General features: G+C 37.3%; 6 protein-coding genes across 8 annotated transcripts in view; 4 read left to right on the top strand and 2 right to left on the bottom strand.

The window, feature by feature from the left end:
• The first annotated feature begins 11,226 nt into the window (after window positions 1-11,226).
• sync (syncoilin, intermediate filament protein) lies at window positions 11,227-16,301 on the top strand. The gene is made up of 5 exons (XM_043218136.1): window positions 11,227-11,421; window positions 12,353-13,103; window positions 13,837-14,256; window positions 14,326-14,450; window positions 15,585-16,301. Exons 2-5 carry the CDS (start codon window positions 12,366-12,368, stop codon window positions 15,640-15,642), a joined length of 1,341 nt encoding a protein of 446 aa, XP_043074071.1. The 5' UTR covers window positions 11,227-11,421; window positions 12,353-12,365; the 3' UTR covers window positions 15,643-16,301.
• An 828-nt stretch (window positions 16,302-17,129) lies between these two features.
• On the bottom strand, window positions 17,130-21,587 carry rbbp4 (retinoblastoma binding protein 4). Its single transcript, XM_043218137.1, has 12 exons — window positions 21,415-21,587; window positions 20,622-20,769; window positions 19,891-20,036; window positions 19,609-19,782; window positions 19,190-19,305; window positions 18,879-19,039; window positions 18,614-18,740; window positions 18,434-18,511; window positions 18,253-18,329; window positions 18,099-18,156; window positions 17,888-17,998; window positions 17,130-17,799 (listed from the first exon to the last, which is right to left on the bottom strand). The coding sequence occupies exons 1-12, from the start codon at window positions 21,428-21,430 to the stop codon at window positions 17,737-17,739; spliced, it is 1,275 nt and encodes a 424-aa protein (XP_043074072.1). The 5' UTR covers window positions 21,431-21,587; the 3' UTR covers window positions 17,130-17,736.
• Window positions 21,588-22,739: 1,152 nt separating this feature from the next.
• bzw2 (basic leucine zipper and W2 domains 2) lies at window positions 22,740-36,193 on the bottom strand. Of its 2 annotated transcripts, none has more exons than XM_043218510.1 (12): window positions 36,095-36,193; window positions 33,318-33,388; window positions 31,278-31,454; window positions 27,464-27,567; window positions 26,468-26,533; window positions 26,237-26,372; window positions 26,037-26,146; window positions 24,298-24,468; window positions 24,056-24,202; window positions 23,424-23,562; window positions 23,222-23,344; window positions 22,740-23,135 (listed from the first exon to the last, which is right to left on the bottom strand). In XM_043218510.1, exons 2-12 carry the CDS (start codon window positions 33,379-33,381, stop codon window positions 23,107-23,109), a joined length of 1,266 nt encoding a protein of 421 aa, XP_043074445.1. In that variant the 5' UTR covers window positions 33,382-33,388; window positions 36,095-36,193; the 3' UTR covers window positions 22,740-23,106. The 2 variants fall into 2 exon arrangements, with proteins under 2 accessions (XP_043074445.1, XP_043074446.1); XM_043218511.1 differs by lacking the exon at window positions 36,095-36,193 and adding an exon at window positions 33,573-33,704.
• A 275-nt stretch (window positions 36,194-36,468) lies between these two features.
• Window positions 36,469-48,610, top strand: LOC122323432 (ankyrin repeat and MYND domain-containing protein 2-like). 2 transcript variants are annotated; one of them, XM_043217251.1, is made up of 11 exons: window positions 36,469-36,595; window positions 37,521-37,585; window positions 38,294-38,432; window positions 39,303-39,401; window positions 39,596-39,756; window positions 41,098-41,312; window positions 41,395-41,530; window positions 42,171-42,299; window positions 42,501-42,612; window positions 42,814-42,999; window positions 48,410-48,610. In XM_043217251.1, exons 1-10 carry the CDS (start codon window positions 36,505-36,507, stop codon window positions 42,960-42,962), a joined length of 1,296 nt encoding a protein of 431 aa, XP_043073186.1. In that variant the 5' UTR covers window positions 36,469-36,504; the 3' UTR covers window positions 42,963-42,999; window positions 48,410-48,610. The 2 variants fall into 2 exon arrangements, with proteins under 2 accessions (XP_043073186.1, XP_043073185.1); XM_043217250.1 differs by lacking the exon at window positions 48,410-48,610 and having other exon boundaries at window positions 42,814-45,600.
• sostdc1b (sclerostin domain containing 1b) lies at window positions 46,066-48,081 on the top strand. The gene is made up of 2 exons (XM_043217252.1): window positions 46,066-46,610; window positions 46,968-48,081. The coding sequence occupies exons 1-2, from the start codon at window positions 46,415-46,417 to the stop codon at window positions 47,378-47,380; spliced, it is 609 nt and encodes a 202-aa protein (XP_043073187.1). The 5' UTR covers window positions 46,066-46,414; the 3' UTR covers window positions 47,381-48,081.
• Window positions 48,611-63,350: 14,740 nt separating the features above from the next.
• meox2b (mesenchyme homeobox 2b) overlaps window positions 63,351-71,462 on the top strand; it is a 19,996-nt gene continuing 11,884 nt past the window's right edge. The window contains exons 1-3 of the mRNA XM_043217206.1: window positions 63,351-63,460; window positions 63,706-63,772; window positions 70,834-70,906. The gene's annotated coding sequence lies outside the window, so the exon portion shown is untranslated. The remainder of the gene's footprint in view (window positions 63,461-63,705; window positions 63,773-70,833; window positions 70,907-71,462) is intronic.

Here is a 71,462-nt window from a genome sequence, read left to right on the forward strand (position 1 = left end):
AGCTTTACTTCTTGTTTAAAGTTTTTCGGCTTGAAGTACTAAAGCTGCATAAAAATGTGTACAAACTATATAGACAAATTTAAAGAAAAATAAATATAAATAAAAATGACAAGATAATTACAAATAAAAAATTAAAATGGTAATTTAAAAAAGTCACCTAATAAAAACTATAATAGTACATCTCTGATACTAAACTAACACTGGGTTGCTCTGGTAGGACACCTGTGTGAACTTGAAAGGAACTGGCATCATAAATCCACTAAAATGACCATCATCTTGAGACCAGCTGGTTAAAAGTAAGGTCAGCTGTGAAAACCGTCTGCCACCAATTGTTTGCAGATGCTACTTTATATTCTGTATCTTATAGGCTATTTTCATATATTTTTGTAGATGGTATAGTGACAGCCTTACATGTTAAAGAGTGGCTGAAGTGTACTTTTGGGGCCACTGTCTGCCTTTAATGAGGTCTGGTAACCAGTGGAGAGGGTTAAAAGAGGGTCTTGCAGGGACTTGTCTCCTTAATGTATTGAGTAGCTCTTTAACCTCTGACGGTGATTCACCCTCTAGGGGATTTTCTCTTGAACTTTGAGAGCTTGGTTGCTGTGAATTCGCTATTTTGGTTTTTTAGCAGCACAGAGAAGCCACAGAAAGCAGGCTAAGAATAGCAGAGCTAATAGTGATGTCATGTCCTGTGGGAATCGGTGGCAAGGGATATGTTACCCGGCTCATCTGGTTTCATTTTAAATCCTGCCTGACGGTGAGCTAACTCAAAGATGTGAACGCTGCCACTCCGACAACATCTTCTGAGATGATGTTTTCTGTCGGTTGCTATTGGTTTCATGTGCATTGTACAGGCTACTTTGTACATTTGCACATACAACACATAGTATGGACTACAGCAGCCTATTTAATAACCTGTTATCTCAATGTTTGAGGATATACATATATTAGTCTGAAACAAATAAAACTGTTTATTCTGTTCAGATTTGTTTTTGCAAATGAAGAGATTGCTTCTTTTGCATATATGTTTATATTTAAATGGCCAGTTAGCATCCACTAAAGCATTTCGCAGAGAGCTTTCAAGGTCCCTCTGAAAACCTCGACCTCCCCAGCTTCACCTGTATAGATCTGCTACAGGTTTATACATATACTTGTGTAGCAACAGTGTTTCTTAAAGGTACACTGTGTACATTTTAGCGGCATCTAGGGATGAATAATATCTTTCACTTGTCATGATAGAAATGTACTCTGCCAGCCACCTGATCCATTCATGTAGTATGTTGCTGTGAAACTCTTGATTTGTCCTGTGGGATTTTTCAGAGATGTGTCAAAGCTGTCTGTCAATGTTTACTCTAGAGTCTCACAAACAAATCTGATTTCTGAGTTCCTTTTATCTGAATCCTGAAGAGAGACATCAAACTATGAGTACTTCTAAAAAAATACAGTATTATGTCAGCCTCTGCAAAGAAATAAAGCATTGTTGTGTGACGCAACCCTTCAGGAACTATGTTTAATATGCCGTTGATGTATTTTTCACCACGCCATGGCCATTTACAGGAAAATTTAGTGACTGTAAACAAAGATAAGGGAGACGTGTGTGTCAGGATATGTACCCAGGACGACTCAATATGCTCTGTAAACACAAGCCTGCTTATTTTCAGAGCTTGTTTGACTTTCTTTCTGCTTTGAAAAGCACAGATGGAGAACCTCAGGCTCTGGCCTTCTTCCTCACACCGGGCTGGACCAGCTCTGATCCAGTAAATCAGCACTATCTAGGGATCACAATCTGGATCTGTTTTCTAGGGTCACGGAGTGAAGATACATGCACACAATTTTCTTCAGCCAATCACAGATTACAGTCAGACGTGATCATTAACCATTGAAGACCCACAGAGTTCATGTGTTGCTTCAAACAAGGTTAAAATACGTTGTGGATGTTCTGTCAGCAACCTCTGTATTGTATAGAGAGAGAGAGAAGACTTGTGGGGGACTGGGTGGGGTTACTGTGAGTCAGACTTACTCGGTCCCTATGAACACATTGAAATGTTTAAATGTTGCTATAGCAACTATGAAGAAAACAGTCATTCTCTGCCTTCACAAAGCCTCAGTGTTTTGTTGTGAAAGTATGGAGCTCGATCTGCGGGTATATTTTGAGTACTACTATACACAATCATTTACCACTAGAAGAAACTCAACCTTGGCAGATCCTTTGATCGTTGGATTGCATTGGGAAAACAAAACATTTCCTCATTTCCAGCTAGATAAATCAAGCCTTTCTCAAGGTTGCAAGAGAATTGCTTGCAAAAAACATTTATTTTTTGAACGAAAGTGATTCACAAAGCACAAGCAATTTATCAGTTTAGTAGCATTGTTGTGTGCAATGGGTTAGCTTCGTTAGTTCAGTTCAGTTGTTAGCTTTTTGGTGCAGCTAAAATTCCAAAGAAGACGCTATCAAAGACAGTTTCAAATCATAGACCAATCTGGACCAAAATGTAAAACTGTTACGAATCGCGAATAAGACTGTGTTGAGAGAGCATTTTTGTTTGACTGAGAATCAAACACTACCCTTGGGTTCCTGTTCTGGCTGCAGTAAGTTGCTGAACCATCTGTGATGAATATCCTAACAGGTATAGCACAGTTGGTCTATGCGGTCTGCCAGCCAACCAGCATTTGTAGTTGTTTTTACATCAAAGTTCTCCTCCTTCTGTGTCTTCTCAGGCTGTCAAGTTGTTTTACATTGAAACGTCTCATAGCATAATATATTTCAAAGCTGTAAAACGTTGAAACTTTGCAGAGAAGTACTAAAACTTAATGGGGAATAATCCCCAGTAAAATACCACTGTGCTAAAAATGAAAACATTACTGATAAATATATGTAAATAAAAATAATCATAAAAAGTTAAAGTTTTTTCTATCAGCTATTTAAGGTGTGTGCACATCAAAAGCGAAGCAAATATTTGTATCTAATAATTGTATTACGTATACAGTATTTTTTGGGGGGTGAGCTATCCCTTTAGATATAAACCAGCCAACAGTCAAAATAAGTTCTTATAGACATAAAACATCTATTTGGCACCCAGGTTTTATTGTAATTTTCTCTGTAAATCCTTGTAGCGAATAAGCAGTAACAACTCAATAACAAACCCCCTTTACACAGGTGCTTTCCGTAAATCTCCCACCACTCTTATGGAGGGGAGCCGAGGCAACAGCCAGGAAATCCCGCCTGTCCACTGGGTTAAGCCCTCCTCTCACAGCATTGTATTATCTCTCCCTCTCTTTGTCCTCTGCAGACTGGATTTCCTTCTGTACCACTGAACTTCACAGCCAGTGGCACAATCACAAATACACACAATCACACAAACCAATCACACACAAAATACAAATACAAGATTCACACACGAGCTGCAAAACAACACTGCAAATGAAAAGTGTTATTTACTCACCTTTATACTGTTCCAAACTTTCTTCTGTAGAACACAAGGATTAATTATAAAATGTATTATGAATTGTTTAATTATTGGGTAAACTAGCCCTTGAAGATATAAAGTTCAGTAAAGATACAGACAGTAAAATAGTCAACACTAACACATTGTGATCTTCGGTTGCAGTCTAGCCAAACCCCAACAGACACCAGGCGGGTGCTCTAGTACCACAGCTTTAGCACTAATGAGACCCACATAGTTTCAGTACACACTCATTACTCTGTCACAAGAATCATGGAGAAAGTACATCTTGGCAAGCGTCCCCATTTTTTAATCTCCTTCATCAAGCCAGAGCTCCAGAATGAAACGCATGGAGAGTTTCAATTAGACATTCTGGCCTGTGATGAACACTTTGATTTAGAGGCTTCCGTGCCTTCATGCCTCTGTCTGTAATAAGGCATTGACGTGCCAAGCTCCCAGAGCATCACACATTTAACACTTTAATATTAGCACCCAGTTAATTCACCAGTCTTTCAGTGGCTGGTCAAATCAGGTTCACAGACTGTTTCCCAAATAGTCCAGCTTGAATAATCCATCCTTATTAAATCATGTCTAGTGTGTCATTCTTGCAGATGTGGAATTATTTTGCCAAGTATTAATAGGCTGATGTAAAAACTATGGATATGTAAGCATGTACTATGTGTACATTTGATAATTACCGTATTATATAATGCAAGCTTTCAAGGGTAAAACATTTGTAGTTAGCTTGGAAGCTAACAAGTAACTGATTAGCCTGTTATTTTAGCACTCTGCTAGCATATGTTGTGCTCTTTTTCCTTGCTTGTCCACCTGGGATTTCTACATTGCTTAACATTTCTGAGTCTTGGCTTTGTTTTCCTATTGTTGTCATACTTGCTGAAAGTAATAAATGAAAAATTGTTTGACCAATGGAGGGCAGCCAATGCGCATAGTAAACCAATTGGGCATGTAAAAAAACCTGGACATTTTAGGCAATTTAGAAATTCCACCCAGGACATATCTATATGCTAGCCAATAAGCCTGCTAGCTTACATTTATGCATATAGCAAAATCTTTTATTAAATAAAAATATGCTTTTAAACAGACAAAATATTTCTTCTAGTTGTCCAAGGTGTTGTCCAAGGCTTTCAACGTGCCCTCCTGAACTGAATTAAGGAATTAACATTAAATATTCCAACTTTTGTGATACATTAAAAAAAAAAGTCCCTATAACTTTTACTTTTGTCATAATGTGTGTAATTTCACTGCCAGCTACTGCAAAATAAAAAAAAAATTGGGCCAGAATTGTAATAGGATAATAATCTGCAAACCATATTGGGAACAAATTCCATGTTCACAAGATTTCGAGCTATCCGACCACTTCCAGGTTGGAGGAGCACATCTGGCTGGATGCTCCGAGTCTGAGGCTATATATGCCTACAGAGCCAAACCAATGACTCACAGAAATGTGGCTTTGACAAGAAACCACTTCTTGAAGGCAGGACACAAAAGAGCTCCATAACCCCACCCTATTCATAACATCTGCCACAGACAGACAATCAGACAGATGTGGCTGAAATCACTGTTTACTAAAGACAAAAGCTGGAACTGCACAGATACATTTAGGCTTGATACTATGACAGAGATATTATTGACCGTAAGCATTTGTTTGTTTGTCTTTTTCTTCCTTGCCCGTCATTCTTTGCTGAGTTTACGGTCTTTGAGAGAGGTCAGACAAAGTAATTCATTACCCTTTCGTCCTGTTCACTCTGTTCACACACAGGCACAGGTCCAGGCATGATGTTTGGTCTCTCTCTTTTTTCCTACTCTATTTAAGAGACACGCTGAGAGGCCAAATGTCCTGAAATTCCTGGACTTTGCTCCATTTGCACAACAAAAAACGAACAAGAAAAGATAGCGATCATTGTTTTTCTGTCAGTTTTTCTTCTCAGACAGTCTGGAAAAATGTACAGAGATTTTGGAGAGTTCAATTATGGCCTACACTAAAGAATCCTGAACGCACAATAGGTTCTTTTAAACACTGGAGGTCTATGAGAACTCAGCTTGGAGCTGTCAGTTTGCAGATGCACAAAACCTGGGGATAAAGTGGACAGAATATTCCCAGGCATTTGGTTTTCAGTGCTCCTTTGGGCATTATGTGGTTGAGCATCCCAGTAAACACATGGATGCTTTTGTTTGTCACTCTTTCCATTCTGTTATTCATTTATGCTTTACTGGATCCATATTTAAATGCTGGTTCCCTGAAATAATCCCTTGATTTGGTTTACTTTGTGAAAATTACACAATCTCCACTTATGTCAAATTCTTTTTATCTTGTAGGTCTTTCAATGAGATGAATGCCACAGAAATTGAAAAAGAGTACATTTATATGACAATAATTTACACAACCAAGTTTTCCTTATCCAATTTAAAAAAATAAAAGTTTTGCGTAGACAATCCCTGTTCACACAGCTTCATAAACACAACTAAATTCTGTATTATTAAATGCTGCATGCTAGGCCAGTTGGTTACTTTATAAAGAAACACTACTGCCTATAGACTGAACATGTTATACGCATGCACATAACATCACCATTTTCACAAATTTGAGACGATAACAGTATTGTTTTCGTAAACACTTTGAAGGCTCCCAAAACAGAGTTGTGGTTTAAATGAATGGCAAAAAGTTTTACATTTTTAGTTCAAGTAGTCATATAACACTCTTTTTCTATGAATTAGTGGTTATTTGTTAACTGTCTGTGAAGTATTTTTCTAAATCATTTTACAGTGGTCATGAGTATATGGATAAAAAAGAACAACAAATTTTCATTACAGTTACCCAATCCTTCAGTGTTCCACATCGTATCCATTTTGAGGTCAGGAGTCTGAAAGGACAGTTTGCTTTGCAGTAGTTCACAGTCAGCTGCATTTGCTAATCCCGTGTTCATGCTATTACCTTAACAGCAGGTTACAACACAAAATGAAAGACCATTTTTGTAGTCTAAACCCTCTTGTTAGCTAGTGGACATCCTACAGTAAGTACATATACTTGTCAGAGAATAAGGCAACAGTCACACTGTTAATGTCTGAACCTTTAAAGGAGCAGTATTTGAACATCAGCTGTATTTGTAGCTACATAATGAACTGAAAAACGTAGGGCTGCTGCCTAATAGTCGAGTAATTGTTAGTTGACCAGAAGAGGCTTAGTCGACCAAAATTTAATTAGTTGCTTAGTCAGACAGATTATTAACAGCTATGGTACTATTGGCCAGGACATCCGAAAGCTAGCCTATCATTCATCACCCTCAAATAAAGATTTGCAAAGATGGATGTAGTAGCAACTTGACGTAGCCATTCAATCTAATACTAACCTAGAAAAATGTGTGCTATTCAGAGTCATCTACATGACACGTGGAGGTGCCAGCGCGGTCACTTGCTCTTAAAATACACCCTAATTTTGAGCCATACGGATAAGAGTAATGCATCTTTCACTTAAAGAAAGTGTCTGTAAAGACATGTACAATAACAACAAAACATTGGGATTTTGTAAAACAATGAAAGCAAACAGGATAAGCTTTCTGCCGTCTCTGTCTTTGTAAAATTATGTCATTAAAAATATATCTATAGAGAGTAAAAGTTTCTACTTTCAAATTAAATTCAAATTAAAAACAAATTAGCCTATTCTGAGATTAATCTTAAACGTGCATACAGGTGCATCACTGCTGTATAGAAGATGAGTCAATGTCGCATCTCTTAAATGGAAAACAAAGAAAGCGCTAATTTATCAAATTATTAAAATGTTAATGCAGTCTCCTTATTTTTTCCTAACACATTCATAATTTATTACTTCTACTTAGTATATAGGCAATGGAATTATATATGCAATTAAAGGTTGATTAGGTTTACACAATGATTTAAAGGTTTATTATTAGACTAGTAGTTATTAATGTTTAAAATGTATAACTACTAGTCAACCAGAAAAAGCTTAAATAAAGGGCAGCCCTAGGAAAAATGTTTGCCATTGACCTGAGGCTACTGTTTTGCTGCATGGAACTGGCTTTTATGAACCACAATTGCATTTAAGACATTTTCTATTTTTCTAGGTTTTCGTCAACCTATAACATAACATAAACATGAGTCTAGCCAGGTACTGGGTTTTAATATTTTCCCAGTCAGTCTGTTTTTGATTGCCATCCAAGATCAGAGGTGTTTGACTTTGCTGTGCATCTGTATTTCTCACAAATACACTACAGTGTGTCAGTTCCCTCTCTCTACACACTGATAAGGAGTATAATTCACATTTACTCATAAAAACATGTTATATACTCCCGTTGGAGAATTTCAAAGTCAGAAACACACCATTATCAACACAACATCTTTCATATCAAGAATGTGGAATGTTAAGTGTCTGCTGTTAAACCGCCATCAACTCTAATCTCTCATTTCATTTTAGTTTAAATCTTCAATCTCCTCTTATACTCCTTTTTCATGATTCAGGTGTCAGGGGGCTGATCTGACTGACCCGTCCTCTAGAATTTCCTCACTATCACGACAGAAAAAACATCAGCTGTCATGGGCCATTTTATTACTGCGATGAAAACAGCTGCACTGAAATCCCAGCAGATAGTTTTTGATCATAGCTGACCGTGGGGAGAGTTGACCTCATACACATTCACTAAAATAAATTGAGGAGACCAGTTGAAAGCAGAGACGGAGAACATAAATCTCTCCAGATCACGTTGATCTACTCATCTCCAGCATTCTTTGACTTCCAAAAACTCGATGTCCATTTATGGTTAACTTACCAGCTAAGCTTTTTACCCTGTGCCATGTGTTTCCATTACTAGTAACTAAAGTATTTCAGTTTAAATATGTCTGCATTTAATGCACTATAGTCTTTCACTTAAAAAATCATCATCGTACAACCCAGCGCTCTCGCAGGTGTATGTTTTGAGTGTTTTGCGTGGGTTTTTTTTAGATCAATCGGCATACGTGAAACGTAAAAGGAAGAGTATGGAGTGCCATTTACTTGGATTTGCTTCAGTTGGATCCCACACAAAACAATATCATGAAAAAGTTATCTGATGTTTGAGAATGCTGTCGTGGCAGTTGAGGCTGCTATTTTCAGACAGGGAAGGTTGTTTATCGCTGCCATCTTACCTTCAGCATTGTTTTGATACATGCGCTTGTGAAAAGCATGTTTTTATCACGCAGTGTCAGTCATTCTTAAAATGTTCTTTAAAGTAGGCAGATATTTTCTTAAAGACTGTCTTTTTCTTACAACACACTTAGAGTTCCCATTAACAACACAATCTGACAAAAAAATCTGACAGCCAGCAATAAATAAAAGATCACATGCTCCTCTGGCACCACAGGCAGACCTTTCCAAGAGTTATAGCTCTCCAAAGGCTTTTATGATAATACAACTTATTACAAATTAAAATGCTGCGAGTCAAAATAAGCCAGGGATGTTAATTTAAGTTTATATTGCAGTGTTCACCAGGTAAGCACAAACATCTCAAATATGAAAAACATTTTGTTGTAATGGGTGTTGCTCAGTGAAGATGATGTCGAACATAACACTAGCGGTCCCAAGCATATATAGCAAATCAAAAAGCAAAACGTTGTCATAATTTTTTGGATCTATTTTGTAAACTCCCAAGTGTTTATGCAGAGGAGGTATGAAACAAAACTTCTAAAAGTCCGACTATATAACTATAATGTGAAGCGAAGATTCCAGGTCTCTAATCATGTGTTAAAACCGGAGAAACTGACCACGTGTACATTTGTTTGGTGTCAGACTTTTGAACCTCACTGTATGTACTTAGTGACACATGTTGACGCAGCAAAGCCCTGTAGTGCAATAGTGACCTTTTAGTCAAACACTGCATGTGAGGCGGCATACCAAAATATTTAACTTTCCAGAGGACCCCTAGACCGGTGGCTTACAGCCATCCTTTGCGGTTACATAAAAATAGAAAAAAATGAAATTATTAATGGAGAACTGGTAAGTAGTCCCTCATGTGCATTGTGCAAACTATACTATACTATACTATACTATACTATGGTTTAGAAAAAAGTCTATCTAATAGCAGAATCCTTTTAGTGTCTCTTATGGTATCTATGGTTACATCAGTGGTAACAGTGTTTAATGCATGCACGTCTTTACTGAGCAAACCTGTAAATCAAGGCCACACAGAGAAAAGACTGGTATAATTTTTACACTATTTGAAAATACTAGCTTCATTATTAAGATTCACTATTGCATTGTTACAGTGATACACTGTATTATTATTAAGAAAAAGCATATTACAAAATGCTGTAAAAAAATTTACCAATAAACGAAACAAAGTTATCTAACCAGAATGAAGCTGTTGACCACTATTTTACATGGTCATTACCAAGTTTGGTCAGCTCGGGCATCACTCAACGCCGCTTTATTACGCAGCTCAAGAGCCTCTGCATTCCTCAGAAAGGTCTTACTGTTATAACCCTGTCTTTCTGTGAGAGAGAGCCTTGAACTGCCTGGCATCAAAATAATTAGAAGTAGTAAAAACCTTCTATGTAATGTTTAGAAATGCTATTTTTAGGTTACAATCAGGCAACTAATTCTGTTAAGACAACATTCATAAAGAAAATTGAAATACACCTATGCATCTGGTATTTTAGGAAGAGAGGTTGTATAGCACCTCCATGTGGTTATAAGTGGAAGACAGCTGTGAAAATGTAGGAGTTCAATTTCAGGAAAGCCCCTAGACCTGTGGACCCTACAATGTCTGCACCCCATTTATCTGAATGGACCAGTCACTACAGAAATCTTTTTCAGCACTCCAAGATTTCTAATTTTTATGTCTTGAGGGGGACTCTGATTTTTTATGTCAATACTGATAATTCGTATCCCTTCTGAAGTATTTTCTAATACTTGAGTGATACTAATAGTGAACTACTACTTTCAACCGAGCACTTACTTACTCATTTATGTGAGTTTCTTTTTAGTTAATAGTAGTTACTAAACGTTTTACAGTGCATCAGTGATTAGTATGACGGGATGTAGATTGAAACCTTCAGTAAATTAAATTGGAATAAACATGACGATTCTTTCTAAAGAAGGATTTAAAAATACCATACTGATTTTGTCACACATTTAGAGATACTTACCATGTCGGTATTATTTTTATTACAAATTGTATTTTGGCATCTTATCTTGGTTTAAATATTTTGTTAAGCTTTATCAGAGCACCAAATTATTAATTTGTTTAAACTAGCTGCCTACCAACTTTACTGAGCTGCGAAACATCTATTTCGATCTGTAACGTCTATTAAAAGCAGCTGAGAAAATGAGCAGGCATGGTTGGAATTTGGCGCTGGTGGCTCTTCTAAACAAACACTCACTTCTTATATCTCACTGTCTATAATGACTCTCTTGGAGCTTTCAGTTCCCACTTGATTTCAATCCTGTCCGTGCTTTACGACAGCCTGGCTTTCAGGTCATTCCTTAATGTAGGTCAGTGTCGTTTAGGAAACCACGAAAGTGATGAGAACTTTTCACGAGCGTCTCCCCATGGCCCCTATTGGCGACTGCAGTGTGTCACTCTTGCGTGGCCATCCCTCTTGGATTCTTTTGCTGTGTCATGTCCATGTGCGGACCCCACACTTCCCACCCATTGGATACTGATTCTAGCTATTTGCATAAAATTTGCTCATTGCTATCCCATTGGTTCCAGTGAGGAGGTCACCTCCCAGAGGACCTCATGATTTGATTAGCTCTATGCTGCACAAGCTCCTATTTCTTCCTCCTTCTGTTTATTAATAAATGTAAACAGATAAAACGTTGCCTGAGAGACCAGCGGCATATGTTTAAACTCGGTCAGTGAGAGGCCAGACTAGCTGCTGTCCTATTTTCATGTTCAGTTGGGTACCAGCTCTTCACTTTGGGTTCACTTCATGGTTATTGTCCCGGAAAATTGTTATCTGAGTTGAGGTGAGTTGATGCATTTATATATAATAGTTTTTCCTCAAAGGCTTTTCATTTTAGAATATTTACATTGGCAAAGTATCCTAGCTGTAGCTACATCTTTAGACTTGTCATATCACTACCTACTCAGTCACTGTTTTCGTGATTTTTCTTTCACACTTTGTTTCTATTATTGGCGATGGCTTCAAAAGCCTGGAAAGTTGGAGGAAATTGATTAATTGAAGACAAATGTACATCCATTTTCACTTGATTAGAGTTATTAGTTACTTCAAAACAACATGCGAAACTGCTGATATGTCATGCTTGAGTAAACATGTCAAAAGAATTTGCAGTTGTTCAAGACGGGGATTTTGGGATCACTGGCACTGGTGGAATGTTCTCTGTCTGTTCTTGCTGCCAGTTTCAGCAGCTGCTCTGTGTCCCATCGAGACTGGCACAAGAAATGCCAGCCCTGTCTATCTGGAAGACAGCGGACTGGTATTTCTAGATACTTCAATCATAGAGCTTGGTCAAAATTGATATGCAAAAAAGTTTTGGTTCCAGTTTTTGGAGATTGACAATATTCTGATAAAGATCCAGAAGATGCAATATGTTATATTTACTTAATGTTTGCCACATCCAAAGCATGCATGTTCTGCACCAGTTAGTACATTTACAACTGACCAAAGGTCTGCTCGCAGATGCTAATCTGTGTGTTCGTGAACAGTCAGCTGTTTGACAAGTTTATGCAGCTGTCCTTCAATGACGCATTCGCTTCAGATTTCTTCTCACCATCCTTTGATCACACAGCACACTGTACATACTTAAATTATAAAATGAACTTGATGGCTAACTACAAGATGTGTTAATATAGTAATCAATGCATTTGGTGCCTTGTGAAAGTAATACAAGTTACAAATCTGATTTAACTGGCATTCACATAATATTCACCTCATAGGTTAACATATAAAATGGAGGATCAAGAAATGAACTTTGAGCAAGCTTATGGATCTCTATCAGAGACAGACAAAACATTCGAGCCCTTATTTATTGAGGAGGAAAATGAAGACTACTTTGAAGACTGCTTGGAAGAGATTGAGGCTGCTCTAACTCTTCCTGGAGAGTCCATGCCTTATTCAATAAAATGCAGAGAAGCTTTGCAAGCTGAGTTTAATGGACTTATGCAACAGATGTTGGCACAGTTAGATGCTTTTGATGCAGCCCATCCAACTACTACACCACTGGAGTTATTATCAGAAACGGTGAACAAAACGGACAAGAATGGATTTAGGAAAACAATCGAGCGCATTCCTGAGAAAGAGCAAAATGTGTTGCAGGTAGAAGATAATGCTGTTGGCATCCCTGTTGAGGCAAAACCTGAGTTCTCTGCTAGCTTGGAAACAGAAAAACTCAGAGAAGCATTTGAGAGTTGTATTGAGGAGGTGGGCCAGCTGGAGCGCAGGAGGGATGAGTTGGTTCAGGAGCTTCTGGAGCTGGAGGAGCCAATGGCCCAAGAGCTACAGACTGTGAGGGAGGCTTTGGGGGAAGAACGAGGCCTCCTGTCCAAAGTCAGACTGGAAAGACAAAGCCTGCAGGACGAAACTCAAAAGACCAAGAGACGCCTGTTCATAGCGGCCCGAGATTGTGCACAGAGACAAGTACAGCTTGAATTACAACAGAAAGAAGTGGAGCAACTCAACCAAGCTCAGGTAGTGTTAAGTGAACTTAAGCAAGATTCTTATATTGATTAAGAGGATTTACAAATGTACATGAGAAATGTAAAGCAAAAGGATAACAGGAACTTTATAAAGTGAGGTATTTTTTCTGTTTTCCTGGTCAGGCCTGTAGTTAACAGATTTGCTCTGTTAACAACCTCAGTGGCCCCAAAACAACAATGTAAAGACTAAATTTGTTAACCAGATTATTTTAAGATAATGAGTTCCAACCACAGAAAATTATATGCTTCAAGTCAGTAGTAGTGACCCAGTACTGACCCATGAAACAGCTACAAATGCAACCTCACTGTAGTTTTTATTTTGCGTTTACAGCTTTAATAGCTAATATACAAATTTACAGTGCGTGATTTTCCTTTAAGGTTCCAGTAATATTAAAATGAAAGGGAAACATCTCTCTGAAGTTTCTTTGGTTTAGTTTTAGACTTGTTTTAGACCTTATTATTACAGGGAAACAAGCAAGTACTCCCTTTTATTATTATGGTTGTAATGTTTTGTTTTAGTTTGTTGTTGCATACAGTTGACCTAGAGATATAATTTGACAGTTTCCTGTCCGCAAGAATATTGTCAAAACAAAAAACAACCCATGATATAAAAACGTTTGGAGACCTCTGGTTTAGGTTACTCAGTCCCTGTTGTTCATGTGACATCAGCTGTGATAAATGGGTGTTAAATTCATTCTAACTGTACTCAAAACCCTCTGGCTCAGGAAGAGCTGAAGGCCCTTGCTGCTAAGCTGACTGAGGAGATTGCCAAGATCCATTCAGATCACCAAAGCCACCTGCAAGAACTACAAAAGCAACTGAACACCACTCAGGAATCCAGCAAGAAGAAAAATCGCTCTTATGTAACTCAAGGACGGCGGGCCTCGTGTGACCTCCAGCAGTACCTGCAAGGTGGGATCAAAGCTCTGGAGGAGTTCTACGAGCCCCGGCTAGTGTCCCTGCTGAAGAGACGTGAGGTCACCATGGATGCCCTCAGTAAGGCTAAAGAGCAGTGTCAGAAGCTGAGGGTCCAGTTAGGACCACTGAGAGAAGAAGAGCAAATGCTGAAACTCCATAGAACTTGTCTGGAGGAGAGGATCCAACTAATGGAGAGACAGAGGAGGGAAAACGTGGAACAATATCGAGTGAGTAATGTTGACTGATTTTGGATAATTGTCATTTTAGTTATTGATGGTTTAATGTTCTTCATTCAGGACACAGTTGATGCCTTAGAGGAGAACATCAGAGAACTGAAAACCGAGCTCAAGATCCAGATAAAGAAGACAGAAGAATTGGATATGCTGAAGAATAACATGGCCAAAGAGTTGTTCTTCTACAGGCAAGTCCAAACACTTTTTCAAAGAGCATTTTTCATACTATAACACCAATCGAAAACTCTTCTGTATTAATGGATCCTCATCGTAACCAGCTACAGCACTAAACTAGATAGCACCACCCACGGTGATTTGTCATGGGTCCAAATCTTACTCTATTAAATATTAAAAGGGGGTAAGATTCCCCCAAGGCATAATGACCCCAATTTTTATTCATTATTTAATGTAACTCATAAGGATATAATTGAGAAATTCCATGAATTAGTCATGCATCTTCACATTCATTAAAATCTATAAGCTAATTAATTCAAATCAAGTTATGACATATCTTTAATTAGAATAAAGGCAAATAAATATGGAAATATCCATAGGCTACACGTAATTAGAAGGTGTCCTTGGTAAAGTGTAATTATACATTTAAGTACTGAGTAATATTTACTTACTATATGGTTAGAGTTGGGATTGAGGTTTGGTTTAAGGGTTACTTGCATGTATATGCATAATTTATTTAATTTAATAAGTTATTATTAAATTATTATAAAGTTTACTTTATTTAACATGTACGTGTAACAAGAACAACTTAAATAAAATAAATAAATAAAATAAAGTATTACTAATGCATCATTCTGTACACACTGCACTTATATAAACATGTTGCAGTCCACCTGGTCTCATGGCATAAATGTACCTGGGCACACTTTTAGCGAGACAAAATATGTACCAATAAGAACATTTCACTTCCAAAAGAACACTAGAGACTCTGACACCTTGTATTCCTTTTCAAGCTAATTTACATAGTTTCAATGAATAAAAGCACAAACCTTTGAAATAGGTTTTGAAAGTTGAGTTTGTATACGTTACGTTTATTTATAATATCTTTGTAAATTACTTTTTAAAAATGCAAACAAAAGTATTTTCTATTTTTAGTAAATCGCTGTCATGTAAATGCACCCTATAAAAGCACTGCTCTCAAGATAAACATCTTCCTCCATCTTACCCTACGTTCTGATTGGCTGCGATAGTACTAGATTTCAGTTTGGACAGACAATTTACTTTTACTAACTGCTGAAAACTGCATTGCACTACATCTGGTTGAGACAGATGGCACATCTATATTTTATAACTTTATTGTTTTACAGAGAGCATGTAGAGGGCACCTGCAAGCAAGAGAACAGTACGGTGGTGGAAAAAACCTAATGAACTAAAGTTTGTTACTAATTTTCTTATGTAAAATGTATTTCACATATTGTTTTCATAGTTTAATGGAAACTGCCTCTCTTCTCTTATTAATAGTATAATAGTCCATCACCAAAACAGTAACCCCAGTTTACTGAAGACGCACGTGTTTCTTGCAAAAGTCTAAATTTTTGAAAAAAAACAAACACTAACAGCATAGCCCAATTGTGTCAGATACACAGATCTTTGTAAGTTACACAGTTTAAATAACGCTGTTTTTGTTGTGTGTACAAGAGGGAATATAGCTCATATATCAGTGGTGCCTGTGAACTAAGTGCTTTCTCTTATGAGTAAGTTAAGTGGGCAAAACAAAGACTTATTTGGGCACTGTAGGAGAGCTCTATAAACATGCTGACGGCATGATGGTGAGACCGTTTAGATGAAGGCCAAAGAGAAGGTTAATTAAGTGCTTGGTTGATTTGATGTGTCTTGTTAATAAGATCTGAAATAAACAAGAAAGAATTAGATGTATTGTTTATATGACCTGTACCTAGTTGTGAACAGAGTGACAGGGAGCACGTTTTTTTAAAGACTGAATAAGTTGCTATTTCAAGACTTTTTGGTGACTAAAATGTAGAGAGCTTGAATTTGGCAAAAATAAAAAGGCATTTGTTGAGGAATGCTGGGCTTTGTTCCGTGACTTTTTTGGCTTTCTTTTGCTAAACAATACAAGCGGTCAGGCAGGCAAGACAGATTGTGGTTTACATTTGATTGTAATATCAACCTCAAACAAATCTTTTTGTGCTCAGAGAGAGGAAACTTTGGCAAATCCTGGACATGAGGGAAGGGTGCGAGATAAACAGCTGTCTATAAGTGCCTGCTCTCTTTTATCCTGTGATAAGTATTCTGACTTCCCCATGAAATAAAAAATTCAGTAGTAATTACTTATCTGTAGTAAAGAAAAACAAAAACACCTTTTCATCTTTAGGTGACTTCCTGTTTACTTCATTGTTGATTTAAAACCAACAAAAAAAAAAAAAAATCCCATAATTAACCACAAGCTTTAAATAAGTAATCTTTCCTCAAAAACACACCATTCCTTTCACATGAAAGCTGGCGAGGGAAAGACCAAACAGGTAGCTGTACTCGCACCATTGGCATACAGTCGCCTAAACCTTTCTGGGGGTGCGTTACTCAAAAGCATTGTTAGCCAAGTGCCGTCGTCACCAGCATAGCTCAACTATTAGTTAATAGGTGCCATGTTCAATACAGCATCTTAGGGACCTCTAATCAGTCAAACAGTGGCGAGTGATTTCTGGAATCAAACAATCAGATGAGGATTATTTTTTTAGGAAATGTTTCCAGGCATAGGTGCTTCTAGCTCCTTGTTAATCAGCTTTTATTTCCCACTGATTTTAGGTGTAAGTTTTGGGTAGGGATAAGTCTATGTCTTTGCCAAATCAAGGCGACCCTTAAATCTTACAAAAGCTGTGTCACCAACAAAAAAATTATCAACAAAAACAGTTTATTCATAATGTTCTGTACAACGGTATGGACATACAGGAGAAAAACATTGAAAAGTCACAATATTAAAAAGACATTAAACACCACCTGACTCATACGTGAAGCTCAAAGTAAAAAGAGTACACAAGAGCTTAAGTTATTGATACATCTATCCAGTACTTAAATGGGAAAATGAATTTGTAGGACAAGTTAAAAAAAAAAAAAAAAAGAAAAAAAAATAATCTACTGAACGTCAACATTGCACCACTGCACTCTGGTCACAATATACTACACACCTGTATACACACTTCTGATATTAAGTGATACTTTTAAGTATACTTAACCTGCAAGGAAATCTTCATGAGACACTTGTGGGAAGGGATAAGAAGGTTTGTGTGTCTCATTCTGATATTGACCAATGATCAACTGACATTTTTCTTAGAAAAATACTCTATTAACATAGTAGTAGAAAATGCCTGGTGGGGAAATAGTCAATTACTCCATTTCCATTACTTAGGGGGAGAGCACTTAAGTTCTTCACTTGTGTGTAGACGGACAGTTTTTAGAAGAGTTTTGCCTTATGCTGAGAGTGGGGTGGTGTAAAGAGCAGCTTTATCCCTGAACCTCAGTGTCTGCTGCCCCCTCTGGGTCCTCATCATTGTAGATGTTCTCTGCCTAAAAGAAATATGCATACAACATAGCTATAAAAGACACAAGTAAAAAGGTTATGCTAAAACCTCTTAAAAGCTCACAGTGTCCTTACCATCTGCCACACTTGCATGATGTTGTCCTCAGATACAGAGCAAATCACCCACGGTTCATTTGGATTCCAGGAGAAGTCAGATATCTTTGCTGTATGGCCTCCATGGATGAACTACATTTATTAGAAAATAAAATGAACAGAGAAATGCACTGTAACTACCTAAATATATACACGCACACTAAAAATAAAACAAACAACATTAACTACTCACCAGTAGCTCTGGAGGTCCATCTTCTGCATCTTCTGGTGACTGTTCTTCACCGATTTTACTACAAGAAAGAGAAAAAAAAAAATTAACAAAGATGCTAATAAAGCTTTTCACATTTCCATGGTAGTAGCACATGAAATGAAATGAGACAACCAACCTGAGGTCCCAAACATTAAGCCGCCTGTCTGTCCCGCTGGAGGCCAGTATGGTCTCATTATGGGGCGACCACTGAACCTGTGGACACATACGAAGAGTTTGCGTTATCACACTCATTTATCTTTAATTTCATCTGATCTGACAGACCTTTATTTCAATCTTGGCAGGACGGGATTTGATACCTGAAATATTTCATCTTTGTGCGATTCGAACGAGTGAAGTTTCAGCTTCAGGTTTCTCAGATCCCACAACGCAACAGTCTGTGAGGGACAATAAAGCACATTTCAGAGGTCTACATATAGAGGCACATTTATTAAGTGTCCACAGGTGTGACAGAACCAATTGCTCGGTGTAGTTCTCACTTTGTCAGCAGAACCGGTGGCCAGAATGAACTCGCTGTAGGGGTTGAAGGACAAACAGTTGACCTCTGCAGTATGAGCATCTACTGCATGACTGGGTTTGGATGTGTTATTGGAGCGCGTGTCCCAGCTAAAGAAAAGAGAAATCAAGATTAAAATACTGCTTGCATTACACACCGTTGGAACCATTACATGCCTTTTTAAAAACCGCATGCTGTGCTAAAAGTCATGCAGAGTACAGAGAAACAAAACAAGACAAAGATCTTACATCATAAGCTTCTGGTCATCTGCAACAGACCCAAAGAGAGACTCATGCAGAAGATGCCAAGACACGTCCTCCACTACAGCGGTGTGACCGGTAAAAATGGTCTTAGCGTCCACTATTTTTCCCTCCTTTGGAACCGTGCTGATGTCCCAAAGACAGATGGTCTGCAGGGGGGAAAAAAACAACATGAATATTTAGTGTTGGCTGAAATGAAGGGTGCAAATAGTAAAATCTGAAACCTCAGCGTGTTTGCAATGTAAAGCTGTGTTCACCGTATAATTAAGTCAAAGATGGCAATTGTGCGGATGTCTTACGTGATCATCAGATGCACTCAGTAGGCAGCCACTTAAGTTGGGGTTCCAGGACAGACCGTATCCTTCTTTTTGATGTCCCCTCAGACGCAGATCAGGAGTGCACTCTCCGGAGGGGTCTTCCAGGAGCACAGGAAGGGAGCACATATTTAGAGGAATACTCCATATATGATTTAACATCTACACACAAACACTGAATTGACAAGCAGCTTTAAAAGAAAGTCTCTTGTGTTTTTTTTACAAAATAAGGAATGGTCATAACTACACTGAACAACTAGTAGACTTGTGCGGTTAAAACCTAGAATTTATTTTTCAGTGCTATTTTAAATAGCACGCTATATTTCAGATATTGTGTTTACATATTGAAACGCCGTGCTCAAACTAATCGTCTTTACACGCAAAGCTAAAGTGACGGCTCATACCAGGTTTGGAGGGGTGTTTGGTGTAGTCAAAGACCAGCACGTCACTCGTGGGGGTCTTGGTGGCAATGATGCAGGGGTTCTGCGGCATGTAGCGAGCCCTGTTCACCTCTCCCTCATGATTAATCTTGATTTCAATCTCTATCTTGCCACTTACCGAGCCAAACCCACCAAATTCTGTGAACAAACAAGAGAAACAGGCGTGACAACACGAGGTAAGTACACAGGTGGAGACAACGCAGTCAATTCAGCTCATGTTCTGAGCATCACATACAAGCCACTCACCTCCTTTTTCACTGTCGTAATGCGAGGCATCAAACTGGGCATCGTCATTGGGCAGCTGGACACTGGCAATAACCAGGTGATTCTGCTCATCAGAGGTATGTGTGCCGAGAACCAGGCGGTGTACGCTAAAATCCTTCCCTTCAGGCCTGCGAAACGAAGCACGCGTTTATTTACAACGACTTTTAGATTAATGTACAACTGCGATGAAAAACACAGCACGCACTATTTATTACCATCATCTTAAAGCAGTGAATATATCACCATCACGCCACAAAATAAAAAAAGGTGAAGAGAGAGAAAAAGTTCATTTGGAGCCACACCTACTCAATCAATAAATTAAATATTTTAAAGCAGGGCTGTAACAAAATAACTGACAGTAATTTGTTTAGATTAAATCACGTGTCACATCAATTATCAGTAGTGAATAAAATATTTACATGTGAAAAACGTCAAGTGACAGTTAGCCATTATGTCCTAAACTTGAGAACACAACACATTAAGTGATTCAAACAAAAGCGTATCAGTTTTACACAGCTTGCCTTTACGTGTCCTTCGACAGACTAGTGCGCAGTTGTTTTTTTATAAGGATACAACACTGGGCAGAATGTGGAACATCCATTGTGTTAATTATTGATTGATTCTGATGCATTTCTCCTAATTCATTGATTGATTAATTGGTTTCATTCCCGTGTGAAAGCCACTGTCAGTAGATGTGAGTGTGTGTGTGTTACCTGGTCACATCTGGCAACCACTGAGCAGTGAGACTGGGCCACTCCAGCGCGTGGGTCATCACCAGATCGTAAAGAAACGGTGTGTTTTTCTTCCATATTTTATATTCTTCATTTATCACCCTCTCCTCCACCGCGTCATCGAATGCAGCTGTAACAAAAAGGGGCGGGAAAACAAGACGAGATCTGTCAAAACGCCTTCAACACAGATACTTTCGCAACTTGAACAGAAGTTTTTTTTCATCATTATTCATTTTCCGCCACAATCGCCGTTCAACAGAATGTACTTTGCGCAAATATACGCAAATCTACTAGAAGATGAAGACGCGACCGATCTTGTTCAATCTGTCACAAACTCTCTGGAGAACGACTTAATTTTATGCCCACGCTGCCAAAATAGCTTTCATTTATTACCAGTTAGCGAGAAGAAAAACCAAAACAGCGCCGAAAGCTTCCTGAAAACAAGCGACGCGTCCCACGTTCACACACTTCAACTTAAAAGCCAAACAAACTAGCCGCAGCTAATTCGACGCTAATTTAACTAAACGGCTCAACACTTTAGACAATTCGTAACATGTTCCCGTCCCAGCGATAATATATTTGGCCCGAAAAACAGCCACTACGTGCTCATAACAAGCTCTGCGGTGTAATCTGCACTGATGGATCAGCACTGTTTCGTTATGGCGGGATTCGGCCTGCGCTGAATTCACACCAACAAACCCCTCCGCCGCCGGCTTCATCTAACCGCCGCCGCCGCTAAAACCGACCATCCCGAATGCCGCGGAGCCGTACCGACCTTCTTTATCAGCCATAACGCCTCGACAGACAGCTATCTCTCGCAAACTCGACCGATAGCAGGATACCGGTGTAGTTTCCTCGGGAGTGCAGGATGCTCTTTGTCTCGCGCCGGCGTGCACGTTCGCGCCAACTCCGACGGACACGGCGGAGCACGCGCCACCAATGAGCGGAGAGAGAAGAAGCGCGGCTTCTTCGGCGGAAGCGGAAGGTGACGCGCTGCTGCCTCCACACTGCCCTCTGCTGACAGCGCGCCCTCAAACGAAGACCCCGAGCACCCGGAAGAAACTAAACCAATCGTTACCGTGTTAATTCTGTATGTCCTGTAAAAACTTTTAGAGGCCTCAAACGTTTGGAAGTTTCACCTTGAACGTTTTTAAAGTTAAATTTAATTTAGTGATCAAATTGTACATCCTTATGGAAAAATTATAGTATTAAAAAAATCGTGTAAATCGGATTACTTTTCAAACTGTTTGTCATAAATCAACATCTCAGGAAAATATTATGGGGTTTCAACTCAGAATATCACTTCCTGTTATGAAACTATATAATTTCATATACGTACACTGGGACTAAAGGCATGTGTATTACACACAAAAAATGTATAGGGAAATTATATTTCAATATTCTTGTGAAATAATAGATATTAGGAAAATTTGGCCAATTATTTCTCCCATTATTACACTTTTTTTTCAACATGCTGTACCAACAACACGTTAATATGCAAATTAGATACAGTTTATAGGTAAGATTGTGTCAATCCTGAAGTCAACATTTTCTTTTTTCTAATTTGTTTTGCCTTTTTATGTCTGTCATTTTATTTATTATTAGAAAAACGGAATCTGGGTGATCTCTACAGGGGACATGGCATAACATATGAAAAAAAAAAAAAAAAAAAAAAAAAAAAAAAAAATTCTAAATTGTAGTTTTTCTTATGCTCAAAATGTGAACATGAAAAAAATACTAAATTAACAAAACTTTTTTTTCCTCCCCTGGATTATTTACAACATTTTAGTATTTTATATGATTAAATAATGTAAACATTTACTTAATTTACATATAAATTACTTTGTAACAGTAGTGGGGCTCTAATGAGAATAACAATTAAGAATGACAAAAATACAATATTTACTATAAATGCAATTATTTTGATAATTTGATTTTGATGTGTGTGTGTGTGTGATATATATATATATATATATTTGGCTTTGGCATAATTTGTGGAACTAAAAGCCTTCAGTATAATCTTAATTAACATTTATTCATTTGACATGCCTTTCTCCTAAGTGACTTAAAATGAGGAGAGACAGATGAAAATTCTTGAAATAGAGTACATATAAAACACCTTTTTATTCATAAAAAGATTCACAGCAGTGCCATACGACATATACACGTGTTTTTTTTCAAAGGAAAATCAGTTGCAGGAAACGCAGTACCTGAACGGCATTAATATAAAATTCACGTTGAAGTGTTTGTTGTTAAAGGCTGTCTATATGCAGCTTCCTCCACTCTTTATATAGAGCTCAGAAGCTTTTCCCTGGATTGGGCTTCAGTGTGTGTGTGTGTGTGTGTGTGTGACTCGTCCCTCTGGACGCAAATGTAATGACAAAGAGCCTAAATATGCACTAAAAAGCTGGTCACAGAGAGCTGACAGTGTATAAAACCCAGAAAATCTCCAGGATCCTCAAAATTATTAGTCTTCTTCCCCCTCTGACTCAGACTCTGTGGGAAGAGAATAAAGAGTTAATGCGCCTGAGATCTACATTTTTGTTTGGCAGAAAATATTTTCATCCGGTATAATTCCTCACCTTCCTCCGCATTCTGAAGCCACTCCACAAATTTCTTCATTTGCTCCAGAAATACACTTTTCCCTTTGGCAGCATGGGAGTCTTTGTACCATTTCAAAATGGCTTCCTCACTAAGGACGTCAGCTGTAATGAGAAGCACACACTCTGTCGTACCTCGCCTGTAAGATATCATTAAAGCACTGATCAGGTGAGACACGGGTACCTTTATAGAAGAGCACCACTATTTTGGAGAAGGATTTCATGAAGTGGATGTTGTCGTAGCAGTACTCCTGAATCTTGAGCAGTAAGACCAGCTCTGATTGGCCCTGAGTACTGAACACAGCCAGGAGAGGTGCATAGTGCTACAGGAGAAAACAATCGTCTTTCTTACACAGTATCATCGAAAAAATTTGATAGATAGATAGATGGACGTAGAGTTGCTCTGAAACAAAGCATATTGCGAAACGCACTATACAAATAAATTTGACCTGACTTTAATTTAATTTACACGACCTGGCTATAATCAGTCTGAAGTAAAATATATTACAAATTAAATTAAATAAGTTATGTTTGTGTGTGTGTATACAGTGGTAGCCCGAACTATTAGAACACCAGTCAGTTATTCTATCTTTTGATGCAGTAGGAAATATCAAAGTACATTTCCAAACATTTAATTAATTGTGATAATTTTCTTTGCACAAAGAGATCCACGATCTGATCTGATCATGCAGGCTGTCAGGAATGACATGAAGAAACTGAACAGAATAAATCTACAAGAACTGTGGCAACATCTCCAAGATCCTTAATAGAGAATATACGAGCATAACCAATATCATCTAGGTGTTGATACTGTGCCTTCAGGTGTTTGAGGGCCTGTTCGGTGACCAGCTCTTCTTTCTTATTCCATTCCACAGCATTCATGAGGCAGGTCCACATTAAGCCAATCACAGCCTGCTCCTGAAGATCATTCTTCTTCATCTCCTCTTTCACGTACACCACGATCTGAGCACAATTCACAACAGAACATTTTAAGGACTAACGTGACCATGCCTAATGCGATAGCAGGGTCTCGAGGCAGAAGCAGCCGAAAGCTTCACCTCTCTGATGGGACACTGCTGTGACAGGCGCTCCTGCAGCTCTTTCTGAAGCTCCTTGCGTGTGCCCAGAGACTGCTGCGTGCGCAGGAAGTCTGACAGCTCCTTCAGGCCCGCCTCGGTGAAGTACTTCGAGAAGTGCTCCACATTCTGCTTATTGGCAGGGAAGAGTTCCTGAAGTCAGAGCAGATTACACAAATTGATTAACTGCAGGAGGAACGCGGAAGAACCTCTAAGAGCTTTAAGAAGGTGAAGTGTGTCAGTAGTCCCACGTTAAACTACTTTCCCAGCTCGAGCTTGATGAAAGACGAGGGAGTGATTGAGACAATATGACTGAATCATCATTGTTTTGCAGTTATGTTTAGGGAGGACAGTAGACACTGTCTACAGTACACACTTCAGCATCAGCACTCTGGAAAAAAATTTGATCAAATACAGGTACATCTTACATGTAAAGTAAAACATTTTAAACAATTCTTTGATGATTAGAGCTTACAGCTAATGAAAGTCAAAATCCAGTACCTCAAAATATTACAATATTTCCTAAAATCAATAAAAAAATATTTGCAAAGCAGAATTTGTTTTTTTAATTTCTGCATTCAATACTTGTTCGGGGCTCCTTCAGCACAAAGTCTATCATCAGTGAGGAGTGAATGGAAGAGATCAGTCTGTGGCTCTGCTGAGACGCTATTGAGCTTCAGCTCGTCTGAGTCGTTGGATCCACCGCTCTTCATCTTTATATCCCACATGTCCACATGGGGTTAGGTCTGACATGTTGGCTGACCAATCAAGCACAGTAATATTATGACCAGCAAAGCACTTGAAAGTGCTAAAGTCCTGCTGGAAAAGCACACCAGCAACTCCATAAAGTGCTCCATAATTCCACAGAAGGCTGCATTGACTTCTGACTTGATGAAACACGATGAACAAACACCAGCAGATGTCACAGCACCCCAAACCATCACCGGCTTCAGAAACCTCACACTGGACTTCAAGCAGCTCGGGTTCTGCGCCGCTCCAGATCTTTTTCTCCTCAGCCCAGATGCTTCTAGTATTGTTTCTGTTTTAGTGACCCTTCTCCTGAAGACGTCTGAGTATGGAGACTCTCACTCCAGCTTCAGTCCACTAACTGTAAAGCTCTCCCAAGTGTTTGAATCAGCTTTGCTTGACCGTAAGTTTGCGGTCATCCCTGTTGCTTGAACATCTTTTCCTACTCAATTTCTTCCTTCTAGTAAACGTTGCATTTGATATGCTTCGATACAGCACTCTGTGTACAGAAAGCCCTTTCAGCAATGACCTTCTGTGACTAAACCTCTTTGTGGAGGGTGTCCATGATCGTCTTCTGGACCATTTCCAAGTCAATGTCTTTCCCATTATTGTGGCATCAAAGAACAAGAGACACCCGGCGTTTTTATTGCAGGTATGGTAATTTAATGAAACTCAACTATAAATATTCAAATATTTGGAGATACTGGATTTTAACTCTAATTAGCTGTAATAGCAAAACATTTCTTTTTAGTTATAGTATCTGCATGGATGTAGTTGTACTGTGTGCATGAAGGTTATGAGTCAGTTTAGGGGTGTTAAGACACATCTGCCAGGTGATGATCTCCATGGAAATATAATTTATCTGCAAAATGGTTCATTATCTCCTAATAATTTTCAAAGGTTAATGAATTCAGTGTCAGAATTGATTTTCGAGTGTAAGCCAGCACACAACAGATGAGCATCAACAATCATACCAGGAGCTTCTTATCCAGGTTGGCTTTTCTAAGGGCAGATGTCACAGCGTTGGCGTCCTTCTCTGCTATCCAAGCTTTAAACATCTTCACCGCAAAAGAGGCCGATATTCCTTCAAGCACACGGAGGGGATAACAGCACACACTTTAATCAATTTCTAAAATAGTCAAGTGAAGAATTCCCTGCCAATGCAAGGACAAACCTTCTTTAACAAGGTTATCGCTGAAGAGGCTGGTGAGGATAGGTGGCGGCAGTGTGCCGTTGGCCAACAGGATGCCTGTTAGCATGGCTAGTTTGGTCTGCTCAGACTCAGTGAAGGCCTTCAGGAAGAGAAGAAGCTATGTGGGGAGAAAACACATCGTATAGGTGGAACATCTTCCACAGTACATTATCTTGCTGATAATAGCAAGAACATAATATGCACATTAGTTACCTTTTTGATTTCCTCCTCAAAGGCCTTCTCCAGATATTTGTACCTTCTGATAAGTTTATTGAAAACCTGTATAAAGACATAATCATCTATGAGTCACAGCATTAAGTTAAATGAAAGCAAAAAAAGGGGCCATATACATCTTTTGAATTATAACAATAATAACAACAACAACAACATCAATAATTCTATGTAATATATATTTTAGTTATTTTAAATATGTATGTATATATATATATATATATATATATATATATATATATATATATATATATATATATATATATATATAATGAACATTAAAGAACACTTCATATAATACATAGATATTAGATTTTATAATAATATTATTATTAGTAGTATTTTAATAAAATAATTATGATGATTATTGTTATTATTAATAATAATCTCTAACAAATAATAAAAAATCTGAATATATAATGATATAATAACAATGACCTAAGTAATTCAAAAAGTATTATATAATTCTATCTTGTCTGTTCAATATTATAATATATTTGATTAGATTATTTGTTACATGTTGTTATTATTATTATACAATTTTTTTAGATGATAACCAAATCTAAAAACAATAAAATAAATATACCTAAATAAATAAATATTTTTTTAGATGTACCAATAATAATGTGACATTTTATGTATTATACTTTTATGCTATAATTATTATTATCAAATACATCAAACTATTAATAAAATGTGATTCCTTATGATATGACAAAATCTACATCCTGGCCACAAGAACACGCTTTTAAACTCACAGACAGTGGCTGCTGATGGAGAGGCATTGTAATCCAAGGGATTATTTCAAAATGACACAGTATGAGTGGCATACTGGGTCTACCCAGAGGATTTGGGGGCTAAGTACATCTAATGCAATTTTGAAACAGGATCCCCCCGCCTTCCTGCCATCTTGGTTTCGGCTGCTCATTTTTCCTATACAACAATGGAAGATATCATCTCAATGAGCGGGCTGTTCACCTGAGCATAGCTGCGGACAGCAGTGTGGTTTTCCTCCGTCCTGAACACGCAGTGCTCCGTCAACTTGGTCTTATCCCCGTCGTCAATGCGCGTTCCCCCGGGAGCTGAGAGAGGGAAAGTGAGGTTACAGGTTAATGCTGTAAATCCTCTGAGAGCACAGTGCTGTCATTGTTAACCCCTACTGAGAAAATGCCACTGTGCCTACTGCAAGTTAAAACTCGAATGAGCAGACGTCATAGCAACCAGCTACGCAACAACACGACAACAATTATTATACCAACAATCCTCATACGCTGTGTTTGTAATGTTTAAATTTTTTTTATATCTAATGCATAATGTGCAGTACTATGCTGAACAGTACAAGGAAAGTCATGTAGTGTAGCTCAAGCCTCTGTATTAGAAGAGACGCATTTCCAAAGCATTTAATCAAATAAGGAGAGAAATTGAATTACACCCCAAAATAGGACATGGTTTCTCAATGTGCTCTGAACACATAACAATGCAATGCCTCATGGACTAATCCACAGGTGTCCGGGTTAATACCATACACACGGTTAACTTCAGATCTCCTTGAGAGGTTTGCTCCGGATTACAGTGTTGAGCCACTGATCCATTGAATGGTCAATGTAATACTTCCCATCTTACCATTTCATAAAACACTGAACTAGCTTTTCTAAGAGGGCATGATGATAAGCTTTGCATTGGTTTGCAATGGCACTGAAATATATTTCTGATTACACGGTTTCCTACATCATCCTGTTATTTCCATTACCAGTTTTGCATTCACTCACGAAACGTTCTCCAGAGAAACTTGCAAAATGCAGCGGTGATGTTTCGGGAATGGAAAAGGTTAGCAAATAAATGCAAAAGAACGCACCAAAACATATATTTTCATCCAACCTCATATTAAATCTGTCAGCAGTTTTGCACAAAACCTTGAGCTTCTCCAGAGAAACCTGCAAACTTGAAACTTGTGTTGCAAAAGTTTTTTATGCTCTAGCCAAAGTATTGCATCCCCCGAGAAACTCTCGGAGCATTCTCCTATGCATATCAGGACAAAACTTTTACAAGTAAACACAAAATAAAAATGATTTTTCCTTTAGGGGCTGTGTATTATGCAGGCAAAAAAATGACTATATTCCAAATATTTACACAAAATCAGTTTTCTTTTTCAGCTCACCAGATATTTTCTGTTATTCTTTTTTTTTCATTAAAACTGCTACGCAAAAACATTTTCAAATATTTGATGAAATTCTACGTACGGAGACATATTTCTAAACTGACAGTAAATTTAATCATTTAAAAATTCAAAATCAGAAAAAAAAAATCAATATATATTTCGGTGACAATTATGAAGAAAAATGAATGTCTTCATATAAATAGTTCATTATGAGAACAAAAAGATGCATTAAAAAATGTATTTTCATGTTAACTTGAATGTGGTTCCTTCCTCACATTTGTGTATTAGATCCCAGTCTATGTTCACAGAGTTCAGAGTTGTTTGTTAAAGACTATAAAGAGGAAAGGTCAGAAGATTTGGACTTAATCTCTTATTTTACAGCGTTAAGGGCAGTCTTCTACTTATGAGGGTTCAATACTGGAGTAATCTGACTGCTGACTGGATGTTTGACCAGGCTGCTGTTCTTCCTCTCTCATGTGCTCTCACAGCTATCTGGGCTTTATATAGAGCCAGAGTAAACCTTTTAGCTCTAATTGGGTTGAAAGAGTCCCATCCTAAAGACATCTCTACCAGTCCTTGAAACTGATCTCGTTCCACACAGTGTGTGAGAGGAACCATATAAACTTACTAGTTAATGATTATCAGGAGTAAAGAATAACAGAAGTAGCAGGAGTAAAAATAAAAAAAATAATAAAATAATATAGTATATAGTATTGATAGCATTACACTTAATATATAAAACAAAAAATAAAATAAAATAATGATTATATTATTGTTTTTAATAGATATTAAGTTATGTTATATATTAAGAAGTATCCTACGTTTTCATTTCAACAGTAAAATCCTGAAATATTATATAAAAAAAATGTAATACAGTTATTAACTCTTTTGTATTGAAATATATTGTAAAATGTAATTCATTGTCACATAATCCTTCAGAAATCATTGTAATATGCTGATTTGCTCAAAAAAATAATATTATTATTATCATTATTATGAATGTTAAAAACAGGTGGGCTGTTTAAAATTTTTGTGTAAACCATTATACATTATTTCAAAATTCTTAATTTAATTAAACAGAAATGATTTGAAACATTTTTGAAGAAACCATGTACAATTTTTAACATAAATATTTACAAAATTTAATGCACTGTACCAGTTTTAGCCAGAGGCTCATTTTCATTTGCATAATTTAACATTTTTAATTAAGAATGTTTAATGCACACTTTTCATGCAGGACATTCATGTCCTATTTACACAGTATATCGATTTGAATTCACGGTTTGACGTAACATTACGCGAGTAACACTGCTCAGTCAGTACACAATTCAAGTAAACTGCTAGAATATAATTATGTGCTGTCTGATCTGATGTGCTTCAAACCCTCACACGCATATAATTTTAAATGCACAAAATGCATATTCAACTCCAAAAAACCCTTATAATGTTATATGTTCTCTACTCTGGCTCCCATATCTGCTCCAACCGAATTCAACACTCTGCTTCTGTCCCACAGTGAAGCCGCCCACTCACTCTCTCTCAGCCTGCTTATGTGCAAAAGATCTGAAGATTTCCAACCGGCTGTGACAGCTCCTAGGAGACAACTAAGACAGGCTAAAATCGTGCTGCGTATTCCCTGCTGTCCTCATATTTAACCATCAATGGGATTTGTAAGTTGATGGCCTGGAGGTACTGCGCTAAACACTTTGATCCAGAGATGTGCTGCAAGTGTTGGAGCAACAGCCTGCTGTCACCGAGGAGTGAGCTAATGACCTCTATTTCTGTTAATCTGCATGAGTTAACAGCACAAAGGACAGTTCTACAAGGCTCCTTTACGAGCGTTGCTTGTCACATTGTACGGTATGGATTGTACAGTATAAGTAATAGTATGTAAACCGCTTTTTCCCATAGGACTACACCACTGACTGTGATTCAAAGGTTCTGTTGATTCATGTCACACTGTCACGCAAGACAGAATTCGGTGTGTCTGCATATTGTCTGCGGGATGCAATTTTTGCACACTGAAAGGCCTTTTGACTGCCATTTTACCTCACACACGCTTAAATAAAATGATCTCACGATCTGAATGCTTGACAAAAATTAGTTTCCGAGCCAAGGACTAAAACAGGTGTAATCCCGTGGGATTTTAGTTTTATGAGTTTAAATTTGCATCAAAACCAAAATAGCGACCAATCGTTTCTTCTGTACCGCTGTGCAAGTCCAAAGCAAGTCCCAAACTTTTTTCAGGCTGGTCCAGGCAATGTGATTTTTAGGATTTAAAGTCACCATTAAAAATAAAAATTCACTCATCCATTTTCTAAATGCACATGCTTATAGTAAACTATTTATCTACATATGCCTGATAAAAAAAAAAAATCTCAATCTTCTGTTGAAGAGTCCCTGTCCTACATTTTTCCTTTTCAGTAATCCGTTTTCTTTAGATGTATATCGCTATACGGCAGCACTGCAGTATTCGAGACCACACTCTGACCCAAAATCCAAGTCCAAAACCATTTTGTCTGGAGCGTTTAGACTCGGTTTCTTTAAAATCAAAGCAGTCACCTACAAAGCAATAACTAAAGCGGTATCAAGTCAACATCCCACAATTATGCACAAGGTTTTGGACCTCCTCACCAAGCATGCTCCCGGCCATGAGGATGTCAAACAGGGTGTCGGCATAGCGGCGATAGTCTAGTCTCGACCCAGTGACATCCAGAAACTTGGCTACAGCATCAAGATCGCCACCTGCTTCGTTGAGGCCTTGAACAATAGTGTCTCGGAAAACCGTAGGCTCAAACTTCTCCTTTTCATCTGCGGGAAAGAAAACACAAGAAAGACTCTCGGTTTCAGAGATTCAGGATTCACATTAGTCACTTGTGATGCAGAATACAATGCTTTAAATGATATAGAGGAGATCCTTGATTCGTGTAGAACGCCTGTACACTTATACCTACTGTACCATTATGTAAATGAGTTCCCTCGCCTCGCTGCTGGCTAGGAATTCTGATTATAGCACACGCTAAAGAGCATGTTGAGTGTCTTCCTGTGAGATCTCACATTTGAAGAGCCGGTCACACCTACCACACAAGCCAGTGAAGCACAGCTCTAATGCCCTGCTGAAAACGCCCCCACATTTGTCAAAGTCAAATGCTATTAAGTAACGTTCCTAAGCTGTCTGTGATGTCCGACGGTGTTCACCTTTCACCCATATCATACACCTACATGGACGATTTAAATTAGTCCTGCGAGGCAGAAACTGTACAACTTCTTTTCATGTCATTAATTGTTTGCAAAAAATAGTTTGGGGTCAATGTGATTTTTTTTGTATAATTAAATCGATACTTTTATTTAGCATGGACGCGGTTAGAGACAGTAAAGATGTTACTTTAGACATTCTTTAACTATTAGTAACTCTGAAACTACATGCCAGACAACTCTCATTAGACTATTAGTAGACCGTCTAGGATTAGGGTTAGAATACGTTGGCGTACTTGCAAAGTTACGTATAGTTAGTAGAATGACTAAAGAGGACTACAGAAGTAACGCGCTGCTGCAAAGACGTAGAGTTAGTGCCATTTTCTACTGAAATATTAAGCAACACAACTGTTTTCAAGCATTGATAATAATAACAAATATTTATCGAGATAATCAGACTATTAGAATGATTTCTAAAGGACCGAGCAGAAAATTATTACTATTTTGCCATCACAGGAATAAATAACTTTTATATACATATATTTATATGTATATAAATGTTTATAATTTATATATCTAAATAAAAATACTTAAGTTTAATACCCTTATTATATACCTTTATTTTAATAATATTTCACAACATTACTATTTTTACTGTATTTAAAAAGAAACAATGAAGCGACCGTTAAAAATATGTCCAAACCCAAACTTTTGAAATGTTTAGGATTAAACAAACTAATTTTTATAGCCTTTTTGTCAAAATAAATGTCTGATAATACCACAGTTATCAACACAACACAACACAACAATAAAATCTATGTGATAATAATAATAACAATAATAATAATAATAATACCATTCCTATAATTTTGTGACTGGATATGCATAATTGAGACCCATTTATATTTTAAACAATACAATAAACAAAAAAGATAAGGGGTCATTCGCACATATTCGTGTTTTGCTTTTTTAAGTGGAATGGAATGGAGCATAACTTAAGACTTAATGACATGAGTGCAGTGTTCAACAGTGTCCATAGCACGTTTACATAAAGAAACAATGAAAGTAGAACAGAAAAGGGCTTCCTGTATGAACGCACACTAAACCTTTTGATTCTGGAGCTAAAGCCGCAGCTATTTCAGTAAGCTACTTGTTAACCTCTCTGGCTCTGAGACTGCAGAACTAAGATAAAAGATCTGAAGGCTAGAGGGTCTGCACCGGTACCAGTATTGTGTAGGACATCAAGTGCACAGTAGCACACAAACAAGCTATTAATGGAAAACGAATTGAGACCCTTGCCAATGCATTGCTGAGTGAGTATCTGCAACATGTGTTTCTGTATGTGAACAAATATGAAAAGCAATCATTGTACATTTTCCACTGAATTGTCAAACACGAGCAGAGGTTAAATCCTTTGTAAAGACCGCAATTAGTTTCTGTGAAGTAGAATAGGAAATATGGAGATAAAGAGCGACTCACCCCTTTTCCTGGTCTTAAACCGCTGGCCTGTAAGCACTGGCTTCTGTTGCTTACCGGTATTCATAAAAGTCCTTCACATGCAAAGAAACAGACATAAAGTACATTCAAATCAGCAACAAAAACATAGATGACCCATTTTTTGTGCCATGACATCCATTATTGAATAAGCCAGATGCCCCACAAGACAAAACAATGAAACAACTCCTGACCCAGTAATCTGTGCTTTCCCCAACACTACACCCTCCTCTCACACACCTCGTTTATAATAGCGCACTGTACTAGGAGGAAAAAAAGCTGGCGATCTGAAAGCTCATCAGCTGAGAGGTCCTCTCCAGCGCGCAGTGAGTGCTCCAGCAGAAAGACAGCGCTCCGGCAAGCCTTTCGCTGCCCTGTGCTAAATATAGAGGGGCTCATCCCCGACAGTGTAAACTTCAGTCACCCAGGCCTGGGACACGTGTCGTATTACAGCAAGGACATGTCTGATCACAGCTTACAGCCCTCTGTGTGTGTGTGTGTGTGTGTGTGTGCGCACACAAGCAAACTCGCAAAGTATACACACGTGCAAACATACACACAAACAAAATCGAGCTGCCTCAACAACTTATTGATGTGAAAAACGCGCAGGTCAACATTGTGCGCAAACTTATGAAACTTAAGAATCTCCACGAACTGTGGGGTAAATAAAGGCAGTTGTTATGAGCCCTGCCTAACTCAGCAAAACCAAAAAACTAAAGTTTCTTGATGCATTTTATTCCTTTACTTTTGCATACGAACGTTTCACCGTGGAATAATATGTTACAAAAGTGAAGTTCAGGTCAGTGTGGGAATAATTTGTGATGGAAACATGAGTTACAATGGGTTAAAAGATATAATATAATATAAATTTAAATATTCATTAAATAAATCTACTTTTAAACATTTAAAGTAATTACAAAAAAACTCAAATGAGGGAGATTTCTTTTTGAGAGTGAGCTTTAAATTATATATATATTTTTAGACATTTTAATACATTTCAATTGTTTATGCGTTTGATTGTAGTACTTCGATTTGACTACAATGATGCTTTACATTGCTCAAAGGTAACAGTAAAACCAACCACAATAATTTGAAACATTTAAAATTTGTTCAAATAAATGCTGTTCTTTTAGAATTTTCTTCACGTCAAAGAATCCTTGAAAAAATGCATCATGTTGAAATCAGATAAACTGATTAATAACATTAATAATAATTTAAAAAAAGAAAATAATAAAAAAAAAAAAACTTTGATGGACTTATTTTTTAAAAATAAGTCATGTTTTTGAGCACCAAATCAGCATATGAAATAAATTGTGTGCTAAAGCCAAAAATAAAAATAAAAAGATAAATAAAAAAAAATAAAACATTACCAATCCTAGATATACAGTTTTTATTTTAAAAATTAATAAAAAAAAAAGTCCATCAAAATTCTCGAATGCCTCTCTAAAATAACAAATAACAGATTTCTTATGTCATACCACACAAAGAATACCCTTGATTTGTCCTCAAAGCTGAATGAACCCATGACTGTGATAATTCACTGAAATCAAAACAATTGTTTTTAAACAGCATTCTACATCATGGCTCAGTGTTCTTCTAACACCGAGTCCTTTCACGCAGCTCTGAACAATATGTACTCATGTGCAAGTCCCGTGTGATTTATAAATGATATCAACAACCACATTCACCAGGGATGAGCCCACAAAGGGCATGATTTAGCTGATTGTCACCAAACCGTAATCCATTACAACAGACAATGCAGCAACCAGCCCTTAGATGAGCTCAAGGGTTGGATGTCCGGAGCAAAACGCCTCACAGGACAGGTTAGGACCGGTGTCGCTGGAAAACCAGAAACACTGTAAGAAACTCAGGAGAGTCAGAAGTCAGAGCCGAGTCTTAATTAGATTACAACAGTCCCTGAGGAGTGAGGGAGGCTTACAACCATCAAAATCACTCCCAATCACTCTCCAGTTAATGGACCACACTAGCTAACACAGCTCTTTGATTTCTTAACTTTCTCACAGAGTATAAGTGACATTCATTGTGGTGAAAACGAAACATCACACTGGGCTTGTCAACCAAACAAATATGTTTTAGCAGGCTTGTGCGTGCTGCTGTATGGCTGTAGGTTTATATCCCAGCTGGTTTCGTTGCTTCTCAGTTTATAAGTGTTTCAATGCCAAGAATAACACACAGGCAAAGGCATTCCTGGAAGAGAATGCAACCTGGTTTCAAAGTAGGAGTGAGGTGCTGGGACACAACACAGTGAGGAAGCTTTGATAGGATATAAATACTATACATAGTATAAATAACTATGACACAATAGCATGCATTGACATTCATATTTTAAATATATTTTTTATATTACACATTTAACAGCAAGATATCATATTATATATCAACTGTGCAATGTTGAATGTTAAAATATCTGACAGCTAAATCCACTATTTCAGAAAGCTGCGCATATATATATATATATATATATATATATATATATATATATATATATATATATATATATATATATATATATATATATATATATATGGTTCACACAAGTGCTTAAAATCATTACAACACGGTTTTATGAATAACCCGGTGATCTGACTTCATCATTAGTTCAATGCCTCAGTCTGCTTACAAAAGTAGCATTATTGCACATGTGCTTGTTAAATTAATTAGGCTATACAGTTCATACAAGACCAACAGGTTAGGCTCGGATCCCCTCGGATCATGCCATGCCGTCATGTGATTGTATTTACCTGTCTGTGATTCTGCCTGTGAGGATCTCGAGCACCGCTCCGCGCAGTATCTCACGCGCCGCTTCGAGCAGGCAAGTTAAGTACAGCTGGACCGAACTACTCTCGGGAGGGGTCCGTCGCGCGACACGAATTACCACTGCTAGCCATCACTAAATCCTCTCGAATTAAAAAGCAATGACCTGAATTCACAACGTATTCTGAATGAAATAAATGCTGATATTGTGAATTTTTCATTACGGCTTTTCGCATCGTGTCATTCGTAGAGCCACCCTCCTCCCCCTTCAGGATCCAAAGTGGTATGACCCAAAGGAGGCTTTCTCTTTTTTACTTTGAGTTTTGTATTATAAGGTCGGTGTACTGAGGAAACAATTTCACATCGACATAGTGTTTATCTTTAACAATAACAGCAAATGACTGGCGTCAATATGACAAGCATGACCCCTGCAAAGAAAGGCGACCTGACATCTGAAGAAAGACTGATGCTACAGGTTGCTGCTGCAGGTACTGGAAATCACTCTTTAGTTTTCTTTTCAGATCGTATTTTTTTCTAAGAACCTAACTTTATGCTTTTTTTGGGGTTATTTTTATAAATTAGCCTATTGAATTGGTTTGAGGTTTATTTATTTGTTCTCTTGTGTGACAAGTTAGGTACACTACCTTTGTGACAAAAAAAGTTTTTTTTTCCTTTTTTTTATTTTTATTAATACCTTTATTCAGCAAAACACATTGCATTGATGATACAGTGAATAAATGCAGAGCAAAATATGTGTACTTCAAATGAATGCTGTTTTCTTTTAAAATGTAGAAATTTGATTTCCATAACAACATGAAACAGCACAAATGCTTGCAACAATGATAATTATATGAAATGTTTCTTAAATAGCAAATAAGCATATTAAAATTATTTCTGAAGGATTATGTGAGACTGAAGATTAGAGTAACGATGCTGAAAATACAGCTTTGAGTCACAGAAAATAATTAATATAAATTTATAAAATATATTCATATAGAAAACAGATATTTTAAATCGTAATATTGTAATGTAGTAAATCGTAATGTATTATATTGTATTAATGTAATCAAATAAATGTAGCCTTGCTGAGCGTAAGAGACTTTTTTCACAAAAACATAAAAAATAACCTTACTTTCGAATACATCGCCTGTTTCATATTATATAGATTTTGAAATTAAATGTAAGATTTGTCCACATGATCGACTTTATCTATAAACCAACCAGTTTAATGAAACTTATTGCTTATCCTAGAACAGTATTTCACTCAATCCTTGCATGATTTGAAAAAGGTAGATGATAAAAATGTCTTAAAAATACCCTCAGTACACTTTAAGGGCGGATGGTGGCTCATCGTGAGTCGTGCATGCTCCCTAACGTTTAGTTTGTAAACTCTAGCCTGTGTTTTCTCTAAAGGTGATGTGCAGGAGGCCACCCAGCTGCTCAGCAGTCCAAATGTGCGTGTTAACTGTCTGGATGAGGTAAGAGCATAAAGATGATGAATATGAGTAGTAATTTACAGGCCGTTTAAGCACCAGTCATGGCTCGTTGGGGTTCACCAAGCTGAAAGACAACAAAACATTAAAATCAGACATAAGGCTGCTGGCCAAACACAACCCGTACTTATGGCTACTTTTATTAATGTTTATGCTGTTTTGCCGTAGCCTCGCTGCGTACTCACAGGCTTTACCCTGTAAATAACGGTATTATTTAGTTGCTTTCTGGCGAGTGCAGTGGCTGGTGGGCTGGTGAGCTGACGGCATATGTTCCTCATTGTCATTCAGGCATATGGCGGAGACTCTTGAGTGGCGGATGTGCTCCTTAAAGAGGTGTGATAATGAAGACATGCCACTAGATGTAACCTACAGACCACTCCAGGTCCTTTTGGGGCCAGAATGATTAGAAACAGCAGGTGATAAGTGTATCCCACCTGTCAAAATCAGATGTGCAGCTTGTCCGCCGTGCCACCAACGCAGTCTTTAGACTTCTTCCAAGGAGCAACAAAGATTATGACTCACCCAGCTCACGTCACTCCCAACGAGCACCAGTGTTTTGTCAGAATCCCGCAGACGCTTTTCCTAGATTTTCGCAGTTTGCAAGAGCATTGAACAGGGCTAAAAATCATTTACTTTTGAGCCGTGCAGATGAAAAGACATTCTCTTGATCTATTTTCCTCCGTGCGGTTTCAGTATGGCATGACCCCTCTCATGCATGCGGCCTATAAGGGCAAAGCAGACATGTGCAGACTGCTGCTGCGGCACGGAGCGGATGTCAACAGTAATGAGCATGAGTACGGTTATACAGCCCTCATGTTCGCTGGCCTTTCAGGTAAACTCTTGTCGATATACTCTGCAAGTTTCATTATCTAACATTTAAGAGCATGCATAAGCTTCAGTGAGTTAACTTTTCAAGAGGTGTGCCTTTCTGTATTACTTACCCATAAAAGGTACAGAAGGCGCTGCTTCGTTAACAGCTTTACTTTAAGGTCATTTATGAATTAATTTCCATTGACACTGGGTTGCACAATCATCACAAAAAAGTGAGAAGAAAAGTGTGTAGAAGTTGAATAATATTCTATCAATATATTGTAAAATGCATTTGCTTGTTTTGGAGATTCTTTCTTATCAGCTGCTCATAATGTAACAATAAAATGATCCAGTTTTAAAGCAATAAATCAGTATATATAGCAGTTTATTAATCTCCTAGGCTCACCAAGATTTGGCATTTATTTGATAAAAAATATAGTGATATTGTGGCATGTTATTACAATGAAATAATTTTTTTAATTGTTACTTTTTGAATATATTTAAATTTTTTTATATATATTTTAAGATTTATGTTCGATGAAGTATTGTTTGAAGCATTGAGTTTGATTGCAATATTGCCCAAATCTCATTATAATCGATGTTGCAAAAATCTTTCTACTATTTAAATTTTTTTGGTAAATCTATGATCCTTTGTTTTTTTGATAAATAAGTAGAAAGTTCAGGATTCATATAAAAATAAATATTCTAACATTATAAACGTCTCCACCTTTGATCGCTTTAATGCATTTTTACTGAATAAATGTATCAGTTTCTTAAAAAAGACTATACTGCTGACCCCAAACCTTTGAACAGTATTGTATATGGCGTAAATAATAATCTAAAAATGGCATCTAAATTTTTTCCAGCTCATCTAATCTGAATAATCCCACAGGTAATGCAGAAATAACAGAGATGATCTTAGATGCTGGAGCAGAGACGGATCTGGTCAACTCTGTGGGACGGACTGCTGCTCAGATGGCTGCCTTTGTGGGTGAGTGGAGTGTAAACACACTAATGAGTCAAATGTTCATAGACATGATTAAAAAAAAAACGTTGTCATGCATTAAGCTTTGCATGGCGTTAAATAATAAATAAATCAACATTGTGGGGTGAGCGACTCCTATACATACGCACACTTACTATTTACTAATGAATAAATAATCTTAATCTGTCCACCATGTGCAGGTCAGCATGACTGTGTGACTGTGATCAACAATTTCTTTTCTCGTGCGAGGCTGGAATACTACACCAGACCCCAGGGCTCGGAGATTGAGCCTAAACTACCACCCAAACTAGCAGGACCCCTACACAAAATCATCATGACTACTAACCTCAATCCCGTCAAGGTAACAACTGCCAAGTGTGTTTATATAACTCGGATTTCAAGCAGCAGTCGAGCACCACACTCACACACACACACACACACACACACCAAACAATGTGAATGAAACAAAACAACCTATGCTTTTATAACACGGGCCCATAAGAATACCATACAAGGTCACATGACTGGAGGAAGCATCAGTTTGCACGAACCAACACCCCTCCTGCTTTTATTCCATCTAAATATATCCTTGTGATATTACAGAGCAACAGCATGGCCTGCATTTCAACACAGGCTTGGACTTCTGTTATACCTCAGCCTTCATTACGTAACATATGAAAAATGAAACGACATTTGCATGTGACATGAAATGCATAAATAACATCGCCTTGCAATAATATTTGCTGAATGAAATCTAGTACTTGTTTCTTACTAATTTTGGGGTGGCGATAGCAAAATTAGTGACACATGACACAGTTTGTAGAATTATTGCTATATACAACTTTTTGTAAGGCGAAGATATATAGTTATATTGTGCTTTATACAATGGTTCTCCAAACACTACATCGTTCGTATCACTCTGCTTGGTGTATTTCTCACATCGGGTGTCATGGTGTACCAAATATAATACTATAAAATGATAAATAATACTGTTTTTGTGAGATGTAATGTAGTTTTAAGAGTTTTTTAGTTGAGGATGTACTTCAAACATGCAGTTTGTTAATTAGGATAGCATCTGCTGCTGTTCGGATTATACTACACCCAAGCAGCAACGGAAAATTCGTTTTGTGATTTCTTTTTTACATAATCGTGCGTTTATGCGAAGCTCTTTAACAACAGAGTATGTGTTTGCCAGTTGGCTTTTGACGTTTGATTGCTTTTGTTATTGTGGTAAATGCACTAAAGCTGATCAATACTGTGTATACACATGTAAAAGTCAATTTTGTGAAAACAACTGTATTTGATGAGAGTTCTTTTATTGATATTTTTCGACTCCGCATCAACAAAATGATATAGTTTTTTTGGGTAATCAGCAGATTTATCACCCAAATGCAGGCCTGCGGGTGTCGAATCAGAGATGCGTGTTAGTAATCTAATACACGGGCGCTCTAGAGACGTGCGTGTGTGCTTTGTGGCAGATCTCGGGTGGCATCTGCGTGCGATATCTCAGCTGTCTCAGATCCAGTGATTTCTGATGAGTAAGGTGTCTCAGCGCCGTACTCAGCAGGGATCAGTTGACAGAATCATGTAGCGTGAGAACGTGTTTCCTCCGTGAAACCTGCATTGTAAGTAAGGCTAGTGTCTCTCTGCTATATTCACTTCTCGTATTCTGGCGCACATTTTTTCCATCGCGCGTTTTCAGATGGTGATGCTGGTGAAGGAGGACCCTTTATTGGTGGATGTGGTTGCCCTGGAGAAGTGCTACCGTGTGATGGATCTGCTCTGCGAGCAGTGCGTGAAACAGCAGGACATGAACGAGGTTCTGGCCATGAAGATGCACTACATCAGCTGCGTGCTGCAGAAGTGCCTGGCCTTCCTGCAGGAACGAGACGACAGCCTGGACGCCCTGTTGAAGAGGTGATAGCATCACTACGGCCTTTTCATCTTAGACGGTCTTGCAAATGGAGTCACTAAAACGTATATTTTGCTTCTGCCCAAGCCTCTTGAAAGGAAGAGATGGTGACGGCTTCCCTCAGTACCAGGAGAAATTCATCCGTGATTGTATCCGGAAATTTCCCTATTGTGAGGCAACCCTCCTGCAACAGCTGGTCCGAAGTATAGCGCCTGTGGAAATTGTCAGTACATTTTTAAACAAAAAAACAGACACCTCATCATTGTAAACAAAGTTTAAGGGGTCGTAATGTGCAATTATTTTAAATAGAACCTAGTAATAGATTAATGGCGTCCAACATAAACGTTTTTGTCTACATAATATATGTGTGTGTGTGTGTGTATTGTGTATTTTTAATATTATCTATATATAAACACATGTTATGTTAATATTTAATTAATATTTTTTTATTTAATATTATAGAAAAATGACTATTTTAGAAGTAAAAGTGATCAAGTTATATATTACTGTTTATATGGTGTTCAAAAGTTTTTACCTTTAATACTTTTAAATGCATAAATTGATCAAATGTGACCTTAAATGCACTGCATTCAGCCACAGAATCGTGTTTTACAGTTTCTACAAAAAATTAAGCCGCAAAAATATTAAACGTTTTCAACATTTTTAAGAATAAGAAACGTTTCATGCAGCCAATACGCACCTTAGAGTGATTTCTGTAGGATTATGTGAATATTTAAATCCAAAACTCATTTTAAACCATTTTTTTATGCTATACTTTAAACTGTTTTGCTAATTTGCTGAACACAGCTGGTGTAGATAAACTGCTGACTGATGTGAAATCCCAGCCGCTCTCTTGTTTCCAGGGGAACGACCCCACAGCCTTCTCGGTTCTGACCCAGGCACTGACAGGACAGATGGTGCTCATGGACACAGAGTACTGTGCTACATGCGGAGAGAAGGGTGCTGACAAGAAGTGCTCCTTCTGTAAAATGGTATAAAGCGTTTTCTCTTTCCCTTAAAGAAGCGCGACTTGCCGTCAACGTTCATTTAAATAATGTTGACATTTCTGATCATTTTGTAGCTTAACTTACAAAATTGTGCAATGTGATTTATTTTACAGTTATAAGCTGTTGAGTTACATTATGCGAAGGTCTTATCGTTATGTTGCTGAAGCGATGCCCTGATCTCTGCAGGTGGTCTACTGTGGGCCGACCTGTCAGAGGCTGCACTGGTTCACCCATAAGAGGCAGTGCAAAACCCCCGCGTCACAGAGAGGCACCCGCCAACCCAGACTCCCCAGCCACGGTAAAGCGTTATTAGCGTATCAGTGGTTAGTTAAGAAATGCTTGAGTTAGATCTTACTGGATCTTAGTAGTGCGTTTGGTCATCATGACAGATGATAAAACCATGGTCTTCACTATGGAAGCTTTGCTCTTGTCATTTTGTGTTACGTTATAAGATTTTTAGAAGTGACATTTAATTTGTGTGTTTTCTGTTTCCTATCAGTTGACGACAACGATGTAGTGAACGCCGCCAGCTCCATGCTGGCTCTGTGTCTGGGTTTGTCGAAGTGTGCGCTTCAGAGCCATCCCTCTGAAGACCGCAGTGAAGCCTCCGAGGTCTCTGAGGATCCTCCCTGCGCTGGAAAGGACTGAGGAGCAGAAAGATATCGCTTATTGTTTCTTTGGCCAGGTGAAGTTCATGCTGCGCATATAGAGCACATAACCAACAGCTAACCAAAGGAAGTCCTATTTTAACTGTGGGAAACCGTTTGATTCTCCAGACATAGAAAGAAAATAATGTACTTGCTGAAAATGTACTCAACTTCAGGCCATTCATGACGTAGATTTGGTTTTTTGATTTGTTGTACATTTTGCATTACATCACCAAACAGCTGATAAAAACACAAAAATCCACAAGTAGTGCACACCGCCTCAGTCCATCAGTTATTGTAGTGAATTTAAAACCTGTGTCTTTGTAAAACAAATGGTTAAAATACAAGTCCTCTATCCTCTATATAACATTGGTTTCTCCAGTGAAAGCAGTCGTCTCGTCTTAATCAGGAGAGGAATGTGTACGGATCAAGCGCTTGTTACAAGTGACAGCATTCCAGAAGAACACTAAACAAATATTTTAGTAATTTTTTTATATGAAAGGATGGATATATTCACTGGAGAAAGCGTTATTATTTATTATAGGCTATTGACTGTAAGTTAAAAATGCCATAATAATGGATTTGTTTCTTTAAAGCACAGCTTTTCAATTCACAAGGCATTAACTGATGGATATTAGTGTTGTGGATTACTTTTGGTTCATTGTGATGCTTTTATCAGCCGTTTGGACTCTTATTCTGACGGCACCCATTCACTGCAGAGGATCCATTGGTGAGCAAACGATGCACTAAATTTCTTAATATCCGTTCCGATGAAAAACCAAATTCATCTACATCTTGAATAACCTGAGGCTGAGTAAACATTCAGCTATTTATTTTTTTATTTTTGGGTGATCTCTTTATTTATGCGCTTTTTCATTTTAAAGCCGTACCTTTTTCAAGTGTTTTTATTTTTGCATAACGTGTTTTTTTTTTTTTTTTTTATCTGCTTTTTCCTTCTTACATTATTTGATTTTAAGGACCTTCTAAAATAGTTCATACGGAATGCTTAATTCCACCTAAACATTAAAGATGAACTTATTCCCCCCTCTTATCAAAAAAACACTACTGATTCAGTAGTTGTCCACCAGAGGGCAGCGTCCATCCTCTGAAGATCAAGTGTGAGTTTAAATGTGGCATCAGCAGGCGGTATACTGTTTACTTCTTAGAATCAATAACATACATGCATGCTTTAAATGAGAAGAATCACAGCGCTTACGTCTCTTTCAGATGAGTTTTGATCTCAATAACGATCGCCCAATAAAACAGGCACCGGGTGAAGTTTATTTAAAATGTAATGCCAAAAAAGAAACATTTTTAAACGAATATGCATCATTATCATAATCGTCGATCGGTATACACCAACATATTCTCAAAAAACAGTTTGGAAGATGCTCCGTTGAAGCTGCGGTGTGTGTTTTGAGAGTTTTGAGAGAGCAGGGATCTCCTCCGTGGACTTTCCCACACTTGGTCCTGTTGCACACATCCTAAGGCACTCGCTCAGAATTCTATAGACGGCTCTGTCTGTTCCTGAGCGCTTTGTTCCCAGTCTCCACATCCCCTCATCCCAAGGGACTATCTCACCCTGTGGGCCAAACGAGGGTCTATTTAGCACACGGTTGTCACGTCGCATGTCAATATACCCATAACTCAGTGCCGTAACCTCTCTGTTTCCCCTGAGATTCATCCCTCTCCTGTCTCCATCTATGAGCATGTCACGGTCATTACAGGTGCATGAAAGGACTATCTCAAATATCCGGTTTTCAGATGCAGAAATTAGCGAATGCCGCATCGTATCGCATGACTTTGATATTCCTCTTTCAAGCCCCGAGGTTGCATATTCAGTGATCCCCAATAAACCCCCCCCTTTACCAATATGACTAACAGTGCTTTTTAGGTAATAAGAGATCATTTCGACAGCAGTGGCTTTTGAAATACATTTTTTTTTCTTCAAGAAAAAAAGGGGGAGGGGGGCGGAATCAGCACAATATTAAAGTGTTTTTTCATCCAAATCAAAGAAGTCCACCTGGGGGCAAGCGGAATGAATTAATCGTAAATGCCTGAGGAGCGAGTGAAACTAGACACTTTTTGTGGGAGCCACACATTTTCGGTGGAAGAAAGCGAGTATTGGGCTTTTGTGTTTTCTTCATGTCGTTTGTGTTATGCACATTCATTTGGTGAGCTCATCGGAGGCACCTGTTTGGATAATTTTGGGGTAAAATAATCCAGGGCTATCTCGTTTCATAGGTTTTGTCATGCATGCCTGTACCTAGAGTTCAATGCATCAGGTTCACATGTGGAGGATCTAAATAGGCTTGAAAACTCATTCACACCTGAGAGCGCAACATCCTCAGCACAGTGGCTCTCTGTTTGAGAGTGTTGCAATGCTCACTTGTATCAACCGAGTAGGTGTTTCCCACTTAAGATCAGCAATGCTATCATACTGAAAGTTTGTTTGCATTCGTAAGAAAAATTAAATGGCATGCTGCTGATTCTTTCTTTCTTTTTTTTTCTTTTTAATTTGAATAATATGAAAATTCAACAAATTGTGATTCAAGAATCCCTCCAAACATTCTTAAAACTGATTGTCCTCCGCAAGGCTATGGTAATAAAAGAAAATGTTACAAATTATTGTCACAGCAGAAATGATCGTGTCATTCGTGAATGTTTTGATGTTTTGTTTTCTTTTTCTTTGCTGTCGTTTTATTACATTTTTGAGCAAAATTAACAACTACGCATTTTAAGAAATCTAAATAATAATAATAATAATAATAAATATAATATAAAAATCTAAATAATAATAATAAATAAAATTAACATTTAAAAGTCAGGCAGACTGAATAGAGAAAATTTTTCAACCATATATATATATATATATATATATATATATATATATATATATATATATATATATATATATATATATATATATATATATATAATTTAAATTGTAAAATTAATAATAATAATAATAGTAATAATATGGCTTCAAATTATATAATTACATTATGCAATTTACAATTTAGGCACACTGAATAGAGTCTGAGTAAAATTAAGGACTACACATTTTTCACAGTAAGTGGTATCTAGTTACCAAATTAAATTGATAAAAAAAATGTATTGTGTTCTTTATGGTCTTACATAATAGGCTATTACAGATAATAAATGCAATCGTCTGGATACAATACATTTATCATGTTTTGGTCAGTTTTCATGTCATACTTCTGCGACATGAAATCTCACATCAGTATAATTTTCCATGTGGATGGTGCAAATTACCGTGGCTGTAGGTGGGCGTGTACTACATCGCGAGGACACGCCCATTTCCAGCACGCTTCGTCGTTCCGCTCGCCGCTGCTGTTCTGGAATGGGCGGGTATATAAACATGGATGAGAAACAGGTAGGTATAATCGTTCTCTGCGTTTTCAAAGAGACACTGAACCCAACTCGTTTGCAATGCCCCTCAACACGTGCGAGTACCAGCTGCTGTTTCTTCTCTGCTTTCTGATAAAAAGCTGTCATGCTTTCAAAAATGATGCCACTGAAGAATTTTATGGGCACGTGGTCGCATCATCTCACCAGACTCCAAATAATGCCTCTTTAAACCGAGCGCGCAACGGAGGAAGACGAACGGAGAGCCGAGACCAAACCGGTACGTCTTTACCTTTAAGTATTTACTCATGCGTTCATGTAGGGTCTAATGACATTACGATATTCAAATCTTGCTCGCAGATATTTTTAAAAACAGTTGACTCAAGTTATATTACATTAAAGGTTGTGTTTATAACTGTGCAACACCATGCAAACGGCCTGAACATCTATCTATCCATCCATCTATCTATCTATCTATCTATATGTTAATGTCTGTTTATCGTTAAAACATAACGCCTTTAAAACTGATTTGAACTCTCAGGCTGTTGAATTATTGTTAAAATTACTTTAAGTGTAATGCATCATATAACTCCTTCCCTATTCCCTGATTTTTAAAGCATGAACTTATCTTTTGCAGAACAGCACCAGGTGGGTTGCAGGGAGCTGAGGTCCACCAAATACATATCCGATGGCCAGTGCACCAGCCTGAATCCTGTAAAGGAGTTAGTGTGCGCTGGAGAATGCCTACCCACCCACCTGCTGCCCAACTGGATCGGTGGAGGTCATTACTGGAGCAGACGGGACGCCCAGGAGTGGCGCTGCGTCACCGAGCGCACCCGCATCCAGCGCATCAAGCTCCAGTGCCAGGACGGCAGCACACGCACCTACAAGATCACCGCCGTCACATCCTGCACCTGCAAGAGATACACACGCCAGAACAACGAGTCCTCGCACGCACCCCAGAGTCCCTCAAAGGACCATCCGCCGCAGAACCCCAAGAAGAAAAAAAGCAAAAACAAAAACTCAAAGCTTAATGCTAAAAACGAATAAATAGTAGAGCCTCTTTTTTTTTTGTTTGTTTGTTGAGGATGAGCCACACTGGTGCAGATCTAAACCAGCGCAGTCCTGCCCGTGGAAGGAAAGTGACTTTGACCCACAATGACTCTGACTTGGACTGCAACAAGATGTACAGCTGTTTTATGTTCTTTATATTTTCAGATGCGGATTCTTTCATGACTGTGTATGTGTGAGAGTATATGCACTTTTTGAGTGTAATATGGTGAAGCTTTTTTTATATAAATAACCTGATTACATAAAGCAATTATGTGTACTAAAACGAATGACAGATGATGGTTTAGGATAGTTCACCAAAAGTGAAGTGTCATCAGTTACTTGCCTTTCGATTTGATCCAAACATGTATGAACACACACACACACACAAAGAATGTTGGGAAACAAAAAGTTGCCATTGACTTCCAGAGTATGGTAAAAAAAAACTGGCAAAATATCTTCTTTTGTGTTCCACGTTTGGAACAACTCAAGGGTGAGTAAACAAGAACACAACTTTCATTTGGGTGAACTGTTTAAAAAAGACTCATTGCTACAGCTATGTAAATATTTGCATTTCATATGTAGTCGTTTACGCATAGAATTGCTTTCATATATTTTTATAGAATTGTTTTATGAAAATTTCGAGTTGTCATGTACGCAGTTGAATACCCATTTATGCAATAAATTAAGTAGTTTACTTATGCGGGTTTGTATCATTTTGTTCACCGAGTCCACTGATTGTAGCTAAAGGCAAGCTTGTAGAATTTCACGGACCGACAGAAACTATGTAACAAATGGGGAATTAGTTAAAGAAGCGAGTTCTTTCTCACTGTGTTCGTAACTCTACGCTGCATTGTTGTGAAGGGCTGCCCTCACCTCCAGGCACATCAGCTACTTTTTGGCGGCAGCATGTTAAAGCTGCTTCATTGTGTCCCGTATCTTTTCACTCTGCCATTCTGAAAGTCGTGTTGCCGTGCCTGAGGTCATATTCCCGAGTTATGAATCAGATTCCTTGTGTTATGAATCCAGGAATCCCGAGGAAGGTGACACTGCACAGGTTACGCTGCAAGTCGCTGGAAGATGAGATGCTTTGAGGATCCCGTGGAGACAGCAATGAAAGAAAGTGTGAAGCAAACTTTGGGTGATCAAGAAAATGCGTTTCAGAAGGTCAGCAAACGGACTGTGGGCGGTCCTGGGCGTGCTGTCGGAGATAAAATGGAGTCGAGGAACTAAGGCAGGTAATATCATGAGTCTAACGGAAGACGTCTGTCTGATGTCTTTGGTGTGTTGACAGGTGCACTCAGAAACGGGTGCTTTTGTCTGTACTGATTCTCCATCTCTATAATTATTCCTGACAACAGATTCGCCTCCAGAGAGTTTGAGATGCAGGGACCACCTGCTGTTATTTATAAGCTCAATTACCAAATGCATTCCCTAAAGAGAGAGTTGCTCTGATGCACAAAACTCAGCATACTCCCACATACTGTGGCATTCAAACACACGCTATCCCTTGGTAATGTGTTATTTGTTTACTCAGGATTCTGAGCTCAGAACACACTTCTTTGGCTCTGCCAAAGTTTGCAAGGTTAGTTGCGTATAGGGTGGGGACCTGGTTCTGTGCATCGTTTGTCAAATGAATTTTATGTTGTGAAGGCAGAGAAACGTGAACTTGGACTAAATGATTGGAAAAGTCTGCCATACGTCACTAGAGAGACGTCTGTCGTCTCACCAGAAGATCCAGTGGTGACACTTTAATCAAACATAACTCAGAACATCAAAAGAAAGAAAAAGAAACACGGTCGTGGATGAGTTGCTCACGATAAGATCTATAAACTGTGTTTAGAAATTTTCTTTAGGGTATTGAGAGAAACTACATTCACAAGCAATACTGTATGCTCTGCTTTGAGTTACTGTGAAATGATCAGAATGTATTACTTGGGTTTAAAACCGGATTACAAAATCTACATTCATTTTTCTGTACAAGCAGCTGCTGTTACCGTTTTTAATACATTTTCTGCGGCTATACCACGGATTCCCAAACATCTTTGTCAGTCAAACTCATTTGACCTAAAACACATCTTCATGTTCACACAGCCCAGTTTGAGAAACTCTATTCTTGGTATATCAAATAATATTACGCTATTTAATATTCACATTTGTACTGTGATCATAGTGGACCGAGAAAATCCCATAAATGTACGTGATGACACACTGGCGTAAATCATTTTTTATATCTCCTTGGTTCTTTTAATTCAACAGTTCAAGAAAAACCTAAATCCTCTCCAATTTACACACCATTTAATTTGTTTCTTCTCACATGGTTTCATCACCCCATATAGTTTTATGCTGCTGTGCATCATTTCCCAACAATTGTTAGTTCTCAACAAACTGTCATTGTTTAAACCATACATTTATAATCGTATAGCATACAGCCCTGGGCAGTGCTTAACTTCAGCTCATTCCTGCAGCAAGTGATGTATAACTCAGTCTGTCAACACGCTGCAGTGTGCCAAAATAGCCGTAACTCCACCTCACCTACGGTTTGGACCATTACCATAAACAACACGGCAACCTCACAGTCGCACAACTTAGATAAAACAAGCTAAAACAAAATGTATGCGTCAACGCTGCCTTTTACTTCGTGTCGACTTGAAATAGAGGTTGTTTAAATAGAACATATAGTTGTACCAAACTGCTAAGTTGAGCATATAGTGTCTTTTACATGATGTATTGGACAATCATGAATCGAATGCTGTCTGCCAAACCAACGCACAATAGTGCTCTATTTATTGTGAGTCTTAAATGCTCAAGCGTTTTAAAAGAATAGCTCATCCAGAAATGAACATTTGCTAATCCGAGATGTAGACGAGTTTCTTCATCGCAACAGATTTGGAGAAATTAAGCATTACGTAAGTTTCTCACCAGCTGATCCTCTGCAGTGAATGGGTGCCGTCGGAATGAGAGTCAGCTGATAAAAACATCACAGTAATTCACATCCGGTTCATTAGTTAACCACTTAATGAAATGAAAAGCTGATAAAGAAAGAAACTCACCTAGATCTTACATTGTTCCGCTTTTTGGGGTATTCCTTTAATATCGATTCACTGTATCGTTCACCATCAGGAAAAAAATCCAATTGTTGGACATGGACTTGAGTATGTGATCTGTAGTATATGATACTTTTTTCAGGAGTTAAAATGATTAATTATCCATGATGCGCTTTACGTCAGTGTAAAAAAAAATTACAAAGAAAACATGTTTAGTGCACTAGACTTCATAATGTCACATTGCCTTTTGATAAATCAAAATAGTGAGATTTTGTGAGATTAAAAACTCACAAAGTCGATTTTTTTGGGATTTACCCCAGCAGAGCACACCTGTGAAATAGCTGATGGGGGTATGTTTGACTCTTCCTCTCAGCTCTGGCTCTATGCATGTGGTAACAGAAATGATGCACAAATAATCATGATAAACTCTCTAGTTATCACCAGGAAGAGGGCCAGGCAGGATCTCAGAGAAGAAAGCTCACCTAATACCAATCCTTCCTTTAGCATAGCCCTCTAAGATCCAGAGGTCCAATGAACTGTCAGCTTGTACTGTGTGTGAATGTAAAAAAATCTAACTAAAATCTGACAAAAAAAAACGCAACCACATTTGCTTTGTTGAAAAATATTAACACACAAAGCTACAGCACAGCCCGCGGCTAAGAGTTGGAATGACAGGTCTTTACCCAAGTTGGAGATGATTGGTTGATGATTTTACCGCATGTCTTTTTGAGCACGAATCAAAACAAAGTTTTCTCAGATGTCTCAAGGCCAGGACTTTCTGTACCTCTGGCTTCCTGTAACCATAGCAGCCTTGTAACATCACATTTATACCACTACCTGCAAAGCTTTTCACGTAGAGGTCACCGAAAGTCACTTGCGTTGTATCGCATTTAAGAGCGTCTGATGCAGCTTAGCCCATCCGCTCATGAGAGAAAAAGCGTCCGAACGCTGTCACACCTGTTTCTCATTCATCCAAGATGCTCTTGAGAGATGGATTCATCCCCCAGTTAGCCCATCTCGTGTAAAACAAAGACCCTCAGTGTTTCTGGGGCCCCTTGTTCCTATGTTAATACATCCAATTATGAAACTGTTACTGTTATTTGAGTTTGGGCTGCGTAGGAGCAGAAACAGAATGAAGTAAAAATGACAGTTGGAATGTTAAGCACCGAGATGCGAAATCTGAGTAAACAATGAACTGGAAACCGGACTGGTCTTAGAAAGGCAGCATGCAGTTTGGTGACTCGTAATGAATGGCTAAAAGATGGCGATACAGGTAGCTTGTTGAGGAAAGAACAACATGAACTAAAGATGTAGTTAGCGCACGGTGATTTTATTTAATTTGGCAAGCAGTGATGCTACATTCCGCTGTGTTTTTCCTGCCCTCTTCATTATGTTATTGACATTGATCTGTTTATATTTTCACAGGCATGTCTCAGCCGAAAGCAGCGTGAGGATAGGAACAAACCTGCTGAACGCTAATGTCTGAGGCGCGTGATATGTAAGTAAACAATTAATCTTTATGGATGTATTTGATACTGTCACGGTGTGGTTTAGTGTGAAGGAGCACTCGACGAAAATAAATAAACGTAACCAGTTTTAACCCTCTTCAAACGGACAAAACAATAATATGCAGACAGGCAGAACAAAAACCACACTTATTAACCTCGACGATCGGACCGAGGTGAACTCAAACGCACAGGACTTAAATACACAAGGTAATAGACTAAATGAACAAGAAGCAGCTGAAGACAATGATACACATGGCGCAAGACAAAAACAACAACAAAGGATTCAAAGACGTGACAGATACATAGCTATGAGCCGCAATACAGAAGCAGCGTCATACAACAAAACCAACATTTCTTTCGTAATTTATAGAACTAATTCAATTTTAAATTTTAATCACATTAGTTAAGCTACATGGCATACTGATCAATCACAATTAGGTTAAGTAAACTATTCTTTTCAGATTTATTGCGCTCTCTTGAACGCTTGATTATGATTGGTCATTCACACCATTTAGCGTCTGATGTTTCCTAATATTTGCCGTGGAGCTTAGCAACTCTTCGGCCGCTTCTCAAAAGGAAGGACGCATTTGTAGGCCGCATACGTCATCAGGCTCGGTTTATTTCAGTTAACCAAGCATTATATTCTCAAGTCATTAATACAATGCAGCTATTTACACTTAATTAAGAATAACCCTCAAAATGATAACTGTTAATATTCTAAAATAAGAAGTTCTTCATGGCGTATGAGTCTTCACGCTGTGTACGGGTGAAAGAAACCGGCGCTATTTTCGAGTCTCTCGTGTCGCATCCCCGTGGATTTGCTTCCTTCCATGCTTTATTCAAAAACACAGCTGTGTCTCAGCTATCGATTATAGTGAAAATCGCTTAGATGACTTAATATTACTGAAATTTCAGCCCGTCGTCATTTGCTCGGCCGGATGTCGTACTGGACTATTTGTCTTTAATGTACAGGTAAGGTTTTTAAATGATTTCAACCACGTATTTGTTCGGTGAGCACTTTCACTCTCTTCTAATGTGGATCCCTCTCTTTGGTTTGGATTCTTTAAGACTTAAAACGTTTGGGTCAATCGACATACCTCAACCATCAACAAGCTAGACCAATGGTAATAGCCTATTACCTCTTAACCTATTATGAAGACCACAGAGTCCAAACTTTTTATTGCTCAAGGAATAATAACTACTAATAATATAATAAAGCGCATAACTTAAATGCAGTCTTTTTTCAAGTCACCTCAGATGTAGGCCTATTTCTTCTTTGCTTGTGTTGACACACGCAATAAGGAAAAAACATAATTTCTGTACCTGGCAACTAAGGCTTCTTCTGTCTCAAGACTTTTAAGCCTTATATTAGTACTACCTGGCGCTATAATCACTGTACTCTCTACCCAACTGCTATTTCTATTTCATTCATCATCTTCATGACAGCAGAGACTGCGCGCGCTTAATCCTTGTTATTAATGCAGAGTTGATGATCAGTTCCTTCGATGCCTAGATTTAGGGTCTTCTGGCAGAATGGCGTATTTTTCCATCATTAAAAGACGTGTCGGTTCTGTCACTTCATTTGAGAAATATGACTTGGAGTTTGGTATGACAGCTGGCAGCAGTATTGAGGGATATACAGAATGCAGTGTTGTATGGCAGTTGGCAGAAATTTTGAGGGAAAAGAAAATGACACATGGATATATCGCTTTCCTTTGAGACTATTTTGAGGTGGTGCTGCGTATTTCTTTCAACTGGCAGTGAAAACGCAGTCCCTGGAACATTTGTGAAGATCCAAGCGAGGCACTAGAGAAGGATTTATAAGCCGCTCGTAGCTGTTAACAAATGAATATCAGACTCCGCTGTGGGATTTATTGGACTAAACAACCCTGCATCATACATCAGATTATTTATTATTACTATTACTTTTAGTTTGATTTATTTATTTCTACCCCCAAAAAAGCATCGCAGATATAAACAAATCAAAATGTCCCAGTAAGGAAAACTCTATTATATTTGTGTTGTCTTTGTTTGCGTATCTCTAACGCTGTGTTGTCATTCCTGTGGTAATTCCCACCAGAGAGTGAAATTTAAATGTTGTTGTATTTTGGAAATTACAAATTTGTGACATAATGACAAAGCAGGATATCCAAATGTTTTTTTTTAATACAACAGCATACCGCAAACACTTCAGTTGAGGCAGAGAAAATGAATAAATAAACTGGTAAACTTGACCACCCATGTAAATAATGAATACAGCCAGGAGAAGATTATTTTGCTAAGAACACAGTTAGGAAAGTTTCAGCATGTAACCCCCTTAAGGAGTCGAGTACTCTTAGTGAAGCATTTTCTAATCTTCTAATTATGTATTTGGTAATATTTATACAGCTTGTTCTTATTTAATGTATTTGCATAAGCTACTCGTGCATTTGCCTTTTGAATGCCACGCATCTGATTTTAAATGCCATGTTAATGTTAATGAAATGCAAAATAAAAATTTGCATAATCATGTCATGCACACCATGCTTCAGATCCTAATCTGTTCATTTGATGTTAAAGACCTCCTTTTAATTGTAAAATGTATGGATTTTCTAGTTTTGCTCATGCAGTTTAACTATTTTGTGCTGAGTATGTTCATGTGGATAGGCTACGTATGCACACATATACAGTATGAATGTGTGTGTGTGTGTGTGAATGTGTGTGTGTGTGTGTGTATGTGCATGTCCGTGTTACGCTTTGTTGCATCAGTGATGATAAGCTTTTTCCTCTTGTCTTCTGGCCTGAGTTCTTGTGACATCATCATTCATCGCCATCAAAGATCACTGGGGCCAACGTGGGTGGGCCGGACTAGGCCAACATCTGCAGGCAAAGAGCTTCCAGGACTCTTTTCATCTTTCTTCTGCCTTTTCTTTCTCTTTCTCGTAATTTCATTGAAATTCTTTTTCATTAATGTTAATATCTGTCGATGTCTTCATTTTATAAATGGCGCGATCAGTCATGACCTTTCTCTCAAAATGTGTATTTTGGACAGATGTCTGATGGTCTGCTTTGTAACAGCAACGGTTTACTTGGTTTGGTTTACATAGTGTAATTGGTTTAAAATAAATTAGATTAAAAGGTAAGTAGATTATATCTATTTAAAGCTTAAGAACACACAAGATTGCTTGAATTTTGGTTTGGTTATAATTCAATTATCTAAGCATGTAAGACATATTAACTTTACTGTAAGGCAGTATATATAGATATCTGAAACGGAATATTTGGAATAGTTTCTAAAAATGTAAAGACGGTTTGTAAACTCATCAAATGTACCACTTTATCCACGTTATTAATAATATTCGCTGTAACTGAGCAAAATAAACTGCAAGATCAAGCATCTAGGGCATATCCAGAAAAAAAGAAATATAAAATCAGAATAAAGGCTTAACCAAAATGTAACGCTTAAAGGGCTAGTACACCCCAAAATGAATCCATGCATATTTTGAACAAACTGTTAAATAATCAAAAGGTTAAGATTTCTATTGACTTCTATTGAATTTTGTCAATGCAATAGAAATGAATGGGAACCAAAGCTGTTTGTTGTAGCAACATATCAAAATATCTTTTTTAAGGTTCCACAGTTACACTTCAATTCAAAACCAACATTTCTAGAAATGCAATATCATTTTATATATGCACATGCTTATACAAATTTAATTCGAGGGCTTGATAAGAGTGCATTATCAGATGACAAGCAGCTGAGAGATCCAGCATACATTTTGGAATAATGAGTATATTGAAAAAAAATAACATAAAACATCCTTTTGGAATAAGGACCTTAATACATAAAATAAATCATGTGCTTATAACAGTGACAATTTTTTCCATGATCATGGAGTAGTTCACCCATAAATTATAATTTTTATTGAATGTATTGTTTTTTGTTTCAAACGTGACACCAATGGCACAGATGTGATGTTATGATGCCACAAAATAAAATGTGAAAAAAAAGGAATCCCGAAAGCCCTCAAATGATAACCCTGTAAATCTGAGACTCCCGACTTCCATGCATTTTTATGCAAAATCGTGAAAGACGGAGTGGAGGGGAAAGCTAAAACATAGGCACAATGTAGCACCTCTGTTGTGTTGCGCTCTTCCCATAGTACAGTCTCAGTGCCCCACGGACATTGCTAAAGTCCATAGACTGCTTTGTGGGACTGCTTTTAAGTGCTGCGAACCCACAGATCCTCTGCATCTTGGGTAATGATGAGACTACTCATCACGGCAAATACACGAGACTGTTTTTGTTGGTAGAGACATTTGATCCAGGAAGAGAGGAAATGCAGTTAAAAAAACAGCACTATTTGTTCCTCATTAAGTATTATGTGTCAGTTCTATGTGTATGGAACCACATGATACCACTGTTCCTCGCCCTGTGACCTCATGTTTGGAGCCATGCCTTTCTTTGCTTTTCTGCATTGCATCACACTCTGAAACCTGCCTGAATGGGATCACACCACAAAGAGACTGTGGCTCTTTTTTCTCTCTCGCTTTCTTTTTTTTTCTGGTAAAAATTGGTATAAAACAGTGTCGCACTTTCTATGTAGAGGTGTGAGAAACCAGTCACTCTTCCCTCTGCAAGCAAAGATGTGCTGTGGCTTCAGAGTTGTGATTTTAAGTATTGGGTAGTGATGGTGGCAGGATTTTGGCAGGGCGTCAGTCCCTCCGTTTTCACCTGGCATTAATATTAGGGTTCAAAATATTAATTTGGAGATTATGGTTGAAATTATCACATGATCGTGCATTTGTAGTGTTTATGCCAATCCATCCTGATTTGTCCAAAAATATAGACTTGTCCCAATCCCCAACCCAAAGTCTAACCCTATCCGAACTGTGTACATAAATTTTATAATTTAACATTTTGCCGGTAATCTTCACACTATAGGACAGCAAAGACCTCCACAAAGGATGCAACCTTTATAAGAATAAGAGAGGAAGGTGGAGTTAATAAATTATAATTATTTTAAACAGTTATTATATATAACAGTAGCCTACTGTAATATTGAAAGTGAAGTATTGAAATATTGAAAGTTAAATATTTTTCATATAATCAAACAAACTCATAAAATAAAAATGCCGTGAGAATATCCCATGGCTTTGGATAAATTCCCATCACGTTGATCATATTTAAATCTATATTTATTCACTTTGATGGGCCTGTCCTTGGCGGAAAAAAAAGTACCAACCCACCGGGGAAAACGCCTGGTATGCCAGATTTCCAGTCCAGACCTGAACACAGCTGTTAATTTCCCATAGGCTACTGTTATCCTAATAGACCACAAACTGACAAGGCAGATTCAAATTCGGCATTGAGGTGAGACTAGGGGAGCTCAGAAAGTACTGGATTGTGTATTTATTTATTTACATATTAACTAGGATACTTTATTTATTTTGGAGTTCAACATAATTTATTTTTTATATCTTAGGGGAAATAATCTGGGAGAGTTGGTTTAGGGTTATGTAAAATAAACCTAAAAATAAATGCTCCTCAAAATAACAAAATGTGAGCTCACAGTACAAGAACATTCTCAAGACCAGCAGTGCCTTCTGCTAATGTAACGGGTCTCAGGGTTAACCAGTAAGTTATTTCCTTGTTAACTTCCATTTGGATCACTTTCTATTCCGAATCCGACCCATATACAGACTATGTGTTGTACAGGGAGAAACAAAATATCCTAATTTCTGAATATCAGATTTATCCGCTAGTCAAATTGCTCTCGTAGTGGATGAAATCTTGCAATCTTTGCCAAAGTCTTCTACTGTGCTGTAATATGAACAGATACACATAAGTAACTGGAGCGTTTGGCAAATGTATAAAACCCAGAAAAAAGACCATTGTCACTTAAGGAAAGCTGTGGTATGTGTGAACTTTCGTATTTGTTGATTGCTTACAATGGGTTGGCTGCAGTTTAAATAAGTCTGGCTTAGCGTCTGTTCCCACACTTTGTTTTTCCTTATAAACGTACTAAATGGATGTGTTCCTCATTTTGTCAATTTAAGGAAATAGTTCAACTTTTTTTTTCTTTTTAATTCCACTGCTTTCCATTTTAAAGTCTGTTTTTTGTGTGTGAATAGCCCCCGAAAATGAAAATTACTTTTCCTCGAGCCATCTTGGGCCTTATAAAGAGAAGTGATGCAGTTTTGTAAAACAAAATATCCCTATTGAAACGAAATAGCTTCTGCTTTGGGCCTGTTCACACTCGACTAATAGGCTGTATGATATGTTATAGTAAGATACGATAGCGGTAATGCAACATGCATGAACTGTTTAAAAAGCTGACATGTGAAAGTCACACATGCTCATGTAGGAGAACTGCAGGGAACATCAGTCCACAGTTTCACTCAGCACACAGTCATCTTCATATAGTGCGGCTAACTTATCTTTCTAGCCCTTACGCACTCTCTTCTGTTGCGGTCTTTGATCTTATTAGCTAATAATAAATCGAATTCAGTGCTTATCTGTTGATTTTGTTGACGTGAGCTTAAATTTGCATGTAGCGAAGGAATTGAAGATCGGATTTATATCCATTTTGCAAAGATGTAGTCAAGAGTAAATGGAGAAGTTTAAACAAATCAGAGATGCCCAATTAGCAAAAACGCGTGGAGCGATCATGTGTGAAGAGGCCCTAATTGTTGTATATGGGATTATGAAAGAGTGTCTTTCAAGCAGACAGAGTAGGACCCAGGCTTAGCAAAGCTCTGGTGAGAATATGCTAGTCTCGCAAGAACAGGAGCCATGTGGAGTAGTTTTAGTGGTGGATGGAGGCACTTTTTTGGGCTTCAAAATCTTAACCACCATTTACAGCCATTATAACGCTTGGAAAAAACATGTTTTTATATGACAGACTGAAGAAGTCTGAAAGAAGAAAATCATTAGGATTGTTTGAAGGTGAGTAAATCATGGGGTAATTTTCATTGTTGGGTAAATTAACCCTTTTGTCTCTGTCTTATTGATTGCCAAGTAAATAACACTGTCATGGTCCAGAAAAGTATGAAAGACATGAAAAGCGGGATTCGGGCTCCGATGTCAAAACAACGCAAAAAATTTTACCTAGTAAAAACATTCTAAAACACCATTTTTAAACACTGTGTCTTGTTTTATTAAACTTACAAAAAAGGACGATATTATTATTAAACTAAATCATTATTTTGTTTCTCGATGACATTAATCACATTAAATATCCACAATTAAACTGAACAAACTCTCACTGTAAAGTTCTATTTGCTACAAGAATTTAGCTTAAAATATCGGTTTGATTTATTTATTTATTTATTTTCGTGATCTCTTCATTGCTTTCTGAAGTAACACGCTGATGTGTTCAGAGACCGTCCTCTAGAAATCTGACACAAGCGCTCACAGGAAACGTTAAATGTTACTACTAGGTGTAAACAGCGATGCGTCTCGGCTGAGCACAGATCTATATACCAGGTGTAAACAAGGCCTTTTTGAAGAGATATTGAACTTTTTGAACCGTGAAGTGAGAAGCTGTGATGTTTACATGCCAGACAATTCCAGCTGGTCAAACGGTTAAGATAAAACACCTTAAACCTGATCTGTTAGAAGAGTCTCTGGTTACAGACGGATCTGAGGTCAACTGACCCACTCACCTCACCCAACCTTGCTGTCCACACTGAAAAGACCCAGACAGAGACTAAAGCTGCCCCTAGTGACCTCTCCTGTGGTTTACATAGCAGTGCGGCTCAACACTTCATTAAAGTGTTTTGTAATGGTTGGGAACAGATTTAAGGATTCACAGTGTGTGTTATTTCAAAGACAAACCACATGCACTACAATTGATTCAAACCCAGTTTGCATTATTTAAAGGATTTTAATAAAACATTGCATAAAACAAGATGAAATGTGCTTCTGAATGCTCTCTGCACAAAGCATGGGCCGGGAGGTGTATCATTTCCAAACTTTAGAAATCACAAGCTCACTGAAGACAGATCGTGATAGGTCTGCAAATATGTGTTTGATTTCGTGGGGATGTGTTTGTGTGTGTTTGGTACACACTTTCTGACCACTATGCGATCACCTGGCTGGATCTCCTCCTGTCAAGCGCTGTGGCCACCCACAGAGGTCATGGATAGGATTTCTGTGTCTTGGTCCACTGCTCTCCTGGAAGCGGATGAGAAGAGATTGGCAAGGACACTTTGGCTGATCTTTTTTCATTTTTATTTTCTTAAGTGTCAGTGATCTCACCGATAATTTTTTTTCTCTGTGTGTTTGAGAACATTAAACCACTTTGCAGTAAAAATTGTAAATCATATTTATCATTTTCAAATGTTCATGTCAAGGAGCATTCATTCCAGACGTGCTTAATAAAGTTTGGCAAGCATCTGGTAGCAATGCTGTTTGTAAGAACAACTCATACGGAAAAGGGGATGGGCAGTTATGATCTGTTATTCTAAAAGTTTCCATAGAATTATTTTGTTAGACACCTATCAGACAGCAATCAGACCCAATCAGACACCTGCTTGCTGTGGCCCTTTTGTGGTAAAAAAAATGAAGTAAATATGCTTAATTGCATGGAATGTGCACTTGCAATATATTAAAAAAGTATATTAGAAAAAACTGTACTAAAATAAAATATTTGGATAAAATAAAAGGCCATTTATGTGTACTTGGAGAATAATGTGAAAAGTACACATTTGTAATAAAGTCAAATTTTAAGTTTTTAATTTTAAATCATATTTTTTAAATCAATGTGTTATTGCAATTTATGCTAAGACTTGCTGAAAAGTTTCAGCAGCAATCAAAAAATACATTAAGGCTTAAATAAATGCTTGTCAGTACATTCGCCAGTATATTTTAAACATATTTTAGTCAGTAGAAATAATTTTGAAATGATGTAAAAATTATATAAAGCTTACTGCATTATATATATATATATATATATATATATATATATATATATATATATATATATATATATATATATATATATAATTAATTAATTTTTTTTTAAATAGTAAATTTTTTATTTAGTTGCATTTAACATGCAAGTAAGTGTCTGATAATTCAGTTTACACATTAAAGTATGTTCTATTATAACGATTCCCTAATAAGTACACTTTTCAAAAATAATATACTTCTTTTTAAGATGGTTAAAAAATAAAATAAGCACAACTGAACTGCCGCCGTTTATTCATGTTTAGTTTTATCTAATAGCACTCGTTTAATGCAATAATTTGGCTAGTCCCTGACAACTTCAAACAGCTACTTTTTTTCCCCCCAATCAAATTGACTATAATAACACCTCATACTCGAAACAAGCATGTCCATGTCTTTTCGGATACAGTAAGTGGAAAAGAAATAAATCTCTGACATTAAAAACCTTCCATTCAGAGCATGTTATAATTATGTCTTTTAGATCTTCACGGTGTGCTTGAAGTTCAAAGCCATTGAATATGTCAGTGTTTTCTGAGCATGCTTAGTCCCGATGCAAAGATAAAGCCGGCGATGTGTGTTGTTTGTTAATTGCTAGACTTGGTCAGAGCTTGTTGCCTTTTTGTGAGGTCCATTCCCGTACTCCTAGCTTGGAACATTTTGTGTATGTATTGCTAAATTCTGTTTATCTGCTCCAATCAGCTGATTATTGTTGATTGTGTTTCCCATTGTTTTGCTGAAAAGAAATGCATACTCTCCTTTTCCAAAATAAATTGGTCAAATGTTCTGGCAAAGCGAGGCACATACTTGTTTTGCAAATGTGCCAACGTACCCCAGCGAGTTTGCGTGTGGCTGTCCCGCTTTGTTTATTCCTCGGGCTTTCTTTATACAGCAGAGTTAAGACTGTGACTTTTCCGAATTCTGCATAATACAACGCAGTGACGCAAAAATCAAAAGTATGCCAGCTCTGACCAACCTCAGTCGCTAATATCAAAGGTCGCGTCAGATACAAACCCACTTCCAATCCTCATATGTAAGGCTGTATAAAATAAGAAGGCAATGTTATCGTTGCCAGACAAACCCTTAAAACAGCCGTGGTTACTGTCAACACCTCAAGTGTGATGGAGCCATTTAATAAACATTCCCTTGCATTTCTAACAGCATGAACATGTTGTGCAGCCCTAACTGCACCATTAAATATCACTATTTAATCCATAGTGGTGCTATCACTGTATTGTACTAGATAGTACCTAGCCCCCTGGGGAGTTTTCCATTGGTTTGATAGGTTAGAGATGGATAAAAAGTATATAAAGTTTCCCATTTGTTTGAAATGTGAACATAAATAGAAGCCAACAGTAATTGGCATACAAATAATATGTCTGATATTTCTATGCCGTGCTGATATGTTCATATGTACCATCAGTCATATCAAAGCAGAACTGTGGAAAGATTGTTCGTTGCTATGTAATTAATGTAATTAGGTATACATGTCTCCTAGCAACTGAGGACCATTTTGCACAAACATTTAGAATAATTTCACAAGCGCGAGCAATAACAGGTGAGCACACTGGGTGTTTCTGCAGTCATTTTAGTGTTGTATACCAGGGCTATTTAAATTCTCTGGAACAGTTTGGTGTGGGTTTATCTAATAATCTAAACAAATGATGATAAATGAATAGAGCCATCCATTAGTGCAGCGTTTCCTCACAGTCCCATCGGCAAAGATCAAGCACCCCTTCATCAACACCGAACCAGAAAAGGTGTTTATTTTAGTATTGTTTTACATTATCATTCATTTTACAAATTTTAAATAAATAAAAAAAAAAAAAAACAGGATATGGTTACTCGTTATTTTCTATTTTAATATATTTTATTTTTATATAATTTATTTTTATTTTATTTTATTACAGTTCCTTAATGTGCTGCACATAAAGGAAAATGTATTTTATTTTGTTTTATGTTATTTTATTTATTTATTTATTTATTTATTATATTATTATTTTGTCTGCTTATTGACCAAAATATATTAGCCATGATTGGGTTTCAATTATTTAATGAACATCAGAAGTTCTAGAAAATCAAAATTCGTTTGCCACAATGTGCGGCGCATTAAGGTAGTAAACTGCAATAGTAAGAACTGAAACTCTCATTAGTTTTAAAAAAAAAAAAAAAAAAGGTGGGCAGTAACGAGTTACATGTACTTCGTTACATTTACTTTTGCATTTATAAATTTGTTGGACAACTAATATCGTTGGAGTTGGTACTTTAAAAAAAAAGTGGTAATTTTTTAGTGAAAATCGTTACTCTGGGCAAAGCTCCACCCGTGACTTCATCTTAATGCAAAATTAGTTCAAAATGCTTCCATTTTTTTCTAAACGCGCGTCTGGGAGATTCGCGAATGATTCATACTTTCGAATCAATCCTGTTGATCAAACCAGTTGGCAAGCCAGTGAACTGGTTCATGAATCAGTTTGAATGATTCCCTTCAGCCGTCTGAAGCGGTTTGTGAGCGAGTCAAATCTTCAAACGCTATTATTGTTCGCTAACTACGAAAGACCTTAGATGAACACCGCGCGTGCTGTCCTCTGTTTCGCAGGTATACACGGGCTACGTTGGATTACACGACGCCACTGTGACATTGCCAGTTTGTTGTACGTTATACATGAAATACAGTGTTTAATGTATACATTAAATGAACTGTCGCAAAGTATTAAAAATGAACACCGACCAAACCCGCGTTCTGCGCGGCGGCGCGCGACCTGTTCTTAGGCATGCCTTTGCAAAAAGTCAGACACCATTAATATTCACGCTCACAGAGATATATGTGTTTGCTTTTTGCAGAACAGACGGAAGAAGATCAGCAAATGTGCATTTGTTTCGTTGTGTTCAGATGTTCAGTAGCGGCCAGGTGAGTTTTCACTCTTTGTCAGAGGTTATATAGGCCTACATATAGCCTATAGGGCATTGTTAATATATTCTTCAAAATATAATTTAACCCAGTCACGCAAATTTTTATCAGCCGTTACTCCGGTTTTCAGAGGCATAGCATCCTTTAGAAATGATTTATTGCAGTGTTGGAAACAGTTTTGGAACCTGTGACATTTGGTTCAGGATTCTTTTATGAATAGAAAGCTAAAAAGAACAGCATTGATAATAAATCAACACATTGGAGGGAGTAGTGAAGGATACTGAAGACTGAGGTAAAGGCTGATACAAATTCTGATTAGCCTCAATGAAATAAATTACATTTAACAAAGACACGTTTAAAATGTTTTGAATGGCACTGTGTGTGTGTGTGTGTGTGTGTGTGTGTGTGTGTGTGTGTGTGTGTGTGTGTGTGTGTGTGTGTGAAAAATATCCACTTTAGACTAGTTTTTCCATCCCACAGTGACTTTTACTGAAGTAAATATTCCTGTAAGTACTTTTCTTTCACGTGAGCACAGTTTTTGGGTTCTCTACCCGGTGATACGGTTCAAGCCTGATTCAAGCCCATGAAGACACAGCTGTCCCGTGTGGGGTTTTTTCCTTTTCTGCAATTTAACTATTCTGTTTTCAATTCAATTCCTCATTCGTGAGCCAAATGATTCGGGCCGTATCATAAGGGTGACACCTGGCGTGATATTTAGTCATTGCAATGTATGTCAGCCTTGAGCAGTGCTTTATTTAAACAGCAGATGGCAAACTAAACATACTCAATGTTCTCCCAGCTCGGCGTTCACGATCCTAATTCACATTTATTCATCGAATACGCATATTGTATGAAACTGTGAGTGATTAAATGGTGTGGTTCATGTTGTCATTTCATAATGAATATGAAGTATCACATTGAAATGAATAAAAAAATAACAATTGAATTAGAAAACTTAATTTATGTTAAACAGAGCAGATTAGTAATGGACTACATTTGCTTTGGCGTTAACTGAGAAAATGTAAACCTAAAATGTCATAATTTAAATGTATTATACACATGGTATCAGTAAGATATTCCAAGTTTCTTTTGCTCATCAAGGCTGTATGTATTAGACATATATATTAAAACTTCAGTGAGCAGTTTAAAATGACAGTTTGCCATTTTTAATCTTACATTAAAATATATCAAGTGATTATCAGAAATCATTCCAATATGATCATTTATAATCAACAGGTGTGCTGTTTAATATTTTTTTGGGGACTTGTGATACTTTTTCAGGCTTCTTTAATAAATATAAAGGAAAAAAAGATTAGTGTTTATTCAAAATATACATTTCGCTATTTAAAAAACATTAGAGTCAGTATGTTATTTCTTTCTTTTTTCTTTTTTTTTATAAACAGTGAATGCTTGTATTCAGCAAGGGTGTGTTAAATGGATTAAAAAGGTGATAATAAAGACTTATTGTTAGGAAATATCTATTTTAAATAATTAAAAATCATTCAATAATTAAAGTTTGTATTTTATATAATCAAAGAAAACGTATCACGTTTTCCAAATAAATAAATACAAATAAATCAGCACAACATTTCAACCCTATTGATACATCAGCATATTAAAATGATTTCTGAAGAATCATGTGAATGGAAAATTCAGTGCTGTCTCACAGAAATGAATAGGAAGCAATATTAGAAATTGCAATAATATTTAATGATATGCAGTTTTTCTGCATTTTTCTGTATTTTATTTAATGTTTTTTTTTTTTTTATTAAATTTTGCTGACAGATATTAAAGTGGTATGTTTTATTTTGTTAGACTTCGTTAAAAAGGAGCGTGAGACAAAATGGACCAAAACAGCAACGCAGGTCACTTAACAAGAATATACTGCAAATACACAGCATCATATACGAATCGATGCAACTCATGATATGAATGGCATTCCAAGAACAGACTACAGTGTTTCTAAAAGATTCCAGGGCCTTAACTACTCACATCAAAATAGAAGTGCGATGCACTTACTGTGTTCATATTGAGAAACACTTTTACTGCTATTAAGGTGGGATACGGGTAAGGGATGGATCAACGGTGTAATTATACATATCTGTACATAAATTAATTACAGATACAGGTATTTTTAAAAACATAAGTACAATGTTGTACGCAATAAGTGCATCGCACCGAATGATTAATTTAAATGTAAGTACATAGCGGTTAAGGCCACCTAATATAAAGTGGAACTGATTCCACTGCCACAGGATGATACACTTCAGATAGATCTGCTGTAAAACACCTTTATTTCTTGGTTTTCAGCTGTCCGTGTCCACCATTCTAACCCAGTTCTCAATGAATCACACTCTAATTATACCCACAAGACCTTGACCAAGCTTCTAGATTATGATCCTGTATCAGTAATGGATGTCTTAACTGATGGCAGGCTGACCTTGCGGTACCGGTGGGCAACTGGTCAAGGCTGTGCGCTCCACCACACACGGCTGGGATAGGAAGTGTGCAATAAATCTACATTCACAAAATTAGCTATTGTCTACATCACAGAAATGCCAGTCTATTGCTTTGCTTGCTTGAGGTATTTTTTTCTAACCAACTCTGATGTCATATCCTGGTTTGAGGTACATTTGGATATATGAATTTGGCTTCACTTTGTGTGTGTGTGTGTGTGTGTGTGTGTGTGTATGGCCAGGTCTAATTACAGACTGGGTAAAGAGGCCCGTTGAGGGACATAAGTAAGCTTCTAGTAGGCCTAAGGTCTCCCAGATTTACCACAGCATGAAAAGTGAGAAATAGACAGAGAGAAAGAGAGAGAGGAGCCAAGAGAGAAAGCTGTGGAGAAATTTAAGGACATGTAGGCGGAAAGAAGGAGTGTGTCAGTGTGTGTGTGTGTGTGTCTATATGTGTGAATCTATTCTGATCGTGCCACAGGAAAAAAGGTCTACCGTAACATGTCTGCCCTAAACCAAACGCTCTGAATATGAGTAGCATGCATTTATACTGGTGGCCGTATGAAATAATAGTTTTTTTTAAAAACGAAATCATTCTAGTACACTGATTTGCTGTTCAAGAAACATTTTTTATTGTTATCCATGTCGAAAATAATGTTGTTATGGTAACTAGGGTATGAATTTATGAGATTGATCAAAAGCGACAGTATTGATAATATTACAGAAAAAAATCTATTTAAAAAAGGCAGTTTAAATGTACTTTTTGTTCATTGAAGAATCCTAAACACACTATCACAGTTGACACTAAATATTTAAACAGTAAAAAAGTGCATTCAGCATTTGTAATAATATCAAGTCATTATTAATAATTGACTTTCAGTAATAATAGAGCGTTTTAGCAAATCAGCATATTAGAATCACTGAACACTGGAGTATTTATGCTGATATCCGTTTGACATCACTATAAATTCGATTTTAAAATACTTAAATCCAAAACAGCAATTTTAAATGGTTAAACCGTCTCATATTACTATTTTACCGTTTTAATACATAAATAAATGAAACCCTGGTGAGCAAATACGTTTTTTTTAATGTATTGAAAACCATTTTTTCAGGGCTAGTGTAAACTGTCATAGGGCAAAATTCAACTCTTTTGCCTCTTTACATCAAAGAGTATTTATCAGTCTAAATCGTTGACTATCTGCAAACCATATATGCAAACTGGTTTCTTTTCCCTGCAAACACACCTCCTTTTTGTGCAGATGCTCGTGTTTGAGGTCTGCAGTCACAACCGATCAGAGGATACAGATATTCCAGTCTGCTGCATCCACCTTGACCAAACATCCAGAACAGTCTGTATACGGAGGAATTGTTCAAACTGTTGCTTACAAACTGTAAAACACAATAGTTGTTTCACCTTGAAATAACTTCTTACCTCGCTGCCTAAAACTTTTTTAGTTGTCATTTACAATACGCTTTTGCATAAATCTCCTATAGAGAAATGCTTTGACATTATTGTATTTGTGCGAGTTAATTTGCTAGCCAGATAAATTACCGGTTTGTTTATGTTACTTGTTTGGCACGTTCGCTAGCTTGCATGATGACTCTCAGAGAAACTGATCTCTGGTTTCAGTTTAGCGTTACAGTCTCTCAGCTCTCTGCTTTTGCACAGGTTCAGATCAGTACTTAAGCTTCCTGATAAATAGTCTTAGATTAGGTTTAGCGTTACATTTTTATAATGGAATGTTTCTTTTTTTTTAATAATAACATCTAGCGTATATGCCAACCTGGTCTCATGAAAACACGAACCTCTGTGCACTTTTTGTGCAACACCGTTTTTACGTGCATTTCATCGCAGTTTCAAAGAGAAATCAGTTTCAGATCTCCCAACATATGAATATGCTTTGAAGTCGTAACATGATATTCTTTAATTGCATAAAAATGACACTTTATTAATCAAAACTCTGTAAATTTGTTTCCATCCATGGAAAGAGGGATTGTGGGATGGAGGAGCAAGGCTGAACTACAGATGCATCATGGGGCCAAAAGTTGGTTTGTTCTGATATTCGCGCCAGCTGTGACAAAACAAACAAAAAAAAACGTGCAAAGCAGTATCGGTTGTTAGACTAAACCTAAATTCTACAGCTTTCGTCACATCCCTTATGGCTTTAATTATATCTCTATGGAATGAAATTCGGTGCAAATTGTATATGCTTGCTCAACAAATTATATGTTTGTTCTGCCTTTAACAGTTTACAAAGTTACTGCGCAACAAATGCAGCCCCGAGTGTCAAATCCTTAACTGGAAAGCCTGCCACTAAGCAAACTTACAAAGCCATGCTTTGGATTTAACCCGAGAATAAAAAGCACGGGGAATTGTGGTCGCATAAACCTGATGCATTTAGGCATCTATTTGTAGACATGGACTTGATTATGGGGAAATTACATTGCCTTGTCGTTGCTCTCCTCACACATTATCAGTGACAAAACAGTTTGTTGTGTTGTGTTTTCGATCGGTTGCTGTGTCGGTTGAGGCTCACCGGATCATTAAAGCATCATGTCATTCATGAATTTAATACTTGCAGCCTGGGAAAATGAATGGCTTTGGTGGTGCTCTGCATCCTAGAGCGGCAGTCTGGGCGCAATTCTAGAGCTCAAGCAATTCAGAACATTTACGATGTTTTGGATTATAATATTAAAGGAAACCTTATTCGTAATTATAAACATATTTTTTGGAATATTTGAGACAGAAGGGCTCAAGACAACTGTACTTCCCTCACTGCACATGAATCAAATGTCTCATTAAACGTGTAATAAAATCTAGCCCTCAGTCTCTGCATGAAAAACATGTTCTGACATGGAGGGGCCAGCGAGGGGTTTCTGAATCATTGAGATTTTATTTTCTGGATTACAATTTCTGTATTTTCCATTTAGATGCTTGGGATATGTATATATATATATATATATATATATATATATATATATATATATATATATATATATATATATATATATATATATATATATATATATATATATATATATATATGTATGCATGTATACTATGTTTATTATGTATATATCCATATATACAGACATGCATGTGTATAATTAAGAAAAATGTGTTCTGTTTCTATATTAAATGTATTTATATATAATATAAATTATATAAATATGAATGCAAATCCTTTGAAAACTATATACATTGTATGTGTTCGTACTTACAGTGTATATAAATAATAAATGTTTAAACAACATATTATGTAATATATGCAAACAAACATCTACAATGTACAAAATATATAAAACAAATGATCAAGTCTGAGGCGTTCTGATTGCGGAGGGGTGCAGACATTATCTAAATATGCATCTGTATGTAAGGATTCACTAAAGCTAGTTTTATGAAACTTTCTCAATGAATTTTCATAGATTTTTTTAATTAATTTCTAACACAGTGATTTATTTACAGGCAAATCAACAACGCTGTGTGTGACATCCTCAAAAACATAGCAAGCATTAAAAACACACGTGTTATAGGTAACATTATGTCGATTTTCTCCTATTCAATTATTCAGATTTACGTGATGTAAACACATCATCAGGTTAATCTAGCTTTATCCTGTGTACGTACACGTGTTTGTTTCTGTAACCGATTGTATATACGTTGAAAGATTCTTACAAAGTGTACAGAGAGGCATTGGCAGATAGAGACTGTTTGTATACAGTATAAAAAAGACAGAGACGGAGCGTGTGTTACACTTGCGGTTTGCTCTTTCCTCTTCTTTTTTTTTTTCTTCCAGATTAATCAGAGACCACAAGAGGTGAACCCTTTTCCACGTAAACATGGCATGGCGGCGTGACACGGCTCATTAGCAAAGAAAATGGTGTATTCAGAGCAATGTGATTGTGGCTTTCTGTTAAGAGCTCACATATTTAGAGGCCCCAGCATCACTGCAGCAGGATGGTGCCAGCCGCAAATAATGTTTACACTTAATCTTCCAACAGAATTAGCGCTCAGAGGGCTAAAATAGTCAATTACGGCCTGATTACAGAACATGTGGTAAAAAAAAACAAAAAAACGCAAGCCAGTCATTAGCTGGACGAATGAAGAGTTTAGCCTGCGTTGGTACCCTGTTTGAAAAGGCATGATTTTCTAAACTTTAACATGTAAACACTTGTTGCTGGATGAGGAAAGCATCTGTCGTATCTTCTGCTAGGTTTCTTTCACTAGAGATGGACGCTCGCTTCGTCGGCGTGTCAAATAGATTAGTGATTTCCACGGAGGACGTTTCGTTCCGGTTTCAAACATTTAAACACGCTTTGTTTTTGTTAAATATTTATAAATAACAGTTGGACTTGAGATTTGTTCTAGGCTGAAGGATTTTCGGAGACCGCGAAAAGGCCTAACAACCAAAGTGTTTCCCCCCGTTAGTGGTTCGCACAGTAAAAACGCAAAAGATGCTCGAGGCAGCTTTTCGGCTTCCGGTCATTTTTTTTTTTTTGCTTCAGTGACCCTATCATAAAGGAAACATTTATGGCTCTTGAAACATAAACGTATATATTAATCATTGATCTTTTTGTTTTTTTATTTGACCTTTCGAGCAGATGAGTTGAATGATTTCTGAGGGAACGTGTGAAACTGAAGCACACGAGCTCGTTTATGCAGTGCAGCAAAAAGGTAACTGAGACTTTTTATTTGACAATTTTTATTTTGACAGCAGTGCGTTTTTCTTAGAATTTGAAATATAAACTCAAAATGGAAAATTAATAATTTCTCAAAATTTTAACATTATAAGATGCAGTTGAGAGTTTAAATCAAGCAGTTCTGGAAACCTTCCATACTGAAAATGATGCTGAAAATTCAGCTTTACAGTAACAGGAATAAATGACATATTAAAATATATTCAAATAGATAACTATTGAATAGCAGTTATTGGAAATAATAAACATAGTAATAATAGATCACTATATTTAAGTTTTTGCTGAGTTTTTAATTTAATAAATGCAAACCTAGTAAGCACGGAAATAGTTTTACCAACTGCATAGTGTATGTATTGAAGTTTTTTATTTGTGGCACCTTTAAAGGGCGCCTAGAGATTGCCAGACTGGCTGAGGGAGCTAAAAAATGTGCTTTCAAACATTTTTTCATTTTTACAGTGAATGTCAAATTATAACGAAATATTCATAACAGCCCCGGGCTTAATAATCAGCAGCGTGACATTGATTGTCCTTCA

The sequence above is a fragment of the Puntigrus tetrazona genome, chromosome 19 (genome assembly GCF_018831695.1).
Source record: "Puntigrus tetrazona isolate hp1 chromosome 19, ASM1883169v1, whole genome shotgun sequence".
NCBI classification, from domain to species: Eukaryota; Metazoa; Chordata; class Actinopteri; order Cypriniformes; family Cyprinidae; genus Puntigrus; species Puntigrus tetrazona.

Excerpts from the sequence above, each read along its gene's own strand:
- sync (XM_043218136.1), top strand. The coding sequence starts at position 12,366 with ATGGAGGATCAAGAAATGAACTTTGAGCAAGCTTATGGATCTCTATCA. Across the intron at positions 14,257-14,325 it reads AAAACGTGGAACAATATCGA|GACACAGTTGATGCCTTAGA; the intron begins GTGAGTAATGTT and ends TTCTTCATTCAG. Across the intron at positions 14,451-15,584 it reads AAAGAGTTGTTCTTCTACAG|AGAGCATGTAGAGGGCACCT; the intron begins GCAAGTCCAAAC and ends ATTGTTTTACAG.
- rbbp4 (XM_043218137.1), bottom strand. Across the intron at positions 20,037-20,621 it reads TGGTTGCCAGATGTGACCAG|GCCTGAAGGGAAGGATTTTA; the intron begins GTAACACACACA and ends TTCGTTTCGCAG. Across the intron at positions 18,157-18,252 it reads CTTAATGTTTGGGACCTCAG|TAAAATCGGTGAAGAACAGT; the intron begins GTTGGTTGTCTC and ends TCTTTCTTGTAG.
- bzw2 (XM_043218510.1), bottom strand. The coding sequence starts at position 33,381 with ATGAATACCGGTAAGCAACAGAAGCCAGTGCTTACAGGCCAGCGGTTT. Across the intron at positions 24,469-26,036 it reads ACCTGGATAAGAAGCTCCTG|GAACTCTTCCCTGCCAATAA; the intron begins GTATGATTGTTG and ends CTCTGACTTCAG. Across the intron at positions 23,563-24,055 it reads AGGCCCTCAAACACCTGAAG|CACTATGCACCTCTCCTGGC; the intron begins GCACAGTATCAA and ends TTTCTCCTGTAG.
- LOC122323432 (XM_043217251.1), top strand. The coding sequence starts at position 36,505 with ATGACTGGCGTCAATATGACAAGCATGACCCCTGCAAAGAAAGGCGAC. Across the intron at positions 39,757-41,097 it reads CTAACCTCAATCCCGTCAAG|ATGGTGATGCTGGTGAAGGA; the intron begins GTAACAACTGCC and ends GCGCGTTTTCAG. Across the intron at positions 41,531-42,170 it reads GTATAGCGCCTGTGGAAATT|GGGAACGACCCCACAGCCTT; the intron begins GTCAGTACATTT and ends TCTTGTTTCCAG.
- sostdc1b (XM_043217252.1), top strand. The coding sequence starts at position 46,415 with ATGCCCCTCAACACGTGCGAGTACCAGCTGCTGTTTCTTCTCTGCTTT. Across the intron at positions 46,611-46,967 it reads GGAGAGCCGAGACCAAACCG|AACAGCACCAGGTGGGTTGC; the intron begins GTACGTCTTTAC and ends TATCTTTTGCAG.